This window comes from Astatotilapia calliptera, chromosome 7 (genome assembly GCF_964374335.1).
Source record: "Astatotilapia calliptera chromosome 7, fAstCal68.1, whole genome shotgun sequence".
NCBI classification, from domain to species: Eukaryota; Metazoa; Chordata; class Actinopteri; order Cichliformes; family Cichlidae; genus Astatotilapia; species Astatotilapia calliptera.
This window is the reverse complement of record NC_137428.1, coordinates 58,026,684-58,087,631: the sequence shown is the minus strand read 5'-3', so window position 1 is coordinate 58,087,631 and position 60,948 is coordinate 58,026,684. Positions and strand designations below refer to the sequence as shown.

The 60,948-nt window shown below is 40.2% G+C and overlaps 1 protein-coding gene across 3 annotated transcripts; it reads right to left on the bottom strand.

Moving 5' to 3' along the window:
• Positions 1–280: 280 nt before the first annotated feature.
• On the bottom strand, positions 281–53,626 carry sema4ba (sema domain, immunoglobulin domain (Ig), transmembrane domain (TM) and short cytoplasmic domain, (semaphorin) 4Ba). Of its 3 annotated transcripts, none has more exons than XM_026175979.2 (15): positions 53,465–53,626; positions 23,535–23,943; positions 12,914–13,074; positions 12,649–12,711; positions 12,124–12,222; positions 11,467–11,578; positions 11,131–11,247; positions 10,722–10,879; positions 7,172–7,353; positions 6,562–6,712; positions 5,258–5,468; positions 5,064–5,179; positions 4,499–4,656; positions 3,906–3,997; positions 281–3,742 (listed from the first exon to the last, which is right to left on the bottom strand). In XM_026175979.2, exons 2-15 carry the CDS (start codon positions 23,650–23,652, stop codon positions 2,970–2,972), a joined length of 2,511 nt encoding a protein of 836 aa, XP_026031764.2. In that variant the 5' UTR covers positions 23,653–23,943; positions 53,465–53,626; the 3' UTR covers positions 281–2,969. The 3 variants fall into 3 exon arrangements, with proteins under 3 accessions (XP_026031764.2, XP_080160072.1, XP_026031761.2); XM_080303946.1 differs by lacking the exon at positions 53,465–53,626 and adding an exon at positions 41,371–42,047; XM_026175976.2 differs by lacking the exon at positions 53,465–53,626 and adding an exon at positions 41,406–42,047.
• Positions 53,627–60,948: the final 7,322 nt, after the last annotated feature.

Below are 60,948 nucleotides of genomic sequence, written 5' to 3'. Positions count from 1 at the left end.
AATCAAATGAGCCCTTAATGAGCAAGCACTTGGGAACAGTGGGAAAGGAAAGCTCCCTTTTAACCAGCTGGAGGTTAAATAAACAAATTTCTACCAGAAAATGATACAAATTGGTATTTGCATCAAATGTTAGATGGTAAAAAATAAAATTTCTTGCATATGGACCCATTAAAACCCAGATTTGAGGTCTCCCACTACAACGCTCTTGCAAAAACCTGCACCATTGTCTGAAAGGAAATGGTTAACCTACTGAAATCATGAGCCTTTCAAATAACAAAAATCTCCATTTTATCTTTATTTGAAAAATTAAAATAAAGTGCTTTTTATATACAATACAAAAAGAAAGAAAACAGTAGTGATGTATGATACAAAAAAATACAATTCACAATATTTTTTACATTGGCAGCTGAATTTACAAAACAACTTTACATAAAAACTTGTTTACTTACAATACATGTTGACAAGAGTCTGAGCAACTTGTACTGTCACAAATAGAAGAAGGCCCGACTATAGTGGTTCAATAAGTGAGAGCAGACGACGATACTTTCACTGTGGCATTAATAGTGTAGGCTTGTATTCAAATACAGAAAAACATATTCAGTACCTGCACATATTCGACTAAATCACTGCCACGCCGTATTTATTCTGCGCTTTGCAAATTTAATATTGTTCTGATGACAGCCGCTTCACCAAAAGCTGCCACTTGTTGTTTTTAATAACAGTCAAAGCATGAGTCTTTCATATTGCATGAGTGAATATAGCTGACTAGTCTTTGAAATTCAGTTTTGCAGTGCCATTTATAGGAAATGTAATATAATACTAATGCTTATATTTTTTTTAATATTTAAAAAAAAAAAGAAAAATCAGCCAGTGGTTATTTATGCACTACAGTTTAAGAATAAAATAGAATCCCTGACTGCGCTTGAAGCCACCCTAACAAAAATGTAAAATAAAACGACACCTCTCATGAGCACGTATTGTACAACATTGACACAATTAAATTACACGTATTCACGGTTTTGACGTTTTGTTTTTTTTTTTAAGTATGGCCAGTCCTGTCACACCTACAGTGTAGCGTTTGACTCCAGAGCACTACTACCTGGTTAGTTTATTATCCCCAAGAGGCACATCTCTTGATTATTGTTTCAGAAGGCATTCTCCATTCCCACCCCTCCCCCCAAGGCAGATTTGTAACCAAATCCATAACCTGCAGTGTACTAAGGCTCCTAACATGATGTGCAAATCCTGTGCTTTCTGAGTCACGATGTATATGCCTTCCCTTCAGGTACGCATTTTTTCTGTTGTTGTTGTTGTTGTGAAGTATTGATTTTGCTGGCTGGATCACAATACTAGAGCCATACTCAAGTAAGAATAAAAAAATATTGGATGACATGAGAAACGCTTTCAAGTTACGCAATCATCTGATTTAGTTATATTAAAGCGAGAAAAATCAGTAAAATGAACAATTCCCCTGTTTATTACTGAATGACAATGAGAGTTATTGCCTTAATGGTTGCCTTTACAACCACCTAAGAGGCTGTTTTCTTCATCAACACTCTTCAGTTTATATTTATATCAAAGGTGGCAGTCTACAGGTGTGTTATTGAAATCACATTATTTTTAGGTGTTTGTTTTAGATTCAGTATGATTCAGTGACAGAACAGCTGTGAAAAAATGTCTCCATAAAATAACCTATTGGCCACATAATAATAATATTAATAATGACGATAATAAATATTGATAACCTTTCATCATGCTGCAATAAATGACCTGCCGCAAATTTAACATTACCGTTCCGGACGCTCGTCTTTTATCGTCTGTTTTTGTCACGCCAGCCTTTCAGAGCTGCATCATCTTTCTCCAGAAAACGCACCAAAATGGCTAAAATCTCTTGCATACTTGCGACTGCGGTGTAATGAGTGTGCGTCTCTTTGCGTGGGTGTGTGTTTGTAGTGCCACTGTATCTAAAGTAATTAACAGTGCCAACACCTTTGTGCTTACTCAGTCTCAAGGTGAGGTGTTTCTCGGTGTTTACCCCACTTCACATTATTTGCTTTGCATAGACTGCCTATCTCATGAAGAATAGCGTGATAATACCTGGAATGAGTCCCCCTCCCTTCCCTTTTATCATATTTGGTGAAAGAAAACCAAGACAAATCTAACAACTTAAAGTCAGTCGTCATCAGACAAATATTTATACCTAGTAAAGATGGCAATACTTAAAAAGCACATTTCTCTCTTTTCTTGGAGTGCAGTGATTGAGGTGGTAAGAGTTTCTGCATTTCTGCTTTCATCTTTTCAGATTTCTTTGTTCTTGCTGTGTTTGAATTAACTCTAAAATAATGAGTGTACTTGTGTGAATGTACACAGGCTATCCTGTAAGAAACATTACAGGACTTTTTTAATATATATGTATGTATATCTTGCCTGTCTTTGACTTGTTCGTGTGGATTCTGCTTTACCTTGCTACAGTACAGTACATAGTGCACAACCTCAGTGAAGGCTAAACTCTCGCAGAATGAAAATAAATCAGCAAACACTGCGTCAGGCGTCGTGTTCGAGCATCACTCTGCCTTTCAGAGTATTACCGGCATGTCATATGGACGGACTGTGAAAGGCAACTCTCTGAAATCTGTTCGCTAAATCGTGGTCACGATGCCATGTCAATGCTCGTTACATTCCCGTGAGCCGTACGTGAAAGTCTGAAGGCGAGCCGGAGCTTCTTCAGTGTGCTTCAAATGCACTTGAATAAGAGGGTGAGAGGAAAACGAAATAAAACGCACATGGACCACATCGACAGAATTAAAAAAGAAAGAAAAAGGAGCGAGAGAGAGAGTGCAAAATCTGTGTAATGTAAAGTCTCTCCACGAGAGTGCTGATTTTTCCCTCTTATGTTTTTGTCTTTCTCAACAAGTGCACTCTTTCCTTTGAGTTCAAAAGCAGTCACTCCATATAACATGAAGCCTGCCTCACACTATAGAGTCTTTAATCTCGGAGCCCAGCCGGACTCGAGGCCGGGGGCACGTGGGTGAAATCTCCACGTGGCTCTCTCTTAAGTTCAGAGGCCTCTTCTCCGATTCAGAGAAGCTCTTGCTGTTATCAGGTGACGAGCACTCGTGCGGTGGAGTGCTGCAGATGTAGTTGTCATTAAGGGTCTGGTACCCCTTGTGATCCGAAGCTGAGGTTGTGACTGTGTTGCCGTTGAGCGGCAAGTTTTCAGCGGGTTTCCCCACTATTCTGGGCTTCTTCTGCTGCATGTTCGGGCACTCTCCCTCCTTCAGCATGGACTTCATGTGGTCACGGTTCCTGTAAACCACAAAAAGGGAGAAGACTACCAGGGAAAACACCAGGAGGGCGCATACAACGATTAGCTCGTTCCAGTAGGTCTTTGTGTTGATCTGCGGCGAGCGGGCCTCCCCTGGCAGGATGATGATTTCCTCCTGTGAGATCTGCGGCGTACGTGAACGGCCTGTCAAGGTGGTGCTCTCCTCCTTGGCTTCGCCTCTCACACAGTAGTTTGCCAGCAGCTGTCTGAAGCCCTCCTCCACTGACCAGCACTCGTATGTTTCCTGCTTGTCCGCTTGAGCTACCACCACCAGTCCCCCCTCTGGGCTGGGGTAATGGAAATGACCTGCGCTCTCACCGAACTCCCACTTCCTTTCAGCCAAATTAGAGCGCAGGTTGCAGGGCAGTACTTTGAATGTGTTGGCTGGGATAATGATCACCTGGCATGACGACATCCCTGCGGAAAGTCAAAGCGTAGATGAGTCAGGTATGGCGTGAAAAAAGGCTGTACCACACGGCTGATACAGAATAATGTTTTTTTTAATCAACTCTCATTTTGAGAGGCATAGCACGGAAATGGAGAGTGCTCTGTAAATCTTAGAGAAGAGGAGGCCACATACGTGTAGGTGGAGGTCTGGCAAACCGTGGACTTGCCGCAGTCTTATTGCAAATAGCTGATGTGTCTGCTTCATCTACATCCTGCCGCCAGGCACTGAAACACATACAATTAACCATAAATAATAATCATAATCTTCTTTTTTTTTTTTAAATGCACTCTCTCATCTAATATTTGCATATCACAGGCATAGACTGAATATAAAAGAAGGACAGAGCCCCTGGGCCTGAAAAGTGAATCCAGTGTGAAAGATCTTTAAACCCGTGTTCTTACTCATGTGGAGCAGGGGGCAAATCTGGGCACAAACAAAAGATTGTAAAGCGGATTAAACAGTTTCCTAGTGGGTTTATAGTCTTAATTGCTAGTTTCCAGTCTTATTTAATACAACATGATGCTTGTTTGGTAAATTGTTTTCCTGTTTAGAGTAAAATACATGATTATTCGGGGTAGAGCATCCCTCATGCCTGGTTCATCAAGATGGTGACAATGAAATTGCCAAATTTGAGGTTTCAAACAGGACTTCAACCTTTTATGTACAGTTTATGATCACAGAAAGCCTTGGCTGCTAAAATAAATATTGTGCAGCGGGATACGTACTTGTTTGGTGTAGCACGTCTGACATCTACACATTGCTTCCCATTCCAGGCACAGTAAGGATCCCTCGAGAGGATGCACTCCCCACAGCTCTGATAATTAGTGCAGTTAGCTACTGAGACCTCCACCAGTTCAGAGAAAGAAGAAACATAGAGCTGACCCTGTGGATGACAGATGACAAAGAAGGGGACAGTCAGGAGGTGCCCCAAATACTGATACTGGGTTACTATTTTCATCCAGAGTCCTCTCTTTGTGACCCTGATCTAAATGTGGTAGACTTCTTTCATCCATTTTAAAAGGAATTCCTTTGCCCTGATGTATGGAAGCACATGCCAGGATTCAGGAAGTGTCACAAATCCAGCTGTTAAAACCCCAGCTGCAGATCCCCTGAGAGAAAGTTGCACGCAATTAGCTCACTGAACACGGGGTACGCTGCAGGCTGCGACTCTTAATGGCTCATGGAGTCTCTAAACTGCCAATAAATGAATTTACTGAGCCCATTAGTTTAAACCATGAGAAAGTGCTGTGAATTAAATCGGACCGTTTTCTTTCCGAACACCACGTGTACCTTTTCAGTGTCCAGCTCAATGTGCTGCACCGGCTGAGAGTCACGGAAGAGCACCATCTCTTCAATAATGTGCATCTTCTTGTTGACGTTAATGGCTTTATGAAGTCTCCCATCATCTGGAGAAGAGAGTTTAAGTGAAGTCAGATAAAACAAGGGTGCAGGTGAAGAGTGTTTGTGAGCGGTGAGCTGTTTACCTGTGCCAATGAAGAGCACGTTATACACCTTTTTAGCTGCTTGAACACGATGGACGGCGATCTGCGTGTAGCGGACATTGCGCTTGAGTAGCAGAGGCTGGCTGCGGATCACGCTGTCCATCAGGAAGTGGTCTTTGACAAAATTCAGCACCTTGTCTGGCATGAGCAACGAGGAGGAGATGCCCTGTTTTCTGGCAGCGTTTGTGATGCACTGGAAAACACAACAAACATACTGCTTTACATGCTTTCCCCATACGTTCACTGGATAATGAAACCTGCAGCGGCTGTACAGCACTTCTTTGTGTGTTTATTTTATTACCAGGTCATTTCAGTGATTTCAGTTTGATAAGTCAGGAAATTAAACCTACAGTCGTTTGATAAGAATCATGTTTAGGACCTGGAGACGAGTGATGCCTGTCTAAAAGATATCTGATCAAGCCTCTATCAGCAGTCACAAATGGGAACAACCTAGGCTACGTTCACACTGCAGGCGAAAGCACATCAAATCCGATTTTTTTGACCCTATGCGACCCATATCCGATCTTGGTATGACAGTGTGAACGGCACAAATCCGATATTTTCAAATCCGATCTGGGTCACTTTCGTATGTGGTACTGAATCCGATACATATCCGATGTTTCAGAAAGCGACTGCTGTTTGAACGGTCAAGTTCCATTAAATCCATCTTATGTCACTGACACAAGACAGACGCCAATTATCAGCGCCGGAGAAGCGCCCGATAAGACATCGCGAACGCTTCCTGGCCATCCGGTGAAACTGCTGGGAAGACAACGTTGGAGAAACGTTAACATTTTATTTGTACTGTATAATCTGCAGATTATGACAGAAATCTGCAACTATCCTTTGAAGCACCGCTCCTCTCTAAAACAGCAATAAGGATAATTATTAGGTTATCTACATTATTATGTAAATAACAAAATAACTTGAAGCAAAAATTGGGAAACGTGAAGTCCAAAGTCTTTATATTAAGGGCCATCTGTCAAACAATATTGTTTGCTCTGGGTCTAAACAGAGCGCGTTGTGTGTGACATCTTCTTTTGCGCATGTGGGCCGCTTTGAGCGTTCACACTAGAGCACGTTTGCTGTCGCATTTTATTTGTAGTGTGAACGAGCAGACAGAAAAAATCGGATTTGATCAAAAAATCTGAATTGAGCATTAAGACCTGCAGTGTGAACGTAGCCCTAGAGACCTCATGCAGCTGAAGAGACACAGTGCAGAGTAGTGACATGTGCAGGATGTATCTACTGGGTTTTCCAGCAGAGGGCAGCAGGAAAGCACTCACCGCTCCAGGCCGAGGCTCTGGCACCGGATGGTTGTAAGTATACCACTGCTGGGTTTCGCGGTTAACCTCACGGTATCGCCCGTTGAACGCCTTTTCTACCTGGTCCATAGTGAAGGAGCACACTGCAGAGCTTCCTGATGCACCTTTGTACCTTTTATAGGACATAAACAATTGACAGATGATTACAATCTTTCAAACTTGTAAAGCCTTGAAAAAAGCTGTACGTAAACATAGAGATAATACAGTGAAAATCCACCAAAACAGATGGAAAACTGGTAGTTAAGTCCTGTTACACTCTTCTTTGCTTGACAGTAAATTTTATACATACATTTTATCTTTAAATAACAATTCTCATCTATCACAGATCATTGAGAAACATGATTGAATACATATTTAATTAGTAATCTAAATGTTACGAGTAAGATCAAGATGCTTGTCTTGATCTTCCTGGTGTTCATAATGGTTTAAATCTCCACAGCCTTCACAAACACAATCAGGTATGCCACTGTTTTTCATTTTATAATCCCTCATGTGTGTGAAATAATTACCTTAAAGGTGTCTGTACATTTATTTCATTGTTATCTTAATCAAAAGATTTAAAAGCTCTCACCACTGAGAGGTGAAGACTCCATAAAACACTGTGTTCTTCCAGTCCTCCGGACTGGGTGTGAGCACAAACATGTCTTGGATTATGTTGAAGGGAAAGCCGTCATCGGGCAGAGAACACAAGAGCTGAGCCTTCAGGAACGTCGTCCATTTCTTCTGCAGCACCCTTTCACCTCCAACGTCACCCTGCAACACAATAACTGTTGGTTAGGAGGGGGATTTTTTCCAGCACGAGGCGCTGCAGTATGAGATCTGACACCTGAGGTCAGTATAGACAATATCCTCACACAGTTTGACACACAAGTGTGATTTGATGGGATCTGACAGATCTGCGGTGCATATTCTGAAATGATGATATGCACCACATGGTACACTGCAAAAACATCCTATAACATGCCTTTGATCAGGGGTGTCAAACATTAGGCCTGGGGGCCCATTGCATCAGTTTGGAAAATTGAGGGGAAACAGGGATTGGACTTTTAACTGTATTTAAGTTTTACAGCGTTTCCTGGTGATAAAGACCTCCCCTATGGCCATTTATACTACATTAAAGTAATTAAGTAACCGATAAACAATTAAATGAAAGGGACATTCTTTGTGAATTTGAGCCCAAATAGTTGTGCTAATACACTTTACTTCTATCATGTAGAAAAACTAAGATGTGTTGTTGAAATTACACTGCTTTTTTATTAGATTAAGATACCACAGAGATTAAATGTGTATTTAGTGTAGTTAAACTTCTTTACACTGACAGGAAAGGAAGTTTCACTGGTTGAGTGATCGAAGTGGGCTGCATGTGGCCCACCGTGTAAAATGAGTGTTAACATCCCTGCCTTAGACACTGTATGTTATAATGTGTAGGGAAATACATTCTCCTGTCTTTGTTTTCCTTCTTTGTGACAAAAACAAAAACAGAGAGCGCCCTGTCCAAAGGTGAATTTGTTCAAATTGACGTAACTGAAAAACATTAACCTCCTCGTAAAACCACAATGAGCTAAATCAATTGTGCCTGCAACATAGTTACAACCCCGAGGCGGAAGACTTCTAGGTCATGAAAACAATATACATCATCACAACTGGCATAGATAAAAAAAACACTTGGGGCTTAGAGGAGGGCAAATGCTTTTAAATGAAAAAGAAGAAGCACTGCTCTCTGACAATCCTCCTTGACTGATACTGCTGCTGTGATTCACCGCCTTTGGCACGAGCCTTCAAATTGCTATGAGGGATGTGGGACTTCTTTGACATGCAGACTAATTAGGATGCACCGATTTGTATGATAGAATATCAGTGCAAACTGGAGAGTAAATGCATCTCGGCGCTTCAGTGTGAATGACATTTACAGTATGTGATATGTATATATATATAACTGTTTGATGAGGTGTTACAGGTCTCAGGAAGGTGATTGCACATCAAGAGCTAAATTAAAGAGCTTAATTTAGTTTTGTAAAGAGACAATCTGTTTATCATAGATCTAACAAGCTCGAAGTTCGCCGTTGTAATCAGTTTTGCAGCTCTCCAGAGGACCAAGAGAAATGCTAAATGACCTAAACCACATAAAACGTCTTTAACATGAAGCTTCAATTGAGTCCACCTTAGCATAACATTAATCAGAGGAAGTGGCAGCACGGGATGGAAAGGGAAATGACACATGACCAAGACTGAGCTTCTGAAGCAATTACTTGTTGTAACCCAGGCAGATAATGAGCAACATATATATTCCCTGGTCCTTTGGGCTGAACCGAGTTTTATAATTCAGTGCCACTCTGGGCTTAAACTGACTTCTGAATAATTGAAGAAAATGCATCCCATTCATTAATCCCTTGTAAAAGCACCCCTTGTTCAAAAGGCTGTTCAAAAAGCCATGAACATGGCGGGCGGTAATGGCTTCTTTCTGGGAAACGGAACAATCCTGCAAATGAGAACATGCTTTGTTGTGTTTGTTTCAACCAAAACATTGTTTATCATTCCATAGTTAGCCTCGATGAAGTGGAACTAAAGTAATAGTAAACACCTGGATATACAGCAAGCATGGAGACGGCCGCCGACACAGTTGGTGAAGCACATTTTGGAAGACTAAAACTGGACGTGAATAGTTTACTTGAACTGGCGTCGCTGTAAAGTTTTACCGAGACTGACCGTTTGCCTCATTTTAAAGCTTTGTTATGCTTTATATTTCCTTCAGCACTGCTTAAGAAGCTAAAAACCTTAAACATTATTGCCAATTTCCTTCTGGGTAATCTGTTCCGTGTTACATATTTTAAACGTACGTGAGAAAATTATCATCAAAATGCCACATGAGCAGAGTTATAATAGTTTTGATTTTTCTCTAATTAGCTTTTATTTTTATTTTGTTTTGACATTTAGTTTGGGTTCAGTTAGTTTCCAGAGTGGGTTTGCTTGTTTTAGTTCAGTTTTTATTATTTAAGAATATTTAGTTTAGTTTTTAATGGTTTAAATTTCAATTCAATTTAGTTCAATTCAGTTTTATTTATTTAGCACCAAATCACAATAACAGTTGCCTCAAGGTGCTTTATATTGTAAGGTAGACCCTACAATAATACATACAGAGAAAAAGACAACAATCATATTACCCCCTATGATCAAGCACTTTGGTGACAGAGGGAAGGAAAAACTCCCTTTTAACAGGAAGAAACCTCCGGCAAAACCAGGCTCAGGGAGGGGGTCCATGTGCCGCGACTGGTCAGCTTTAGTCTTTTTAATTATTACTCTATGAAACATTTTGAAAGGATTTCACTCACAGTCTTGTTGACATTCATCAATGCCTCATTAGGAAAGCTTTGATAAAATGTTAGTATAAAACTAACAAATACTAAAACTTCCTTCTTCTTATTCTTTTACTTAATTAAAATAGGTTTTTTTTAATCTATTTTTACTAGTTGCTCCTGAGTCAATATTAATATTGGAATATTTGTCCTTTAAATGGATGTATGGAGAAAAAAAGGTGAATGAATGAATGGATGGACCCCCCCTCCTTCCATCTCAAACTCTCATCACTATTTTTCACCCTCTTCACACAGTGGTGAGTGTGATTGTTTTAGGAGAGCCAAACAGCAGTCTGATCTGGAGGACTGACTTCTCAAGGCATAAATACTAATATAATGCTTAAAAATGAACAAACACTGTGTGAGGTCCGCAGAAGGTGTCAAAGCATTTCTGCACACAGATCCCACGCTTCAGTAATCCTAAGTGATTTGTAGTTGGATACTGAATCCTGTCTGAACGCAAATATTTGGTGAAACATGATAAGAGCAGAGAGAGCAGATTTGGATGGAAAGGAATCAAACTGAGGCGAACGTGCAAGAAAAATGTTTTTCTGTAACAACAGCTCGTGCGTCACTGCCCAGAAGGACTCTGAGCTATAAGCAGCTTTCAGTAGACTACATACTGTACATTCCTGTATAGGTACTGAGCACAAACAAACAAGCAAACTCCTGCTTTAATAGAATTCTATAGAGACAGCAGGGAGTACACATTACCCAAGGGTAAGAAAGCTGCTTTAGATGGACTATCTGCCTTGGAGCGTCGCTCACCTTACACACACGAGCAATGCGTGACACAATGGTGTTGTCAAAGAAATCAAACTCCTTCCCCGCTTCACTGAAGAAGAAGTAAATCTTATCATCATCGCCCACCGGGTTGCCCTTGGGAAGGCTCTCCTGTATGTAGGCAGAGCCAACAAAGGCTGGATCTGAAAGGAAACCAACAATACTGTCACAATGGGATCTAGGGACAGACATCCCTATTCCCATGGCAAACGCAGTCCAATTTCAACAGGGACCGACAGACTGCAGGTACACACTTTTTCATATTCATCATTTCAAGTGATGCCACACTGTAAACTTCCCATTCAGTAGATTTGGTGCAAGCAGTTTGACAATGTCATTTATCTCAAATGAGACACAACAAAAAAAACATTGCCTTCCAGCTATTATACTGTACCTTGAAGCCAGTTAAGTGAGTTTTCTGTTTTTAGAGCTGTTCCTTGGCTTAGACTCTTGTAAATGATGGGTTCATTTCCTTGGAAATTACTGACTGTGCCAGTATACAGCTCTCCATCTGCAACAGGGTGAAGAAGACCATCGTAATAAGAGTACTTATCACAAGGGAATGGGCTTCTGCGTCACATGCGGTAATGAAATCCAGAGGTTATGCCACAGTTTGTCTTTATAGGATTTACCAAAGTACTTTACTGATTCCCACAGTGGCTTCTATAAATCCAAACCATTTAAGCGAGCCTGATTTTTATCAGCGGCTGACAGCCATCGTGAGACCTACCAGCCATGATGGCAGTGGACTTGTATTCAGGGTTGAATGGGCAGCGGCTCCGTCCATCCTCTGTAACAATCTCACCAGTATCACTCTTGACAAGGGAGAAGTCTGTAGTGTTCTGGAGGAAACACACACACACACACATCACATGTCACACGCTGAGTTTGAAGTAGAGCTGTAACCTGCTCTGATAGTGACCGCAGACTCAAGTCTCACAGCGGAAAGGAGGTCAGTCTGTGTTTGCTAGAAACTGCAGCAAAGATCACGTGTTTGTTTGTTATGGATTGCTCTAAAAGGCCTTAAAAGATTTGTAGAAAAGGATTGAAAACGACATTGATTCTTACATTATTCGATTACGTGCATTAAATATTTTTGATCCATTTCCCATAAGGCACAGGAGATAATAAAATAATGCACTTATATGGTATCTGGCCGGGCAGAGCCTGAGCCAGACTGCTAAGTGAGTTGAGAGGCAGGAAGCAGAATGCATCTCTTCCTCTAGAATCAAATAAATAAATCAGATATAAAATCTTGCACCGGGGGTAATCAGCTTTTCCAAAAACAAACAAATGGAACAGATTTTTTTTTTTTTTAATATCCAAAACCAGGCGTGCTCAAATGTGGGCACTGCAACAGATGCATGCTCCTCCATTAAACACTTACTATGTAAGCACAGATGGGGCTGAAGGCATAGGTTCCACAAACGTACAGATGAGTGCTGTTCATGCGTAGTAAGATTTTGATGTAGTTGAAGCAATCCGTCTGTATTAGAAACACAGGGAAAAGTTCTATTAGACTGATTGTTTTAACCAACTTCTTTCTTTTAAACTGTCCAGAAAGTCATTTTTCTTTTCATGCTCTAACATAGAACAGTTTAGAGAAATTTGTGAAGAAGTAAGAATACATTTCCATCCGACAGCTTTTCAAATGGTAAAGTAAAAGCACTAATTCCTCCTGCTAATGTAGTGACCCTTACTGAAGGCTCTGTGACTGGGGGCTGCCATAAAAAAAAGTGGAAAACTGTGACTGGAAGGAGGGAAAAAACATCCATTGTTGTAGCATGGAAAGTCTCAACTTGAGAGGAAATGTCCAGGGTTCTGCCCTGGATCTGTTTGCCATCTAGCACTGGTCGTGTTTGAGCCACGTGTGAGTTTAGGCACTTGTGTATGAAACCATCAGTTCACTCGCCTGCAGGTCTTTGCCTTTGAAACTGCACTCTTCTCTCTTCCTCTCTGGGGTTTTCCATGCAAGCTGCAGAAGAAAAATAGCATCAATTGCATACAGTAGATATCATATAGTGAGGTGTGTTATAGTCACTTTGGACTACTGGGAGCTTAGCATACTTATTGCCATCTACGTATACTACACCTCTGGGATCATATCATAAATGAATTCATATAAATACAGTTTATGTGGTATTGCAGTTCACAGCTGCTTGCACACTGACTCTTACCTTTCTTTGTAGCTTGGCTGCGCTGATATCAGAGAGGCTGAGAGCCAAGAGACTCTCCCGAGCGCCAACATACAACATGCCGTTTTCGCTACTGAGCAGCAGAGAGGTAAAGTTGAAGACTCCGCTCACTGAGAAACTTCTGGTAGTTCTCTCCTTTGCATCTATACAGAAACAAAAACACAGACAGAGGAATAAAAATAAACATGTAATAATTCAAAAATGAACTTGTCCAGGTTAAAATGAGGGGACGGATCACTATATTATAAACTGCTGAAGACAGGGAATGAATTAAGGTGCAATCACAACACAGAATGAGACTTTTTGTGTGTCTTAATATTAATGACAAAGATTTTCTTAAATGATAGAATATTTATCTCTGCATGAGCATTGCTATTTTGCACTTTTGACTTCATCAGTTAGCACACAGTGAAAACTGATGTGAAAATGAGAAGAATGAGGGTGAAAGCAAGAGAAAGCCACCCAGCTCTCACTTGTGACTACATGTTCAGCATCTAGAACCAGAAAAAGATGGACTTTGAAGCTGAGAATATCAAGTAGATGAGATGAACAGCAACATATAATGTGGGCCTCACAGTGTTTGTTAAACCTGAAGGTTTTTGCAAAAATAAATAAATGACTGAACGAATGTGCCTGTTTCTCTGTCTGCTTGGACAGTACGTGAAACTACAGCTTCCAAATCTTACTGGCACCTCATCAGAAAAATTCCCCATATTTCTCCAACAGTTCAATAATTTTAAATCAACTATGGAAAATAAATTGCTTTGTTTCCACCACACCAACAACTCCTGACTAAAGCCAAGAGTTAAACCATTAACTCCCTCTAATCGCTGCTTTAAAAAAGCCCATGTGTATCTCAGACTTGCAGCAGTTTGGAGGCCTTCACTGCCAGCACAACGTGAACAACTCGCCTCAGCGGCATGCCAGCATAAACAGAAGCCAGGAGCTAATGGAAACTTAGTCACTGAAGTTCTGAAACAGGATCTCAGGCCTTGAAATGTGAACTGTAAAAAAAAAGAAAAGAAATAACAGAGTCCTCTTTGAACCCACCTACTATAAGAGCTGCATGAATACTAAAGATTTAGAAAATGAAGTTAAAGAAATAACACAATATACCCAAGTTGTGACATTTCTGTAAGCTAGACAGAAAGTAAATAAGAAAATAGTTTTTTAAGTGCCACATCAAAATGCAATGCTTACAGAAAAAAACAGAAAAAAGAAAATGCAAATAGCACATACAAAAAAAAAATGAAAATGAAAGCTGAAACAGTGAGGGGAACACAATCTAAATTTGTAAATGCAACTTTTACAAATATACAAAAAAAGGTAGTAATGCAAACAGTTTGCAATTTCACCCTTTGATTGCTTTTCTTTCCCTTTATTTAGTTTTAACATATTTTCATCAAGAAGGAAAAAAAACACACTTATTTTAATTCGTATCACAATATTTTGAAAGTTACTCTCATGTATTCGGGGGACTTCCGATCTATGAGCCAGCAACAACATTTAGAGCGCCTCGTCACATCAGCTGATATGATGAGGCGCCTTTATCTACACTGTACACAGGTGACAAGGTAAAGGACAAATCAGTACAAAGTTATTCTGAATGATCACCTCTAAGACAATTGCTGGGGCACAAAGGGTCAATACACCTGTGGGAGATTTAGGGCCATCATCGAATCACCAAATGAAGGAGTATATACTTAAATTTAAATGTGGTAGGGTTTCAAGGCTTTGAGAGTCGCTGCTAGTAGCAGCCCACTGTGGCAGTGATGCATTTTCACTGTTTTTCACTGTTCAAATTTACAACATCACATGCACAGTAGAGTGAAACTGTATTAAACCCACTACTGCTGGTGGTAATAATTAAAATTATAGCACTTCACCGCATTAAACTAATCCGGTCCAGATAAAGCCATTAAGTTCTACTGAAAATAGGCTCACCATGTGGTACATACCCTGCAGTATATGTGACCTAATATAACCTCACCTTAGTGTGCTGGTACAGGAGGTCGAGAGACTTCCTCTCCCTTGGGAAAACAACATGTTAATAGCGGTCCATCACCACGGCAACAGTGAGCCATATTGTAGTTAAATCTGTCCGTAAAACCACAAGAGGCTCTCCTCCATGTACTGTACATGGACCCACGGGGGCCATTCTCTCTCCTTCCCACTATCATTAAAGGATAAATGGACTGCTGCTCCATGCCGGTACTGTTCCCCCCATTTTTTTTCCTCCCCACAGAGCCGTGGGCAAATTCAGCTGTGATTTACAGAGCGGGAAAGACAAAGGCCAAAGCCTCAACCAAAACAAAAGCTTTGAGGGATTTTCACAGAGGAGAATATCTACACAATTACTCTCTGGAGTCAAATCACCGCTGTCATACTTAGCAACCACAGATGACAAAAAGAAACAATAAGGCTCCCAATTGAATATCATTAAAGAGATCCAGGAGGGTTTTGCAGCTATACAAAGCTTTTGCTTCATACCTTTTGGAAAACAAAGATCATTTATTGGCGACCAACTGTTTGACAATGCTTTATTTCTCTGAGGAGTCGGTAATGGCTAAATGGTACATTTTATCATTTTTTTGACCACGTGGTGCATTCAGGCTTACAGAAGCGGCTGGACAGTCTTAAAATTAATGTTTAATTTGCAGCAAGCTGGTTGTTTTTTTTTTTTTTTTAAAACATCTTCAATTTCACTGCAATACTGGGGAAAAATAGCTAACATTTTGCTCACATTGGAGTCCAAAACGGAGTAAAAGGGGAGTGAATCTTAATCATAAAGTCCCAGGACGGTTGGAAACACAACTCCAAATGAATGCTAATGTTAATGTGGTGCCCACTTTTCTGCTGCAGGAGTTCAGCACAAGGTGCAGCAAACCAGACTCATGAGGTGATGTGATAATTTTGTGACAGCTTCAAAAACAACAATGCATCCGCGAGACAAGAGAACAATGGAAGGAACAGGCACAGATGATGCTTCACAGTTTTTTTTGTATCCGTCTACACGAGGAATTGCATGTCGAGGATAGTGATGTTTGAGAGAGCGCCAGAGTGCAGTTTGCTTTTCCAAAAATGCTGTTCGTTCGTTTTACTACTCAGTGTCAAACCCTGCCCAGTTTTTGCAGGCTGCTCTGAAGTACCTTATATAGAGTAGGTAGTGTTTTCTTGGAAAGGGAAGCGGTCCAAGCAAGGTTCATGCCTACTTGGATCATATCAATAAAAGTGGAGTGCACACACATTCATACAAGCTCTTTTCTCCCCCCTATAGTTAAGTGATTTCCATCTAGCATTCACAAACATTCGCTCACTTGAGGTTGATATCTTAGTATTACTAAGACTGGAGCAGCCAGGGATCGAACCGCCAACCTTCCAATTAGTAGTTGATCCCGTCTACCGCCTGAGCTATAGTTAATTTGTCCAGTAAAACAGATTATTAATGACTTGCAGTTAAGTTTTATTGCTGAAATGATCAGTTGATAACAGGCTCTTAGCCATAAATTATCATTTGATTCACTCAATGTAACAATAAGTCTCGTTTTAATTGATTCACGGCGGAATTAATCAATTATTTGTTCAACATTCAGTGGTGGTTCCAGCTTGTTAAATGGATTCTTTTAAACTGCTGTACATTTTTTCCACAATGTTCTGCAAGTAAAAAGAATTATAATATCATAAAAAGTTTTTTTTTATGATATTATAGCGCCTAGAGCACAAAACCTGAATAGACTAACCCACAGGTCGGACAGTGTACAGACTCTTACCCCCAGCAGCTGTGGCAAAGGAGAGAGGGCCAGCGTTTTGATCCCTGGCTCCTTCAACCAGCACGTCTTAGGGCTAGATATTGTGTGTGAGAGTGTAATAGGTTATTGAATGTGTGTGTAAATGGGTGAATGTGGATTGCACTGTAAAAAACAAAACAAAAAAACAAAAAACGCTAGACGAGAAATGGCTCATATAAATACCAAATCAGCATCAAAAGCTGCATGCATCCTGCATGAACTTGTCTTTCCCTCCGCTCCACATATGCCACAGTTTCTTAAAGAATCCGCTCTATTGTTATTTGACTGTCTGAGGTTGATTTGCGACGGGTCATTTCATGACAATGCAGCCCCAGAAATGTTGTGGTGTACACCAGGAAACAGACAGACGAGTTCAAAGGAAGAAGGTTTTGTATCCGTGACAGAGAAACAAGTCAGAAGTGGCCACTGTGCCACTACTAGAACAGCAACAACAGTATCATCCTGCAGCATTTCATCCTTGTCCATCTTACCTTTTTCATGGAAGTCCCTAAAAGTAGGTGTTGACTACTTTGAAGTGCATGACTCCAACAGATGGGCTTATTTTTAGGGCGCATTTGTATCAAAGTGGTTTAGGCCTTTCCCCCCCCCTTTTTTTGGTTGGTTATAGAAACCTTACAGCATGCAAGTTACTTGCATCTCGCATTCATTCATTATAAATACTTGGATGATCTACATGAAGACACACTTGTACTTTTTTTACGGTCTTACACCTTTATGTTATTTTTTTCTTTCAACACTGATCTTTCCACTTACGGGAATCTAGATGAGCAAATATGTTTTTTGTCTGCTGAGGTTCTAACATGTCATCCAGTAAGTTATCTTAGAAAAAACAATGAAACATGAGCCAACATTTGGGGAACAATGGCCAACTCTGTGATCTTTCAGCACTCTCACCGGAGAAAAAACTCCCCAGGAAAACTGAGGCCTGTGGATTAGCCCCAGAATCTGAGGCATTGTTTCTGGAGAGACAAATTATTGCCTAGTTTTTCTAATTGTAGTTTCATAAACAAAATTATACACACACCTAAATGTCATGGTATTTGATATTTGGCGGAAAGCTCAAAGGGTAAATCCAAAATTATATGGATGGATACATACCATCAGGGATAGGCGATTCATTTTGTGTTTGTTTGTTTGCTTAGTTTCCTGGGTAAACTGATATTTAAGGCAGGAAGCTAATTTTCAAAAAATAAAAATAAAAAAAAAATCAAAGGAAAGACGAAGAAGCAAAAGAAAAAACTAACCAACCGCTGTATTTTTTGTAGGCTGATTATGGACTGATCAGAATGAGTACACAATGTCGTGCTGTCGAGCTGCAACTGAACGCACCACGAAAAATGGAGCCAGCGGGCAGATGTCTTATAGAGGGCTTTAAACTTCACCAAGTCAGTGCCTGACCTCTTAATCTCTGGTTTGAAATAGCAGCTTTGAGCATGGTTAAATCCCTTCATCTGTGACCTTTTCTACAAGTACATGAAGAGCACCCTCTCTGCCATCTGTAAGCAATATTAGATTATTGCTATTATTATGTAATTAAGAGTAATTTGTGCAAATGACAAAGGGCTAAATGGACTGAAATACTTGCACAGACTAACTTGCTAATCTATTTAGAGACAAAATTAATAGCAACTTCTGCTTCAGGAAGTCATTCTGCATTTTTGCATCTTTTCTTTTTTTTTGATTGGTCCCAAAAAACGATCATTAAAAATGCAGAACATCCTTTTAAGAGAGCAACTGTAGAGAAATGTGTCCTCTAATGCCAGAGATCTAAGTCCCTTTGTTTTGTAGGGCAATGATAACAGGCTGATTCAACCAGCGCCCTCTTATAAGGGAACTGTTTTATCAGCTCTTACAGCTGTATGTTCAGGAGATCAGACGATTGCATACTTCATTTAAACCACCTGTTCCTGTTTTCTTTCCACAGAACTCTAGAAAAAAAAAGAAAAAACATCCCCACTTCTGCATCAACTGGATATGTTGAACAGCAAAAAAAGGTGTCTTAAAAAAACCCCACAAGATAATGTCCCTATCAAAACACCTGACTTTACTGATAATCTGCTTGGAATTGTACAATGTCAGGGTTCACTAGAAGATGACCCAGAAAATACACCCCTGTTTGTCTCTTTATCGCCTTCAAGAGCAAGCAATAGACTCATGACAGATCCTCTCTAAAGGACATCATATGCCCCATTTCCAGTCTTCTGACCACAAACATGACCTACATTCCCATCTCTGAGGGAGAAGAAGAAGAATACTTGCCAGTAATAGTCCTAAGAGAGCACATTTAAACAGGGTTGAATAGGCAGAAGAGGATGCACGAATGACAACAGTTGAGGAAAACATCACTACACCTATGCACACAGAAGCAGAGCCAAATCAGTGTTATGTAGAAAAAACCCGATTTACTTTAAATCTGGCAACCATGATCAGCCTCTAACTAAAAAGTGAGGGGGATGAGACCCCTCTATGGTAAAATGGGAGTTAGCTTTTTACTTTTTTACAGAACTGAGTGCCTATCCATCCCTACATATCGGTCCAGTGAGTAAAAGTAAAGTAAAAACACTGATTCAGTTTATTTAATGTAATTCATTTCTTAAAGAGTGAGGATTGCCAGATGAGCTAGGATGCCTCAACATTTGGATAATCTTGTAAAAAAAAAATAAGAGGCAGGAAATTACATTTAGAAGAAGCAGGAAAGGAACTTCTCCGGAACGAATGTCTTTCCTTTGTCTTTATCTGTCTACTGTACTTGTTCAAGGACTTTGCTCAGGGTAGAACAGATGAACTCTTGTAAAGCCATTTGCTTTTAGAAGAATTAGAAGAGTCCTGCTGGGTCAGAGCTCCTACTACTGTCGCATAGTCTGGTGACATAAAAACAGCCCACACTGGAGCTCTAACTACATTATCCCAAGTAATTGTAACTAGCTACTAAGAGCTGCTGCTGAATTGGTAATTGTGTGGGAGAGCAGACCCGGGAAGCTGAAGGACTGAGACTAAAGCATCTGGAATGCATTAAGACAACAGGCCAAGAGGGTCAATCCACCGGGAGGTTCATTAGGCAAGCTGCGAGCACGCTGTTTGTATTGGTAAATTGTGGGGCTGCATCTCGTTAGCAGGATATTGTCTCCACAGCACCATCCACATGCAGAGAAAGGTGGTAAATTTGAAGACAACATTAGGAAGCAAAGTCTGGAAAGGCATATTGTAAATTCTGAGGAAAGTGTAGAGATAAAATATGTGCAACAGGGATGAGCCATAACAGGCTTTGGTGGTGTAATTTATAGAGGGAAAATACAGCACGCTGGGGCTTCAATCTGTTACCATTTAAATACTTTAAATCAGTCATTTGTAAAGAAAAAAAAACCTCACACAGCTCAGCTCTGTAGGATCCTTTTTTTCTCTTGATAAGACAGTCTGCAGGTCAGGGAGCTACAAAAGCTGACCCTGGATTAACCACTATAATGTAAACCAGCTGCTGGTTTTACCGGGAACTCACCCTGACCCCTACTATGAACAGTGCTGAAGCACCAAGAAAAAAAGAGACTGTACATGAGGTCTTGACTTGTTTTTAGCAATACAGCAGATTCAGACCTGAACAGCCAGACTCCACGCTGTGCTATTGCAGAAGGAGCAGAGAAACTGAAAAGTCACTATGTCCCCACAACACCCTGAAACTGAATGACGTGAAGCAGCTGCACAAAAGTTAAGAGTTGCACTCTTTACTTGTTGTTAGGGTCATTTTGTTTTAAGAGCTGAACTGAAGCTATTCTCGTCATTAACTGTGGATAAGGAAATTAGTGCAAATACACCAATTCACCAATTAGTGCAAATTCACAACAACACTTTTACACTGAAGGTAAGGCCCTACTAAAAGCTAGAGACCAAGACTAAGCTGTCGCATTAGTTAGATTTTGAAATGCCATTTAAAAATTTGACAAATGCATTTTTACTACATTTTCCTTCCTAATTTTACCATTTACTTACATAGTCTTAATATAAAGTACAACTTTACACGTCTCTATTAGGCAATGTAATCACATTTGCTTGAGCGCTGATACCATCACGAAACCAATGTTCAGCTATGTGGCATCAACATAGTATCGAGAAGTCGTTATCTCACTTGACACCACTGTCCTTTTGAATTACTCGAGAGTGGCTGATTCAACTGGCCCAGACACGACAGCTTTTAAATAATTAAAAATGCTTTATTCCCTAGTGTGGCTGTGGGCATACCCCTTAAACAAAATTAAAGCACGACTGTCACACGGTGGGAAGAGGGCTGAACGGTTCAACAAGAAAAGACGGGCAACTAAAAGGCTTATAGGTGTGTCTTTTAAATAGTGCTCAGCACACTAAGCCATTCAACATGGTGCGCATTAAAGCCTGGAACAAAAAAGCAGAGAGAAAAGCAGATGCGGGCTCTATTCCCCGAACCCATGATCCGTCCTGATAGGCGCATAATGAGAACCAGACAAGTGTTCACACCATAACACATACAAATCCCCATTCATTATTCATGGCAGATTACCCTCTTCATTAAGGCATAGGCAGGGACCAGGGGACAGAAAGAGAGAGCGAGACAGAAAGAGAGACAAATAGAAAGTGATAGGGAGACCGAGAGAGTAAGAGATAAAGCCCGTCTACAAATATGGTACTAGATGAATATCAGCCAGGCAGGACTCTGGCCCGCCTACAGTGCTACATTTAAGCACGCAAGCCATCAAGCTAACTGGCATCCAGAAAAGACAGGGAGGACCAGAAACCATGATGAGTTCAGGCAGCTTCTGCTGTATAAAGTTCAGGTCCCTGAGGCCTGCAGCACTGCATTCTGCTTTGATACTGTAAATACAATGTGACAAAGCCCTTCTGCGGGAGGCTGGAAAATGTCAGTGTAGCAGAACAGACACTACCACAGCAGGACAACTTTTGTCACCAGGCCCTCTTAACCTTTATCTGCTGAAGAAAAGAAAAGAAAAAGAAAAATACTTGTTCTTTGCTTTAAGCCACAAAATAAAACTGGTCTTTTCAACACTAACAATACCAGTGACTCCACAAATTCTATGTCAGAGTTGCTTTTCAAATCAGCTAGTACATTTTACAAAAGTATGGCCTCTTAACCGCGTCAACAAAGAGTAAAATTACTGCTTGTTAAGTTTTACAGGGACATAATTATTATTTCTGTTGTTAAATTATTATCTACATGACCCTTCATGAAGTTATAAATAAGGTTAAAGTTACAGCAACATAAATGCTGCTATAAAAGAAGCTAATGACCGACTAGAAGCCTGGTAAGCCCCAATAATAAAAATCGAAGCAGGACAGAAAACCCTCCCTGCTTATCTCCTGGACAGTCACGTCACGCATGCTTTAAAAGTTGTTGTTTAACACCAGCAGCACGCCCTCCAAGCAAATCTTTCCTTAAGAACAGGCCCAAGTGTGAAGTGTCTTTTCAGTGAGTGATGGATGGTGTGTGTTGTTGTGAAATGCTCCACAAGGGATAAGCTATGGGCTTCGCTGAGGCTGGGAGGTGAGAGAGATTATCTGTTTGTATAGAGGTCCAACATGAAGGGGAAGGCACAAGCTCAGACAGGCATCTATGTAAAAGCTCGGTCGGCTTAAAATTCGCTCCAAACTGGAAATTCTACCCGTGTCTGTAATAGATTACTAAGCAGCATCTATCAACATAATCCTCCCTGAAGTAACTCTAATGACGCCTGAACATGAGTCACTAACTGCAGATCAATCACTGAAAGCCTCTACCGATCCCACAATCCATCATTTTGTTTCATTCTCTGTGGAGATAATAGAGCACAATTAATGTGCAAAGTCAACATGTCATCTTAAATGTACCAGTATATCATTTGAATAATTGGATACAAGCAGTTCTTGGTGCCGGTGGCTCAACCTATCAATGGAGAGAAAACAGAACATCGGAAAAACAATACATGAGGGCGAATATAACTATATCTCCACCATAGTTTAAGAGTGAAATGTGAAAGGTTCCTAAGCTCAAAGTTATTTTGCAAGCAAACAGAAAAAAAACTGATTATATAAGAGCAATAACTCTCAGCGCTCATGAGATTGTGTCCACTTGTCCTTAGTAAGTCAAAACACAATGGGCCAGTTCATTTGTAATTACTGTCTGACCTGCAGGTACTCGTCAGAGCCACCCTGATAGAGCAGCCATTCACAGCATGGATTTACATGATGGAGACAAACACCATTTCACCCCTCGAAATCCTTTTAGCTCTTACAATGGACACATAAGAAGTGCATTGATTTTTTTTCTTTTTTCAGTGGACATGGTTAATAAATAGGGAACCCACCGGGAACTGGACGACCAGATCTGTAAGCAGAAAGTGAGAGTGGCAAATGTAGAACTAAACAGCTCAGCAGAAAACAGATGTTTCTGTTGAGCGTTCATGATTTAAGTTCCCAGGTGGACTTATGTAAACTTTTACCTCTAGACAGCTGTGAGCAGCACCTAGAGAAGAGAATGCAACAATGCCAGTCTTGATGACTGTTTTTTGACAGTTGGCCACGTGCTGCGGTTCGCACAAAAGGATCCGACGACGCTCCAGCTGGAGCCTCAGGCATCTCCAAACCTCACATTTCCTCGGCTCACCGAGAGAGGAGGAGAGCCTGGTGTGTCTGCAGGCTTGCTGTGTGTGATGTGCATATATGGGATAGCAGTGCAGCTTGGGACCAAGCACGCCTACTTAAAAAAAAAAAAAAAAAAAAAAGTAATTTGTAAAGTGGCTGTTTTTGTGTTGTGAAGAAGTTGTGAAACTTACTGTAAGAAAAGGTGAGGCGTGGAGTTACGTCATTTTCCGTGACAGCCGTATGAAAACAACCAAGCAGAAGGACAATGAAGGCAGAGAGACGCAGCCAAGCCATACTCATTGTCCGCATGCCTCCTAAGGTCTGCCAGCCAACTTGCAGTATTTCCCTTCAGGTTTTTGGTGAATTCATGTAGAGCGTCTTTTATAACACTTGTTTATTTTCTTCTCCTCTCTCTCTCTCTTTAGTCTTGCAGCTCCAGGCTCCTTGAACAGAATGCGCCTGCACCGGTGTGAATTCAGGGCAGTCTTCTGGGCTACAGACGATGACGCTGGTTTGAAATGATGATTTGTGACCTCAGAGCAACAGCCTCCATTGATCAGCCTCCATGCATATGCGGCAGCACAGGGTCACAGCTGAAACCTATCAGGATAAAGAAAGCGCATTCAAATTAGTGTGCATTAGCACGCTAAATGAAATAATAAGCCAAGTGACAGAAAAAGTGATCTTAAATCACTCAAATTATCTGTTAAATGTTATACGTTACTTTGCAACAGGTTCACTGAGCTATTGTAATATATTAGCCTGTCCACCAATTGTAATGCCATCTGCTGATGTCCACATGAACGGTTCAGCAGGGTGTATGAAAAGTTCAAAGCCTGCCCAAATGTGATTGGTTAAACAGAAACCAGAAGGTTTCATGTACCAAATTCTTGTCCCTTGCCTACAGATTGTACATATGAATTCAATTTTATATTTTATTTTATCACTCTAATATCTTCATGCTTGATAGTCTCTCTCTCCAGCCTTATTGTCTTATCGTTATGCTTTTTACATCTGTCCTATTGTCAGCTCATCAGTCATTCATAAATTACTTTGAATTCATTTATGAATGACTGATTCACCTGAACTAAATGCTGAACATCTTTTCTCGGCATTAAGAGGTTTTTTTTGGCACACAGCTGTCTTTATCTCCACACAACACAAAGCATGATTATGCAACAATGACATCGCATTCATAACAAAGTGTATAAGTGCCAAGGGTCAAAACGAAAGACTGCATGATTATCTTTCAGTTTCTGTTCATAGGAAGCAAATGATCATTTTGATAGTTCAGGGTGTTCATGTGTGAGGCTGTTAGTAAGGCGCTAACACCAACACTCTCAGAAAGCTTAATCGCTATATCTGAGCTGCATATACCTGTTCTGCTGTGCGTTGGACTGAAAGAAAACAGAGATTTCTTGGTAATCTCTGCTTTCTTGAAAAAAGGTGTGACACCCAAGACACAGCTCATATTACAAGAGCTACAGGAGCTTCTGTCCCATCGTTTTCACCAGATGAACTTTAATTGCGCTGCAGAGTAGTAGGAAGTTGCATGTACAGATCAGAACTTGTCTCAATATAAAAGAGTTGGATTTCCATAGCATTCACTGGGATAAAAGCAACTAAAGCCTAAAGACAACTTGTGGAATAACTGCATAGGCACAGTGCTCACTTCTCCTTAAATGAATATGATATACGCGTCAGCAGTGTTGGGAGTAATGGAATACATGTACCGCCGTTACGTACTTGAAATACAAAATATCAGTAACTGTATTCCGTTACAGTTACAGTTTAAAAAGGTGGTATTCAGAATACAGTTACTTTGTTGAAATGAATGGATTACACAACGGTATTTTCCTGTTTCATAAGGCTATGTCCTCGCTATTTTTGGTTTCCACGCCGGTGGAAACCCAAAAAATACGCATTGAGAGGCTCTAATGCCTGTGTCTCAATCTCGCGGCCCATCTCACTCCTACTTGCGGCCTGCATAATGACGTGAAGAAATATTTAAAAAAATTATTCACAAAAATTATTTAATATGAAGGCAATAGGAGTCTTACAGGCATAGCCTGCGCATCAGGGAATCTGAACTTTTAGATATTTTTTCATTTCCACTAACACCTTTATGAACAAGCTCTCCAGCTATTTTTTTAAGAAACCGTCAGTCCAAACCACAACACGACCAGTAATGGAGTTGAGGGGGCAAATCACAGACTCTGATGAACTGAATGTAGTGAGACAGACTTAAAGGGAAACTCAATATGGTTACTCTAGTTACAACTGCAAATGCTCCATTACAGTGGCCACGGGGAGCTCCTCATTAAATGCTACCAACAGGAGATTCAGTTTCATGTGAGGTATTAGAATCAATTTCACGAAGTACGGAGCGAAGCTATTCCGGCTTTTATCAAGGGGATCTTGACTCTTAGTCAATAAGCAGTCAGATGCTTATTACAAAACCAGACATGTCCAAATCTGATGTAGGCAGATGACATCTGCAAGAACAACAAGGCCAAAAGACAAGACACAAAGATGGTTATTTCTACAGCAGCAATGTCACACACAAGACTGAAAAAACAAGAAAAAAACCCATGCAGACATGTCCTGTCAATTCAGCCTGAAGGGCTTGCGGTGCGTCAAAACACATATTTTGGTAACACTTTATAATAAGGCCCATGACTAAATGCAGTTAAACTGAATTGTAAATACCCTGTACTTTTTATGGACAGGCAATATTATGGAGTGACTGTACCTTCCTTTTCGCATCTTTATTTTTTTACATCATTATTTAAATTACGCAGTACTTAAAATTAACTTCAATATGATTATTTTTTTGTTTCCTATAAAAATTCTGACTTGTTGTCCCTTTATTCTAGTGTATCTATCTTTAAGTATTTGTATATAATCGCATTGTAATTTCAAGTACATTGAATTCCCTTTAATTGCTGGGGAATTATGCCCTCAGTTGGAGACCATATTAAAAAGTGCTACCCACATTTCTAGTTTTAACTTATTTGACTCTGTTTTAATCTTTTGCCCACAGGACACCTCTTAGAATTAACTATTTCAGGTGTGCTTCCACAAAAAAGACTGGGTTAGTGAGGGAGCTCTCTGCCTATACAATCTATACCACATCTTTATTGATGTAGATATTGAGATGTCAAAAATCTTCATTAAGGGTACAGAGAAGGTTGTACCTATAGGGGAAAGAGTTAAATTAGGATTTGATTAAAACATTTTTATAGTTTAAAAAAATCAGGTCAAAATTATCTCCCCTTTCACTGGGTCAGATACGCAAAAGCTATGAAAGGAAAAATAATCAAGTGTCTGGACAGCAAAGAATTTGGACCTACAGCAGTATGACTGTGATTTTTAATGATCCTGATGACAAAAACAGACAAGGTTCTGAAAAGCTTCTGCTTTTAAAAGTCCGGGCTCGGCCACAGTCTGACATTTTTAGACAATCCCTCCCTGTCAGCAACCTACATGATGTCAGTGGACTATGACATGTAACTGACAAAAAGAGTAGCCATAAGCATCATTAGCATCTTTTGTGTGGAAACAACCAAAAATGAGACACTACTTGACCACCGAGTGGCAGAATTAACAATAATCCCGGTTTTGTGTGACAGTCAGAAAAAGCGGTCTGCATGAATCCGACTGAGGTATGAAGAGAGAGTTCGACTCAGCGTGAGCAGGAGAACAAGGGCCCCTCTGACAGCACAGAAATCTATATGCAACTCTGCACTTCACTGCTCTCTCCTGCATGATGCATAAACTGAATCATCCCTTTCACTCTCTACACAGACGTGATAGTGTGCTCTGGCTATGGATGATACTCTCCCATCTCTCTGTCAATGATCTCTTCCTAAATCCTTTTAGAGTATATTTCTCTATTCCCTTCAGCAACACATCACCCTGATAGAATAATTTCATCATTTCTTTACCAGAGATTGTAAAACATCAACAATTAAAGATACTATAATTTTATTAGTGGGTGGGGTGATTCTGTCTGGTTTTTCAAACAAATTAAAAGAAAGCTATTTGTATTTATATCTTTATATTAGCCTTTCTCTTAAAAAACACAGATGGGATTTATGTTTGCATGCCTCATGTCAATGGAGTAAAAAGTGTTGCTGCTTTACATTTTCATTACATTTCATAGAGACTAACATGGTGTACTTTTAATATCTGCAACCAAAACAAACAACTAAACGGAGATATAAAATAAATGTTCTGTCAGGACCACTACAGTAAAACGAAAACTGTCATTTTCATCTGGAGTAAGTTATTTTTGGCAGCATCACTCCGTACTGGGACTTCTCTCCCTTTCCATGTGCAGATGTGAAAAGCTTGAGGCAGCGAGACCGGCGCGTACCCCCCATACAGAACAAAGAAGGCATCGCTGTCAACAGATATGACACTGATTAGGTCAGACAACATGGAAAATGTTTGGGTGTTCAGATGGGTTGCAAAGCAGCTTGCAGGAATGCAGCAACTGTATGTCCAATATTAACCTTTCCAACTGAATGTGTGTTAGGGTATCAGCTGAGCCATCAGATGATGTGGGCAGACACAGAGTGGGCTGGGATCAACGGATCTACGAATTATGTCTGAACTTTATTTGATCAAGGATATGCTCAGTTTTTAGTCTATTTTATACATTTTCAGCTTTGATCAGTGTTAAACAATATCTTTATATTAGGATATATTGTAATAGTTTGTAAATAATTCATGAATATAATATAATTATTAATTTAGTAAACTTAATTAGCTATTAATAATTAATAAATGTATAAATGCTCCAGGTATGAGTTCTGGCAATCTGGCCACCAAGGCTTCCAGCCCAGTGCACATACCGCTGGACCCCTACACCCCCCTCCTCTGGGTAGTGGACTGACAGGAGGGCGGGTCCATTTTGCCCATTCAAGATAAGCCGAGTCAGGTCTATATGCAGCATTCTGAACATAGTCAGTTCATTAATTCCTCAACTCTAACAGTAACAGAGACCTTTCTGACAGTACACAATATTAAAATAATTAGAGGAAGGGAGATAAATCAAGCATTAGGACATACTGCCAGGAACAGGGTGCCAATAAAACTTCCAGAAATAAGCAACAGTCAGATTAGAGCTACAGAATAAACTCAAGCTGTGGTGCTTCATTTTACAATGTAAAACTCGGTCATAAAAAAATTGATAATACCTTTCTTACACTGTCCAAAAACTTTACAGTAATGTATCTTATAAAAGAGGAACCCAGTTTTATATTTAACCTAACAGGGAAATTCCTAGCAGTGTTTGGCGGTCATTTACTGTTATACAGCTCCTCGTGTAAAGTAAAAATATCACTATGTATCACTGAATGAAAAAGCTGGCCCAATGACAATGCTACTTTTAAGACTGTATTATAAATAGCTGCATCGCGTATGCTGCTGAAACAGGTGGTACCACCATTAGCTTTTGCTATTTGAGTAGAGTAGGAGGGGTGAAGACTTCCTGGATTCCACACGTAGTCTGCTGACTGGAAAAGTGTTGCCTGAAAAATATGACCTTTTGCCTTCCTGTCATCTGACGAAGCCACCTGTACACATACACACACACGCACGACATACTGGCCACCTACATCACGCCCGTCAGATAACGTAGGTCACATGCTACCACAAGTTACAGCCAACTTGTGAGTGTTTCCCCTCAGGCCCTGAAACACCTCCACGTCACTGAAGGGCTCTCTGATGTGTGACGGAGCAGATGTGGGATGGGAGGATATCATCTCTCAGGAGTGGCTTTAATGGAGGAGCACTCCTGCACATATGGACAGTGGCTGAGTTGCTGGGTGAGTTGTGTGGCTGTGCAGCGTTGACATACTTCCGCCCTAGTCCTACCGCCCTCTCATGTTAATGTTCAACAACTTGGCCAGCTGTAACGATACCTGGCTATGAGTAAGATATGACAGTGCTTCTTTCCCAAGGCCAGTGCATCATGACTAATCACAGTCAGAAGAGTTTGAGAACATGCTCACTCAGCTCTCATTAAAACAACTAAATGTTGTTTAGTTATTATGCTATCTATTATGTTAATTATTACATAATTGTAAAATTGTAAAGTAACAGCCACAAGTTCAACTGCTCATTATGGCAAATATCTAATCAGCCAATAACATGGCATCAACTCGGTACATTTAGGCATGTAGACATGGTCGAGACTGTCATTGTCCCACACAACTGTCTTCATAGTTTACAGAGAATTGTCTGAAAAACAGAAAATAACCAATAACGGCAGTTCTCTGGATGAAAATGCCTTGTTGATATCAGAGGTCAGATAAGAATTAAAAGACTTCTTCAAGCTGATAAGCAGGCAACAGTAACTGAAATAACCACTTGTTACAACCAAGGTATGCAGAAGAGCATCTGTGAATGCACTGTGTATTGAATCTTTAAGCAGATGAGCTACAGCAGCAGAAGACTACACCAGGTACCATAGGATATGACCTAAAATATAATAAATCATGTATAAAATGGTATAGCTGAGAAATATGTTCATTTGCACTAAAAAATTATAACAGCCTATAGCATATACTAGCCTATACTCCAATCAATGTTTTACAGTGACTCCCTCTTTAATTGATCAATTTCAACTGGGTAATGCTACAAATGTTTCCATTACAAAGTCTTAGCGACTTCTTAAATTTCAGTGGTGCAATTTAAATAACAAGCTTAAAGCCAACTAGAGCTCTAGCTGTCAAGAAATTGCAATGAAGTTAATAAACAAATACAGTCTTGGATTCACAATAGCTGGTGCAACACAGTGCAGCTACTGAGTTAACATATTTTGTCATTCAAAAGTCTGGCATGCTGATTAGATGAATATGGTGTTTGAAGAAAATACCCTCTTTCCTGCCCGACCTATTTTTAAGTTCAATCCCTAGACCCAGCTAAGAATAATTAATGGCTCAATCGTCCCTAAGTGAACTATACAGCAGTAATTATGACCATATGCTATTCCAAAGACTTTTAATTGCCTAATTAAAATCTTATTAAACTATTGGACAGAGATAGGGGACATTTTGAACTTAAGGTTCAGGGGAGTTAAATTCATCAAGCTTGCTTCTCCTCTGGGGCTTGTGACACAGGGTCAGAATTGTGGAATTTATCACAAGTGCTGAATTCCTAAAGCATCCCAAATTTAAAGCTATCAGGAACTAAGAATGTATTGATAGATTAATGTAATATATGGCTGTGAAAGTGGATGAGCATATTTCATCACCTCTGTCTTTGAAACCTATACAAGTGCTGAAACCAACCCTGTCTCAGAAGTGAAAATATATGAAATGATTTTCCATTTCATTCCATTTCCCCTCTGCACAAATTTCCATAACAGATGTGAAGCCAGCAGAAGCAGCTTGCTGATGAAATGTAAAGTAGCGGAGCTAGGTCTGTCGCCAGACCTGCTATTACTATCAACGTCGAAGTGGGTGAAAGAAGAGCAGCAGGGGCTCTGCGACGGGCCGAAAAGTGCTTTAATACCGTAAATGCCGAGGACAAAGAGAAGCAAATGAAAGGACAAAGACACCACCTTCTCCTGCTGGTCACCTCATCGAACTCCAATCTTTATATTAACACTAGTAAGGAGGAATGAATCACTTCAGAGTCGCTAATCTCATCAGCAAAGTTCAACGTTCAGACTTGTGAGGGCGAGTTGCTTCTCTTATTTGCTTCTCCTTTATTTCTTGGCACGTTGGCCAATTCACATGTCCAAACAAAGGTAAACAGGGCTTAAAAAGCGCTTGCATCTTAAAAATATTCACGTATAGTCACTGCCATGATGTTTATAGAAGCTTGTACTTTCTCTCTGCACTTTTTGCCACTCTTCTGAAAGCCCCAGTGTAAGCTGATCCACTTTAAGGAAGGAGACTGCACTGTTGATCTTGCAGAAATGGCCTATTTCTTTTCTACAGTCTCTTGTACTGTTGTCACACCGATTGCAGTGAGAGGGAACACCCTACATCTCCCATTTCATTATGACGCACCTTTCAGGGACCAAAACTAACAAACAACCTGTTATTAAAAGCATTTTTCTCTTATTGGGGTTTTGGTAAATAATTTGACCCTTTTACGCTTGATCGCTTGTATGATAAACTATCCAGATATTCAAAATCAGTGTTCAAAAGCTGAAACTATTTTGACGGCGATGTTCAACAGTTAGATCTGCAAAACAAAAAGATGTTCCTCTTTACTCGGAAATATAATACTGCGTGTCCTGACATTTGGTGGAGTGGCACTAAAGAAAATCACTGCTGTTTACACCACAAATGTTTATAGTACTATTCATACTACAATAAATGTTTATTCTTTTATAACTACTGAGAGGAGGATGGAGTGACCTGCAAACAGTGCCTCGGCTTCAATCTTGAACTATTTATGAATTTGCAGTTTCAGTGAAATAAAAGAGTTTTCCACTTATAAACAAAATGTAAGAGGTTTGGTAATGATTATATTTATTTATGTTGCTAATCTGCAGCTTAAGAAGTTTACTCTACAGATGGAAGCAGGCTAAAGTTCTCACTGTCAGGAAACATCCTAACCATCTCACCCTCTCAAACTGTTGGCTGAGAGTAACAGCCTGTATCCGTGAGAGTGACCATATGCGCTCCAGCAAATGTGACAAATTCTTCGATGACTATTTTATAGCAGAAATAAAAGCACAGAGTAATATACTGTTCAGAGTACTGGATAAGATATTGAGGGCCTTTAGTTTATGAGGCTTCCTGCCTGCTGCCAGACACAGGTGAGAAACCGTTTCAGCCCAGGCTGCTGAAAGTAGGTCAGGCCTGTTGAAACACTCAGTGCCATTCGAAATGTCTCCACTTGTTTGCAATAAAATCCTGTCTGCGTTTGCTGGAGTGAAATATCGACCACAATGCAGTGAGATAACAGCCATTCACCTCAGGTTCTGTACCGTGCTTCTCCTTGTTTACATCCACTAACTTGGTTTTTTTCAAAGATAAGCATGTGAAACACAAGTAAAGTTCAATGGAGTGGTACTTGTATGCACCTTTCCACTTTCCACTCTTTTCTTTTTTTTTTTTACTACAAGTCTCATTCAACCAAACACAAACATTTATAATACAACACTATCTATCGCTATCTACGCGCTTACTAACTTTCACACTTCAGTGGATGCATCAGGGGCAACTCAGGGTACAGCTCTTGCCTAAGGATGCAACGGCATCCGAACCACTAACCTTACAATTTGTAGATGACCCATCCTATCACCCAAGTCACAGCTGCCCAACAAAGTATTCTGAGGCTGTTTGAATACAAGTTTTCATGTTTTAGAAGACACACTGAAAAATTCAAGTACTAAAAGCATAAAGTTATGCTGTCTGAACTGTCATATGGTGATGATGTCATAACATCCACACCTTTTATGACACTTGATGTCTCAGCCATTAACTGTAAACTTCCAAAACCAACAAACCATCATACACACCCATTTCACCATGTGACTGACCTGCTGAGTTATACAGAGATGAGCAAGGGTCAAGGAACTGCATTCCCTTTGTAGCTCTCATTTTAGCTTTTGTTATTTAACTACTGTGGTAATGTTTATTCTAGTGCAACACTTTTAATGTCTCCCACGAGAAACTGCATGAAAATGTAGCATGTTATCCCCGTTTTTAAATGATTTCACATTTTACCATTCTATGATGGACGGCTTTTCACTCTTCCCAATAGTAAACTTTGTTTGGAACAACTTTAAATACATCTGATTCAGACTAAAAAGAGCAGCATGTTAGCAATAAAGTCAGAATAAGCTTAAATCTGCAGTACCAATTATTCCAGAGAAGCTGCAGCTCTTCCCTTCTGCTAGATGAGCCCTTGCATATATGCATGCGCTTCATATGCTGAAACAATAGGTCAGTGCTGAATTCTGGCATCATGCAGGATTTGAACTACATGCTGCCAAGTCTGGCAAGCTGAAAGTTCTCTGCTTAACCTTTTGAGCCCTACATATTATGTACATGTTGGCCAAACTCTTCCATTAAATTTTCTAAAGCCTAACAGGACTTCCTCCCTCTTACTTTTCATTTGTAACACTGAGTTATCCTACATGGTAGCCTATGGCACAGCTCACATGCACCTTCCCAGAAATACAATTACATTACAAAAACATTTGGTAGTAATATACCATTTGTTTCACTTATAAAACAAAATGCAATAGACTGTAAATGTATCAAGTTTGCTCATTATAGTGTGCCGCAGCTTATAGTCAGCCTTTTTCTCCAATCAGTATATACACTCAAAATCAGATGTCTTTCTTTCTGTAACAATAAGCGACTATTTCATTGGGAACTTGATATTAAGGGTTTCATTAATGCAGAGACACGAAAATTATAAATGTCCACAAAGTGAGGACTCAACACAGTACTATAAATTATACTTTTTTTTCCTACTTGGACAGCTTTAAACTGAAAGGTTATTATCAGATTTTTTTGTCAGCTGTCACCGAAAAAATGTTACCATCCCGTGTTTTACAAGAATAAAAGATTAACTTTTAATTATTATTTTTTGACTCCTGAGATTATTTAGCATATGTAAAGGAGTTGCCAAATAAAACTGAACAACCATAAAAAAAAAACACTATATGCTTGGAAAAAGCAAAGTGAACCTTTTGAACCATAGAAGTCAAGTTTGTGGACAGTTCAAAAACGAAGTGATGTGCTGCATTTGCATTTGCTGCCCGTGTAAACTCATGGATCGTTCGATCAACAACAATCCATTGAAATATTTAACCTCGCTAAAATTGATTAGGCTGGTGTGGCATCCATGAAAGGGCGTAAACAAAACACGGCGGCTGTTGCCGCTTGATGTCCGCAGCAAGAAGCTGCACGCATTCCAGTAGCTTAGAGGCTTACACACAAGCTCAGGCTATAGGCCACTGGGCAGAGAGCTGCACCCATCCATCACTGTGTACAAATGATAAAAGGCTCAGAACGTCCACTTCTCCAAATGGCCACAGACCAGCTTTTACCGAATGTCAAGAGCATCAAGGCTAAAAAGCATATTGTAAACCTCACAGATCGAACATGCTGGTGACCTTCAGTCCTTTTTTTAAATAGACAAAGCAATTCTGAACAAAATGCAATCAACCAAACTTTCAGTCTAATGAATATTGATTATGAATCTAAAAGAATACTGGAATGAAAACTATCACTTAAACCATAAGAATAATAAAATTTAGTTAAAAAGAAACATTGTCAGCATATAATAAATGAGAAATGTAATACTTCCAAAGCTTTTTTGAAAATCCCTAGCTAGAAACAAAGATTGCCCAGGGAAAGGCGTGTTCGTCCGAGCAGGTGTAATCAAGTTCATGTTCACGCTGTAATTATCTATTGTACATTCTGTATAAAATGACACCTATGAGAACTGTTTATAGCCTAATCCAATCGTGTGGAAAGTGATTTAGATTTACAATACCAAGAGCTGAAGTAGCAACTAGTGATTGTTCACCAGTAGCGATATGACTGTAAATCTGATTATTGCTAAACTTTTATTTAAGTATCCACAGCTCTTAACATGACAGGAATTGTAGACTTTTCCTTCTTTTATTCGGGCCTTCCACTTGAAGCAAAAGGCATGTTTTGAAAGGCTTATCGCTCTTCAACAACACATTCAGTGAGATTCAGGGAAGTCCACTAACAATGACCAAAAACCAAGTTCTCTAAACCGAGCTCATGAGAGTACACAAATAATGACGAATGACTCCTTTTCCTGTGCTTGTAGTCATACTCGTTCAGTTGTGTCTTATCTCTAGTGTTAACCCTTAAGATTCAGTGATTTAAAAGTTAACTTTTGACCTCTTTATCTGGCGAACAAACCACATTAAAAAGTTTTTGTGGGGGGTAGTCTGTATTCTTTATATGGGGTCCGAGAGTGGGGCAGCTGCCACCCACATCAAGTGACCTCACTTAGTACCGATCAATAGCAAGCTGCGCATTCCTAACGTGAAGTATTCAGCCATCACTTAAACGCTGGTATCCTAGTCATCCGAGCTATCTTGAGAATCCGTCACTACAATGATATTTGGGTTAAATTCCAATCATTGAGATCCAATATCCCAGACGACCAGATCTGACCTATAAGGGCAGCGAATCTGGTAAACCATACGGGGGAGATGAGCTCTTGTCAATCAAGAGTATCTGCCTATAGGCTGCTGCTGATCCAGATACTCAAGGTCACACTTGTCAAGCCAGCACTGCTCAGTTTAGATTCAACTTCACATGTTTGCTCTTTACTGTTTTTATCCTCGTGCCCTTTTTTTATTTGCCCTTTAAATCGCAAACACAAATCGTGCACACAGCAAATATATGGCCCAACACTGATCCTGTGGCTTGATGATTTAATGGATGACTGACTGACTCTTCTACTTAACTAGAAAAGTATAATCAGGGGATTAGCAAACTATCAGATGACAGAGCTCAGTGTGCTTGCCTGCAGGTACAGGGGTATGTTAAAAATTGCTTCAATTCTACTGAGTAATTTTTAACAACAACAACAAAAAAGAATAATCTAACAAACATCCCAGTTCATGACATCTTAAAGCCAAATTGCTCTGAGCAGTCAGTTAAGGCAGAACTGCAGTGCATATAATAAGGACCCTTAAAGTTCACGTAGCTCCATTTTTGCACCAGCGTGTGCTCGAGATACAATCGAAGCCCTGACATGTCTGCACGGCGCCCAGCTGGATTCGTGTAGGTGGGAGCTGATGTCATGGAGAGATGGAGGTGAAATGGTGTGTTACTAGAAAGTTGAGCCTTTTCACTGTGATGTCAGAGAAGCGCACATTTCCGCACCTATTTCACAACATGAAGGTGCTAAGGGATGGTTTATTATTTTGCAGACAAGAAAGGACTAAATTAGGAAATTCAGCAGATAACATCAAGCCATGTTTTTTTTCAGTTGAATTTACAGATAATGTGGAAAAAAATCCTATTATCTATAATGATGAAGCACATTCCCGTAAACCAAAAAAAGGTCAAATTTTCATTTAGGCTTATAAAAATAATAGGCAGATAACAGGAACATTCAAGTTTCTCTTAACAAACATCCAGTAAACCCAAGAGGCTGCTCTGTAGCTGGTCTCTGACGTTACCATGAGCCAAGCAAGTGATTCATCTCATTATTTATAAACTATAAGATGTAAAGTCAGTGATTTGATGCATGAGCTGGGACAGGATAAACAGCCTTGTTTTGCTTGGATCACTAACAAACCAGAAAGAGAAGTGGACAAAAAGCAAGGCCAGAAGACATTTTAATACTTGAAACAGTTTAATATGCAGATACCTGATAAACTGAGCTCTGTGCAGGATTGTTTAGATTTAGTCAGGGTACTGATTTTTTAGAGTTTAAGCAATCCCATCACTGAAAAAAGTATTTCTTTATGTATTTTTATGCCCCAATAAGACCCAGTGACCACAGAAGTAGTCATCAGCAGTGTTAGTTGCTGTGAGCTTGAACTTCACCTGCATGCCGAACAGCTTCAACCCCTCCAGATGTCTGGAGGCCTCTCTAGACCTAGAGCCAGCACATCTATAACTGTCTCCTGCACTGCCCGGACTCTAGTGGATAACTGCCAGAAAGAAAGCAGAGATGCAGGAGGATCTGAGCCCTGCAGCCACTCATGCTGCACAAAAAGTGCTGAAAGAGGCCATAGGATGGCCTGTGTACTCTGTCTTAATATATCTCATCTTCAATCCGATCTGATGAATTATTCAACCAGAGCTATCTACTGTGCCTCTCACCTAAAACATCTGCCCTGCCAGCCTGTCTGCCAGGTCCGGCTTACACTCTGCTCTGCCACAGGAAGCTTTTAGTCTACTGCTGTCCTGTGGGCTCTGTTGCATTTAACCCCTTTGCTCCATTTCTGTTTCCATCTCTCGGACCGCAGGCGTAGAGAGGAAAAGAGATCATGTTACTGTGTCAGAAAACAGGATCAATCTATAAAAGGCCTTCTGTTTTTTTTGTTTTTTAAAAAACAAAGAAATACAGAAGTAGCTTTGCTACAACTATGCAACCATCCAACTGTCGCACATGACTCATCGTCATTTCAATATATGAAAGCAGAAAGTATTCTGAAAGGTCACACTCAAGAGCCAAATTCAACATAATTGGCAATAAAGACTGAAGACTGATGATCTATTTAATTAGCAACCCACAACTGTTCATGTGCTTCATAAAGTTAAAGTCAACATTTTTCAGGGCAAAGGACTTTCAGACACCTCAAAACAACCAAGCAGGGCCTACATATTCACATAAGAGTTAGCTAACTAAAATCACACCTGCACTCTCATAAAAATTGATCAACAGATTTACAACAAAGTGTGTAATATTTGAGCTCTGTGCAACATGACACATGAGAGGCGAGAGTGCCTTTTGCAGTGGGCTACATTGTACTATTTGTGTCCAAGGTTAGAGAAGAGCAACTATGTCAGTTAGGTGTTTCAGCCAATGTCCATCGAATATGTCTCTGTAAAGTAAGTAATCACAATGTTAAAAGACAGCATGTTTACAAGGAGGGGCAATCAGACGTGTGATTGGAGAGCTGCCGCAGGAATGTCTTTAAGGGTCAGTGGCACCATTAGCAGAGTAAAGGGCATAACCTGGAATGCTTAGAGATATCAAATCACGGCTACGGGGGAGGGACAAGTTGCCAAACAAGGCTCGGCCGGAGGCTGATTCAATCATCAGAGCTACTCCCGCACTTACATCAGGATGGACACAAACAAATTCAACCACTAACAGTGACATGATGTACATTTCCTGTATGTGATCCAATAGTCGATGCGTTCTTTTTATAGCTTTACGTTTTAAAAAACAGCTTTATAATGAAAAATGCACGAGGAACAGGTGCGAGGTGATGAGTGACGGAAATATACCCTGAAATGGGAATTTTGCAACTCTCACACCAGCAAGTAGGAAATGCTGACACGTGTGTAAGCATACTCCACATAGTTTTGTAAAGCTGTTTCAAATGATTGTGTACAGTTAAAATAGAGCGCTGCACGTACAAGACAAGGTCCCGCAGTACTTCCTGTGGATGTGACGTTTTTTCGATGCGTGTTACATGAGGGTTAAAAAGGCACGTGTGGGTCTAGGAGATGCTGACGTGAGAGCACTGATCTGGCCATGTTCCATGTCCACAGTCATTTCCCACACCATGGCACAGCACTAGACTGGGAATAAACAGAGAAGCCCGCTGTGCTCCCAGAATGCATGTTTGCAGAGTTCCCATCAGTGAGTACACAGTAATAGGACTCCCTGAAGGCCTGTGTTTAACCTTTAGGTTACAAGTGGCTGGCCCTTCTCTTCTGTACCCCGGCCATAAACCCTTTTTTGTCTTGTTTTCAACAACACTTAGAAAAACGTAAAGGAAGTCAGATAAAATCACAACATCTAAAGGACATGTGACGTGATTAAAAAGTCCAGAACAGCTAGTACATGGACTGTGCAGCGAGACTAGTCTTGGTCAGACTCTGAGTTTGAACTGTTAAGGCATTACAGACGATTGCCGACACTCAGGAAAAGAAACCGAATAATCTGAGATTTCCTGACCACTAAGTAAACTCCACCTGCTGATGAGAATCGTGTAACTTGACCTAAAGTTACCAAAATCTTCACTTTCTATTTTATTTATTTTACTTGAGGGCTCATTTTCAGGAACATCTCTGTAAGAAACACCATGAATGCAAAAGAATACCTGAGGTTACTGCAGTAAGTATAGATCAGGGATGCCATTGGGCAACATTTTGGATGAACACATCTCTTAAAAATATTTTTCGCAACTGCTGAGAACATACATATAGTACAAATGCTGTACATAGCAGACACGCATATGCATACTTTATGTTGGGGCAAGAGTCAACCTGACAATATAAACAGATGAAGGAGGATGAGAGCAGCCTAAAGCTGAGAAAATACCCCTGGGATGTGCTGACAAACTAGAAATGTGAACGTGGGGCCAGCACGGAGGATTAGCTGTGGTAAAACAGTGTGATGCAGTATGATTAATTTCTTCTTTGTCTGTTCTCCACAATGCAGATTTAGTAATCAGCAACAGGTTGCTTGTTGCTTTGAGCTGCTACCATTGACAGCCCACAGTTCCACCTTGCTTACACTACTTTGAGCAGACTCGATGCAGCACAGCAGCGCCTCGAACACACTTTCAGTCTGCAGAGGAATGTTTCAGCAGCGTTCAGGTCAAGGCAGGCTCTCACTGCAAGCAACAACCACCATGTCATAAATTTAACTTTTTTGTGAAGTCTGGATTTTAGCTATTGATATAACAGGCACCATCCTTTACCAACGAGCCAAAGCCTCTCTGACAGCATCATACAGGCAGCTCATTGTCGAGGCCGCCGGCATCCAGAATGCAACTGCCAGCTGTTTTCTTTGTGGATCAAACCAAAAGAAACAGCAGGCCAAGGTCAGCACAGACAAGCTTTTCTCCTACAGCAGACAGACCAATCTCCATATAGCGGGCCAGAAAAAAAGTCGATCGCTGCCACAAATGTGATAGCACTGTTGATTATATTCCACCCTCTTGTGGAATAATCCGCCATTCTTGAAAATTCATGAAAGCTCGCATTTATTCCCGTTCTGCTGCTGGGTGTTTGTTGATCGCTTGAGAATCTGTGTCTGCGTGCAAGATTGTTTGTGAGGGTTATCTCTCATGTCCCCTGTTGGTAGATAGATGCTAGACAAACACAGATAAGCTTTTAAGGAGGATATCAAGTTTTCCTGAGGATGTATCCTGTAAGATCACAGTGATTCAGATTGTTTTATGGTAAAGTTTCCCTCCACTCCAAAAAGTCCACTCCAAAAAATAGCCTGGATGTTTTGAATGACCTTTACTGTGCTGAATGATAAACATACACCTAAAAGAGAACATGATTGTACGCTCAGCCAGCTGCAGTAAAATATGCAACTTAAAAAAAAGCTTATGGGGAAGCTTGAAACCTCCAAAGTTCACAACCGGAAGTTATTCTAGTCAGACGGCACTATTTCCATATTTATTGAGCCTTTTTATATTAGGGAAATGAAATAAACGTGATGTAAGAATACAAAAGACAATATAATACACAAGTTATTTTTAAATGCAACATAATAAAACTAAAGCTCCCTCCAATAGGGGAAAATCAACCATATCCTTCTACTGATTGACTGCTAACCACATTTCTGACAGTTTGCCATTAGTAGATTGTTTTGCCAGCAGCATGTCAGTGAGAACATTATTTGATGTTTCTATATGCTATCACACAAAATTCCAAAAAAGGATTCCAATTTCAATTGGAAAAGTACATGCTGATGATTCTGTTCTTTCATCTGATTTCCCATACCCTTCTTGATTTACAAAAAGTAGCTTGGAGAGGATGCAGGGGTAATTGCACCCACATTTCCTACCCTCTGCCTGCAAATAGGAGCCCAAACCCCCAGACACAGGCTCACTCCTGAAGAGCTGTGCCTCAGCATAAAGACGCTAGAGACAGCCGATACATGCCAAAAAGTGTTAAAATGTAACACACCCAGGCAAATACCTATTATTCTAAGGGAAATGAGTCCAAGATCAACATCACTTAATGCATGGGTATCTCCTACATGTTTAGGAGATAGAACAATGACCCACAAATACGAACACACTGCACACACATGCATGAGGCTGCACTCAAAGTGGGTTTTTAATGACCCCATTGCCCTTCTATCACCTTACGATAAAGACCTAGTGGAGAGGATGGTGGTCTGTCTCATGTCAACTCACACCCACTTTTCCTTTTAAAGAGAGAAGCTAACCTCACATGGGCTCACTCATAAAAACATCATAATTCTCCAACAGGCAAATGATGGGTTATCCTAGCATTGTTTTAACAGGTAACCAGAACTGCAGCGCACTCGCATCAATGATTCATGCAGCCACGGCACCACGCAGTTAATGAACACAAGGGTAGTCATTGTAACAGCATTACTTACGCTCTGTCCCAGTCAGCTGTTAAACAGAAACTCACGTCAGATCTAAAACAGCTTTCCTTTAGGTGGCCCACAGGCAGATCAGTCCCTCTTTCAGGGGGGGACGTCTGAAGAAAAAAAATCCACAGGTACAGAGAAGTTTAAATCTCTCTCAGATGACAGCTCTGAGTCCACACGTCCACACTCTCCCTCTGTCTGACACAGTCTACTACAGCCTGCCCCCTGGCCACTCAACAGACTGCAGCTCCGCCCACACACAGTCACAAGAGGGAGGGAGGTACACTTCTACAAGTCTGATGTTGACTCATTTTTTCTTTTTTTTTAAATCCAGCAACCTTCTGCACTACTTTAATGACTCAGAGTAAAATAGAAACACTCACATTATCCTGCATGGGGAACGTTAGCAATGAAGATCAAAAAGAACACATAAGCAATAGTAAAAGACAGATAACAGATCTAATATTAACCACAAAGACAGTAAACTATTAACATCAGATTTATATTTTTTTACTTAGTATGCATATCCTAACATTCCTCTTTAGTGTGAACTTAAGAAGACGTTCTTGGCATTTTTGCCCAACATCATTTGTTTTTAAAAATTAAAATAAATACACTAATGTCCTGTCATTTTCTGGTCATTACATTTTTGGCTGTGCTTTCAAAGAGAATTCCTACAATGTTGTGAAAACATAAAGAGAGAATACAACAGCAAAAACTATTTTTTTGGACAAGACTCCACTGATACGAGTAACATATAGAAGCTTCCTTACTAGTTATAGTGACACAAAAGCAGATTGGATTTCAACACTTATAATCTCTTAAATATGTAAATCTTAAATATGTTAATAAGTAAATATTAAAGCTAGAATGTGCAGCCTTTAATGAATCTGTATTCCTAGTCTTTTATTTGTAAATTTAAATTCCTGAATAAAAATCTAGCCATCACAAACTTTTGATAACAAATAGAACAACAAAGATCCTCACTAGTGTTAATTGAGATGTGGTAAACTTGTTTTTGCAGCTCGCCCATCTTATTATTAGTAGTAATACTTCTTTCTAATAGTCATTCGAATCTTGAGACAGTGTCTGTTCAAAACAAATACCTCCCAACCACAGCTACAGCTTCTTTTATTTCAGACTTAAACCTCCGTGAAGTAAAATCTGACGATCAAAAGGAACACTTCTTTCTCTTTGGATGGCATATCTGTGAAACATGTCACTAACACGCAGCTTCGAGCATGAGGGTTCACTTGTTTACGTCTTGGCAGCGAACATTCTTTTCATTTTCCAAGTTAATCATCAGAAATCTGACAGAAATGTCTAGAATTTTATCATGTAGCCACAGCATTGCAACAAAAGCATTCTTCAATGCCTCCTACATATTTAAAACTTTAAAGCAGCATTAGTCCTTTTGCATGCTCCAACAGTAACCGTTTCGTGCTTATTTTAAAGTCCTAGGACTTAATGTAAATCAGTGAGAGCCGAGATCCACTGAACTTAAGGCTACATGAGAGGCACGTGAAGAAGAGAGTCCTGCATGTGAAGCTGAGCCACATACCAGTTCTAAAATAATACACACAACAGTAGCAAGGGCAATGTTTTCAGGCCATGACACTGAAAGTACGACAGAGGTGATGCAAAGTCTTAGAAGAGGCCTTTTCATTACTTGTAAAGGGGACATCAGACTCCAAAGAATCACCTCTTTTTGTACTTTATGAACAGAGCTCTAATAGTTTTCTTAATATATTAATAATAATCATGATTTTTACAATGTATACTAATATGCTGATACCTCAGGTTTGTTTGAAACATGCTAATAAATACACATCAAAGTATTTAAAAAGTCTAGTCGAAGCGAAGTGTTACCAAAAAAACTTTACATGCCTGCTCCAAAAATATTTGCAGGGTAAATAGAGAGAAGTGTAAGATAACAGCATGTTGAGACGGGGACGCCTGTTTCGAAAATAGCATATGCTAATTATACACTTTAGGCAACTGCTAAGGAGGGCGATGCGATGCCAAGTTTGAGATGTTGGGACTCTGAATTTCAGCTCAGTGTTCTTTTACGAAGTCGACTCCACACTGAGGCCGTAGCGAGGATACTCACTCACCTATTTATAACTTACGTCTACTGGATACCTCCCTCAGATTAGTGGCACACCTCTTGTTGAGCTAAACCACCTGCTACTGCCATGCAGCGGACAGTTTCAAACAATCCGTAGGACTTCTCTGACAGATGTCTAAACACATAGAGCAGACCAGTCAAACAGATACAAACTGGCCCAGTTAATGTGCGTGCCCTGAAAATGTCACTTTTCATTGCGTCTGCTTTATGACTTCAACAAAAACGGCACTCCTGCAGTTAGCAATTAGCAAACACAGAAACGCTCCTCTGTGCGAAATGGTTAACTACCACAGAGGAGGCTATGAGGACATTACTCAGGGATGGTCGGCCATAAGCTGCTTTTGGAATTAGGTTACGGTAAGCATAAATATTAAGGGAAAGAAGACACTGGAGTACAAAGTTTGAAAAACTGAGTGAATAATTCCTTGTTTTTATCTATTAATATTCTGAAAGGGCAGTTGCATTATTATTATTATAGGGTTTTAGGTTAATATTTATGTGTTAAGAATAAAACTGATATCGCTTACTGTTTACATACAAAGACTGATCATGGGATTGAAATCACATTAGCGTCACTGTCACATCACAGGGAGTGTCAACCAAGAAAGAAGCCCCATGCTCCAAAACTGACACCCACAAGCTCGACTGAAATTTGCAAAGCTTTTATGGCAAGACAAGACAAAGTTTAAGCCATTTGGCTACAATGACAGGAGGTATGTTTGGAGGAGCAAGGGTGAGGCTAAGTTTGATTATCAAGCACGGTAGTAGTAGCGTCATGCTTTGAGGCTGTTTTGCTGCCAGTGACAATGGTACATTACACAAAGTGGATGAAATGAGGAAAAAGGACTACCTCCAAATTCTTCTGCTTCACATCAGATCAGGAGGTAGACAGCTCAAACTTAGACACAGTTAGGCGTTCCGTCTGGACAATGACTCCAAACACAGATCATAACTGGTTTTGCAATGGATAAAAGCAGGCTAACATTAAGCTTCTGAAGAGGCCGCCCCAAAGCAACAGCCTCAACGTTATTCAAAATTTTGGGTCTGTGCCAGGAAACTTCAAAAGTTTCAAAGAGATCTACCAATTCTGGGAAGAACCATTTGTTAAAGGCCATTCAAACAAATGTTAGTGTTGGTATATGTATCATTTTGAGCCTGTTTGGATCAGAGAAATCCAAAATAAATGAAAGATTAATCATCCAGTTCTTTTTTTTTTAAGTCATTAAAGATACATGCTGTACAATCATTCCACACTGGAAAAAGAACAGTTCAAAGAAATAATTAAAAGCACAAAATTACCATGACATTCATGCCCATGATGAGAGTATGTAAACCACAACTGTATATGGTAATGAAAATATTGTTCAGAGCGTATTACTCAGCAACTACGGTGGACCACATTTTGCATAAATTAACCAGAAGCAATCTACTGATTGTTGAAAATCTCAAAATAGCTGGAAATGTTTGATGAAGCAAATAAACCCTGACATCTTGGAGAAGACCCATGCAGTTAGTTTTAAGTTCGATAACATTAAGCATGTGATACATAATGAGCTTTTCTGATTCCAGAAGACCACTTGAAAATGCAAGTTTGATCATTCTCCAGCCTCTGCATGTTTCACACACAGCAAGCAGAAGTGCTGACAACTCATTCTATATAAATGAATAACTGCAGAGGAATTACAGCGCTGCGATAAGCCCTCGTGTTTCACATATTAGTTTAATGGGAACACACCAGATAGCAGCACTTAAGAGTCACTGAGGCTGACAGAAGCGCTGAAGACAGCTGAGAAACACCGGCCCCCAACTCTGTTTCAATGTTTGTCAACGCAGTGCTATCCAATGTGTTGAAACTCCGTAACTGTGCAAAGCATGTGATAGAAAAATGTGACAGACAAAAACCAAACTGGCTAACTTCTTCCTTACTGTACGCCGTTATTTTAGCGGCTACATTTTGTCAGAATAATACCTTTTTATGCCGAGGCTACTTATGACCTTGTGACAATCAAATGCTTGGCTTCTGCTCAAGCCAAGCATTTAACAAACTTATTTTTTTCAATAAGAAGAAAGCACCTAAGATCTCCTGAGACCTTCACTTTCAGCAATAAAAGTGTTGTTAACATGAGCTGTAAAATATTTCACCTTTAGCGAAAACACTGCTGTGCATCTTACAGGTTGTCAGCAGTTGCATAGTAACAGCAGGGCCACGGCTGGCACTTGCTTCAAGCATCTGTTCAGTGCTACAAACTAAAAGGAAAATTCCAGTCAACAAAGTTGTGAAGCTACTAAAGTCACAACTACTCAGCTAAGGCCTTTGTTTGTCCTCATACCACTTATATTAGCACAGCTTTGACACCAGGTCAGGCAATGATCTGGCAAAGTTCGACAGCTCTTTGTTGTTAAAAATCCTCTTACTGCAGTCTGACGGTAACAGCAATAGTTTGTTCCAAATCTTCATTAAACCCATATGATGTTTACACAAAGAACAATTCTCAAACAGAAGCTTTTATGGAGCGCCAAGCTCTTCTGTTTGATTTACATTTTGCACTTTACACAACGCTAAGCTCCCTTCTCTCTGTCAGGAACTCACGACACTCAAGACTGTTTCTTGTCAGCACAAAGCCTGACATATTTACTACAGCTGAAAGTCTGGGATCTGCACAAGAGTTTCAAATGACTTTTTTCTAGTTTGCACAAGGTATGGATGCATAATGACAGACCTACTAGCGGACTGCTATTTGCTATTAGGGTATCATAGTTGTTGAAAGAGTGGATAAATTCGGGTGAGACTAAATAAGTTGGGGCAGGTGGTGAAAAAAGAAGGAAAGAAACAAAACAGTAAGTAAAACAAAACAAGACAAAAATAAAAACAAAACTGAAACAGCAAACATTACTAACTAAAGGACAATTTAACACTGAAACACAAAGAGTAACACTAAACACGATGACAGAGACAAAAGACATAGGAACAAAACCACGCCTGAAATGACCAAGCAAACCACAATGACAAAGACAGTCATAAGACTCAGACTTGAACTTGGGCCCCAGTCACACAGGCCTAGAGGTTGGTCATTGACTTCCTGGCCACCACTCCTTGCTATGGAAAAATGTGTATTTCCAACTGCTTGGTGAGTGGTTGCAGGCAGTCACTGTGATAGCCACTAAAGCCCCAGTCCCACAAACCTAGAGACCACTCAGTGACAGCCCTCCACAATCTCTGGCCACCACTCACCAACCAGTTGGGAGTAGTAACTCTACTTTAAATCTCAGCTTGTTCTAATTTCTTTACATATACCAAACCTGGTGTGGTCAGACCACACCAGGCAAGACCCTAGGTGCAGGCTGTGTAAAGATGCCCCTGAGACAATCCAACACATAACAGCAGGGAGCAAGATGCTAGCATGCAGGGCATACATGGAACGCCATAACCAAGTGGCGGGCATAGTATACAGAAACACCTGTGCCGAATATGGCCTGGAAGTCCCGAGGTCAAAATGTGACTTCCCCCCAAGGGTGGTGGAGAATGAGCGAGCTAAGATACTGTAGGATTTCCAGATACAGACAGAAAAAAAATGGTGGGGCTAACCAAGCAGACATAGTGGTGGTAGGCAAACAGAAGAAGACGGGCGTAGTGATAGATAACTGTTCCGAATGACAGCAACCTCAGGAAGAAGGAACACGAGAAACTTGAGAAAAACCAAGGGCTCAGAGAAGAGCTCAAGAAGATGTGGAGGGTGAAGGTGGTCCCAGTGGTATTTGGAGCACTAGGTGCGGTGACTCCCAAGCTAGGCGAGTGGCTCCAGCAGATACTAAGTATTGATATAGCTAAGATACTGCGCAGGACCCTCAAGCTCCCAGGCCTCTGATAGAGGACCCAAGCTTGAAGGATATATAGATATATATATAAACTCAATTAATGTTTGCATTTGTAATATTTTTAATTTAAGCAAATATGAGCTAAACTATACAGAAAAGTACCAGCAAAGATGACACAGTTTGATGCGCAGCTGAGGTGACTGATTCATTTTCACATCCAATGTGATGGGAGCAGCATGTCAGATGGTGGGAGATACCCAGCATACGATCAATCACACTCTCTTCAGACACACCTGTGAATGTGGGATGTTGCGATTTTTCCTCCGGTGCTTTGTGTGTTTGGGGAGAAAAAAAAATTGAAGCTGTGATGGCTCAGTATGACACGACTAAAGGCATGACTCCACCACCTCTCACATGAAACTCACCAGCAGAGAGGGTTTGTGGGATGAGTGCCCTCTGGCAGGAGGTGATGCCAGTGAACAAACCCTGGTGCGTGTGTGTGTGTTTGATAGAGAAAGAGCTTTCGAGCGGCCCGTGTGACTCACCCTGGTCATTAAAGTTGCATACATGGTTATTTCCCCTGTGTCACCATCTTATGCATTACTCACTTATCTGAAACTGCTACCAAAGGTTCCCAGCATTAACGGTCACACGGTTAACCGATCACCGCAATCTACGTGTACCTTCCCACATTATGACCTTTGTCACAACATGTGGCAGTTTCCTCCGCTAATCCTTTTCCAATCTTCATCTTTTTAAAAAGAAACAGTTTGTTAAAGCGGGGCAAACGGGCGCACCTCCAGAGCAACTGGGTCAGTTTCAAATCCAACAGAGCAAGAGGAACAGCTCGAATGCTCCTCAGGTGGCCCAACATATCCATGGCAGCGGCTCAACTTTCCTGTATTTTCCACCTCAGGTCTCCCTCCCCCACACATACACCCCCCTCCCACTACCACATACAGTAACAACCATGTCCTACAATTGAGGGAGGATAATCTGCTCTTGACACAGCCAGAAATTTGATTTAGCAGCCACGAGTTATCACAACTCGTGTCATAGAGTAAACTGGTGGGAAATATGACCTTTTGCACAGTCAGTGATTTTTCTGGATTATTTATACTGAGCTAGATGTTCTTTTAATATAAGTAGTTATACTAAGTGATTGTAGGCGATGCTGTAAATCAATGATCAGGACAGCCAGAAATATCAGACTCTTAAAGCAGCTCTTTTAATGTGATTTGGTATCTTTTATTGTATGTATTAATCTTATTTAATTCACTTGTACATTTGTATAGTTGTATCGGTGATATTTTAGATCTGTTTTTATTGTTAGCTACTATTCTAAATGCTGCTTGTACATCCACACCTTGAACATCTGATATGTAATGGCAAAAAAGGATTCTGATTCTGACTGATAAAATACAAAATACATGGTCATTTTTACAGATCTTTCTTGAGTTTAGATATCAGTATATTGCAGTATTAAGACTGCAACACAGTCAGATGGGTTGACAGAAGTTTAAACGCATATATTTTGATACAATTTTAACATTTTTTCAAGCAAAAACAAAAAAATTTAAAAAGGTTTGAGCTTCTCGCATGAGATTTTTGCTTTTTTCTTTTATTCTTACTTATAGGAAATGATTTAAATGATAGTAAATCTAACATCTTCGCATTCTGAACTGTAAATTAAAAATGATTTACTTTTTAATTACATTTATACAGTTTTAAGTTTTTTAACACAGTCCTGATCAAAAGTTTAAGACCACTTGAAAAATGTCAAAAACTCATATGTTGCAAGGTTGGATCTTAACAAGGTTCCAAGTAGAGCTTCAACATGCAGCAAGAAGAAATGGGAGCGAGACAAAACATTTTAGAATAGAGAATAGAATAGAATATACCTTTATTATCCCACAAATTAGAAATTTATGGCAAGGGGAATATAAAATATAGAAGGAAGACACAAAGTAGTCCTATATACACAAGCAACTGAAATTCGTATATGTACAAAGATATATTTTTATTATTACAGATATATTAAAACAGGCTGTTTTGCAGCTGACAAAAAGTTTAGGACCACATGCCTTTAAAAGGCCAAATCTGTCCAAAAATGTGGATTCACTCTCATTTTCTGCCAGATAGTCACATTGTCATGACATTCTGATAGCAAAGGCAAAAAAACGTTCCCTTTTTGAAGTGGTTGTTGAACTGCATAAGCAGGGTCTCTCACAGCACGCCATCACTGCTGAGGTGGGAGGCAGTAAGACAGTCATTTGGAATAGAACAAAAAAGTCAAGTGGAAGACCCCAAAAAATTTCACCAGCACTGAGCTGGAAAATCCTATTGGCTGTTGGTCAAGACACTGGACGATCCTCGACCCAAAGTTACTATTGCCGACTGCAGCCCCATAACCATCGTGGGGCATCTGAGACTGAAGGGCTTTAAAAAACAAAAGTGTCTTCAAAGGCCTCATCTCCTTGAATGCCACAGAACTGACCATTTGGACTTTGCAAGAGAGCACCAAACATGGGACATTGAAAGGTGGAAAAAGATTTTATTCTCTGATGAGAAAAAAATTAACCCTGATGGTTTCCAACGTTACTGGCATGATAAGCAGATCCCACCTGAGATGTTTTCTACACGTCACAGTGGAGGGAGCGCCATAATGGTCTGGGGTGCTTTTTCCTTCAGTGGAACTATGGAGCTTCAGCAGGAGCAGGGGCGTCAAACGGCTGCTGGCTTTGTCAAGATGTTGCAGAGAGCATCCCTCATGACTGAGGGCCCTCGTCTTTGTGGTAATGACTGGGTTTTTCAGTAGGACAACGCTACAGTACACAATGTCCACAGGACAAGGGACTTCTTCCACTCTTTTGGACCATCCTGCGTGTTCCCTGGTCTAAATCCAATCGGTAACCTTTGGGAATGGATGGCAAGGGAAGTTTACAAAAATGGACAACAGTTTCAGACAGTAGATGCCCTTCCTGCTGCTGTCCTCACCACTTGGAGAAATGTTCCCACTCACCTCAAGGAAACACTTGCATCAAGCATGCCACAACAAATTTTTGAAGTGATCAACAATAACATCGTAGATACTCATTACTGAGTTCATGTTTGAAACTTTGATTTCTGTTTTTTTTTTTTTTGGGGGGGGGGGGTTTACAGGTTTTTTTTGGAGGTGTGGTCCTAGAACTTTTGATCAGCTGTAAAACAGCTTCTTTCAGTTTAAGAGTTGTTTTCAATAAATTGTATGCTCAAAAATGTTTTGTCTCACTCCTATTTCTTCTTATTGCATGTTGAAGCTCTACTTGGAACCCTGTTAAGATCCAACCATGCAACATATGAGTTTTTTGCCATTTTTCAAGAGGTCTTACAGTTTTGATGGGGACAGTATAATGAATTAATTAACAAAAAAAAGATATACACATATTTCTGAAAGACTGCAAACAAACTGCATTCATGTTTCCCCATATTAAATAAATGAGGTGTTCTGGATACCACCTTCAAATCTTCCAGGGGATACACCAAGGTCTTCTCAAGCCAGCCAAAAGATACAATCTCTTCAGTGTGTCCTGGGTCTGTCCTGAGGCCTTCTCCTAGTGGAACACACCCAAAACACCTGATCCAAGAAGCATCCAGGAGGAATCTTGGTCAGATGCCCAAATGAACTCAACTGTCTCTTTACAAGTTCTAGTTCCAATGAAACAGGGGTATTAAAAATGTGTCCATGTGGCCAAAAATGGCCCGACAGAGGAACCAGTCCACTGCACTGGATGGCTTGGAAAAAAATGAGGGAAAACTTTTTAAACAAGCCACTTGATTGCCATTGCAGCAGCATGGTTGCTTGGTGGTTAGCATTAATGCATCACAACAAGAAAATCCTGGGTTTGAACCCTGAGTGAAGTTTTATATGTTCTTGTTGTATTTTCTTCGGAAGCTCTTGTTTCTCCCACCATCTCAGATAGCGCTATCTATCTCAAGCCAGAACACTTGTGAAAAAGATTATTAATCTCATTAGGGTTTTTTCTGATTAAATAAAGGTTTAATTAAAATCAAACGGCATCCTGTCATGACAGATGCTGTCCAAACTTTCAATTTCCTTTGCAGCCATCCTCCTGACAAAAACACTAACCATGGTCTGCCATTTCCTGCAAATGTAACACTGCTGACCCCAGTTCTTGTTCTTTTCTTTGTAATAAAAGATGATATTCTCATTACACAGAAATTAGCAGCGCATTGTTTAACATAGTCCATTGCCTTGATGATAAAATTGTACAATTGGTCAGTAAGTCCGTAAAAGTCAAAACCTATACCCAATTTAAATTTGCACAATCTCACATTCAAGATCCTCTTCTGGCACAGCTCTGGATCGTTTTTCAGAGCAGCTGCTGCTTTTGTTTTTTATTTTTATCAGAAGGCTTCTGGCCACCACCACTGTTCAGATCTTTCCCTCAAAAGCACCTGGACATTAGAGAGAGTCTGGACTGACTGCCTGAGTGAAAACATAACACTGTACAAGTTCATGGAGTGATTTACTGAATCTAAAAAAAACACAATGCTGTTCATCCTCCTCGGATTGAAAATTGAAAATCCTCAACTCCTCTGCTAAAAATGCTTGGTTGTAGCCAGAGAGCCATCTTTCATTACCACCTAAAAGTGATCCTAAACATGAAATTTGAGCTTGAAACAAGAGCTGATGAGCACACAGTTTAAGTGTTCATTTATAAAGAGCTTTTGTGCTGGAATCTGTCTGGATCCAAGAAGATGACCTTGAATTGGAACTCTTCCACATTTAAATCGGGAAAGACTTTTTGATGTTTATGGATCTGTCCCCAGAACTTCTTCATACCGCATCCTACCCTTAAACGTAATTAAGTATGTTTTAAAATTCTGCTTTTCTGTCGATGTCACCTTGTCTTTAAGGTGGTGATACTGTTGGAGGTGAAAATGGAAAGTGGGACTGTTGCTTTCAGTTTTAACCTAGTCACAGCATGCATACAGTATGCCTGCTCTCATGAATAATATACTCTGTCCAACCACCTTCAATTACAAATGACTTCTACCCAGTGCGATAACCATAAAATAACCTTGAAAAGCATGGTTACTCTTTATCTAATCCAAGCAGAAATTGCAATCCAGAATAAATCATGATCCCAAAGAGCTAATGAGATTGTGCTTCAGAGACGTGTTAGTTCATTAAGCCAATTACTACAAAAGAGAAATGTTATACTACTAATGCACTGTGTACTCAGGGAAATGACCCAGTGAGATGAATAGATAGAGAAAAAGGAAGAGGAAGAGAGTGATGACTCAAACACAGGGAAAACCCTCAAGATGAATTAGTTATAAGGCCATCTACATGTGGGGCAGACGAAATATGAAATATTAAGTTAGCATTTGATATAGCGAAAGAGTTAAGGTTAAACAACTCCTGAAAATAATCAACTACTATCCATCTAGAACCGTCCAACTGTGATGCTGCGCTGGAAGTACACATGCCGTTCAAAAAAGTGTTTGATGAAGCACTGTAACCACAACGCTCTGTAAACTGCTGCTCATTTCTGAAGCAGTTGAAAATCTGCATGCAGATAACGCCCACTGCTTTGCTCGTATCAGCTACATGGCTGTCATTGTACACGCCCAGTTATTCTTTTTTTCTTTTTTTGAGCGGACAAGTCAAAATGGGTCAAATATTCCAAGGAAGTACAAAATTATTATCACATGCAAATCTTCTTTTTTATAAGAGAAAGTGTAACAAAGCTGTGATCTTTAAAAAATATTTAAATCCATAAAAAAAAGAAAAAGAACCTGAGGGAAAATTCTGCACAGGAGATGAGAAATCATTTCAAAATAAAGGTAATTATAGCTTTCCACGACACATGCTGAATTACCTCTGAGCCAGCACGGGGATCCGTCTCATCTTTACCATGGAAACCAACACCATACAGTACATGCACGCACACTGAGGGAGCAATTGCCATGACATCCAGCACTGTGGCGAGAAGAAGCTTTCAGCAACTAGACCAATTTACTCAGCAGCTAACTGGACAGTCAGTCAACCCTCTGTACTGTATATCACTCCCTATTTCACTCACTCTCCTCCTCTCTTTCCCCTCTTTTCCCCGTGAATTTCTTCTGTCATGATGCCAGACGAATTACCTTTCATCAGCAGAGGACAAGGTCTTGCAGTGCTTAGTAGGAGTGGCTCTCATTCAAGTGGTGACAGAGAAAAGAAAGCTCTGCAGGGATCCCTGCACAAGGATGCAGTTGAACCGGCACCGCACGCATGCATCCACCGCCACTATCACTACCAGCGAGTGCAACGGCAGCAGTAGCAAATCGGAAGGGGAGGGGTAAATATAAATATATAAAAAAAGCAGGAGAGGGGGTTGCTCTATCAGCAGCAGGAGCATTACATCATAGGCTGCCTCTGTGGAAGGGTGGGAGAGGAGTGGACAGAGGAAGGGAGGTGCTCCTCGTAGCAGCAAAAGCTCCCTGTTACTGTTGAGCTCTTTTCTTTGCGTGCCCAAGTCCAAATTTAATATTTATGATCTGGTAACTATGAAATGCCCTTGGTGGTTAGCATAAGACCTATTTAATCATTAACTCAGCTGCTCTTAATTGTGTACCTTCACCAGGATTTGTTGTCAGAATGGATATAATATGATGTACACTCTAATGTGGATCATCCCTTTGGGGCACAGACTGCGTGCATGAGTGTGTGTCCAGCTCATGGAAGCCTACACAATGTCTATTCTATGTGGTAATTGAATTGCGTGACTAGCAGTTGCTCGCCACTGCTCCCAAAGCATGCTGATATTCATCCCTGGAAAAAGGTCAACTGAAATTCCTCGGAGCAGTGAGTGGATAGGTAAAAGTGTTTGGATTGCTCGCGATGATTAAAACTTATGTGTCGCAACAAATTTGTCAGAAACAACTGCATGATTATGCCGATGCTCTGAGCACATCTGGGAGGCAGGCGCGACCATAACGAGAGCGCTACGGGTCACCTACCGCAGCGGACAGCTGTTAACCACCTACACACTGGTACACCGCAGACCAATGGCACGGACAACAATGCACTTGACAATAATGGTTAGTCAGAACCAAGTGATCCCACTTTTCCTGAACAAACACAAACAAAGCTCCCACAACTATGTACATGTTGTCAGAAGGACATACACTGGTCAACTGACAATATACATCCAATCCTTCAACAGTTAATAACAATGCTTTCCACGCCAGGTAGAAGAAAAGTCATTAAGAGGAAAGTGGAAAGGAGGAGGAATCATGGTAGCTCTTAAATTCAGCATTTCAAATGTAATTGTTTTGACTGACAATTTTCATTTATATTATTTATTATTCTGCATGTTTTTTCTGAATTGGTGGATTAATTGTGTGTTCTAAAAAAATAATTATGCCTTGGAGTGCAACAATTCCCCATCTTACTAAAAGTCCAACATATTTAGTATCCCATGATGTGTGTACAGATGAATTTTTTGGTAATGAAAACATCTTTGAAGAGCCTTTGGGAGCCTTAGCTGAGTGTTTTAGTGTTCATGTTTGGCATGTAGCGGGTAGTCAGATCTCATTAATTTCTGTAGGTCGAAAGTATATTTCCAGCACAAGCTCTAATAAACCCACCATATGCTCCCTGCTGAGCACCAGACAGAATAAAAACAAACTTACCAGTTGGAGGTGAAACAAGCTGGAGACCCAAATATTTTTGGTAATTAACAGATGGATTCCAACCCATTCCCTAATGTTATTACTGTGGAGGAAAAAATATATAGTTTACTATTAGCACTAATAATGATAATAATTCCATTTCAACTGTTTAATGTTTGAGGTGGCACAGCAGTCGATAAAGCAAACAGACTGTAACACATTATGCAAATGGACTGCAGCTCTCCCTAAAGTGACATCTGTTATGACTCAGTTTGAAATAAATATCATATTAACTGTTTACGAAACTATAAGCAATTTGTTCAAGTGAATAAAAATCATAAAAAAGATATAATAATCATACATCATTTGTAAATCAGGTCTATCTGAGTATTAACTGTAAGGACAGTTTGAGCCCTACTGACAAGCAAATCTGGTGCATACCCATTAAACATTGGACGTCGGAAAGACACGCTGCTCGTGTCTATATTGGCTCTGTCGGCCCACGACCAATCCCGGACATCTATACGATGTTGAATAAACTAGGTTCACAATTTGAACGTCCAACCATGACCCAACCTGGATGTCAATATGATACTGAGCTTTCAAAATTTGAACTTTTTGGACGTCATGTGGACAATTTTTTATTTACAAATATCAACATGATAGATATGAATACAGATTATTTATAAACAAACAATTTATTATGCGTTAGCCTACTGATTTATTCAGCACATGTGAGGGTTTTTTATTATTTTACTTTCTTTTTTTTTTTTTAAAGTTGGTTTATTTTTTTCAATTAATCAACTTGTGGAAAAATATTAAAAGCATTGAAATCCACGTAAAATGTAAAACAATAATGGTTAAAGTGTTTAGGAAAAAAATGGAATTCCTTTTAAAAAGTGTACAATGTGCTTAATAATGAGCATTTGCATTTTATATGGTTCATTTTTACAAGTAACCTGTTTTATTGTGAAGAGCTCATGATTGTAGGAGGAAATGAATGTGATCGCTAGGTTGACTGCAAGACGTTTGTGCAGGTGTGTATATATGAACTGAACAATCTGCTTGACAGACTTTGCCAATGCACGCATTTTGCAAACTGCCTGTGAGAAGCTGGAGACATTTCTGCTCCAAAATCCACCATGCAGCTGCTTACTTTTGTTTTAGCGTCAAGAGCCCGCACCATGTTGGAGATGTCTGCTGATCACTCTGCATTCCTTTACACGTAACTGTTATGATATAGTACCATTTCAGAAGGTGGCATATTGTTCCAGATCATTTTCCAATAACATTTGATTGTCTCAATCACAGATGATAAATGGAGACATATACAAAGGTGTGAATAAAGCTACAGAAAAAATAACTGGTAGCCTATAGGAAACATGTCCTCCACCCTCTGGAATCATGGGACTACAAAGCCTATAGAAGCTGTATAAAAAATGGCGTCTAAAATGAGTTTGACGTTAAAAAGACGTCCACAATGATCCCATTTGAACTATAAATGCAAGGGAGGATGGATCCATGCTTTCATGCTGTTTGCTCCATTCTGACCCTGCCATCCAAATGTTGCAGCAGAAATTGAGACTCATCAGATCATGCAACATTTTTCCCCCATCTTGTGTTGTCCAAATTTGATGAACCCTGTGATCTGTAGCCACAGTTTCCTGTTTCTAGCTAAAAGGAGAGGCAGTCGATATGTTCTTTTGCTGCTGTAGTAAATCTTCTTCAAAGTTTCATGTCTTGCGCACCTAGAGATGCTCTTCTGCTAACCTTTATTATAACGACTGATTATTTGAATTACTGTTCCCTTCCTAACAACTCCAAATAGCTAGTGCTTTGACCTGTGGCATCAACAAAGCATTTTCTCCCAGAGAACTGCCACTCACTGGATATTTTCTCTTTTTTGGGCCATTCTCTGTAAACACTAAAGATGGCTGTGTGGTAAAATCCCAGTAGATCAGCAGTAAGTACTCAGACCAGCCTATCTGGCACCAACAACAATGCTACATTGAAAGTCACTCGAATCACCATATTTCATCATTCTGAGGCCCAGTTTAAACTTCAGCAGGTTGTATTAACCATGTCTATGTGCTTAAATGTAATGAACTGCCTCCATGGCTGATCAGTTATCTGCATTATTGAGTTAGCAAAGTAAAGCTGCGAATATATGCCAACCAACTGGTTATTTTAATAGTTATTTTTCCTGTCGCTTATATTGTTTCACAGCACCTGGTGTAATGCTCAGGTTGCATTACACCACGTGCATGCCTTTGATTTTAAGTCTGACTCTGTTTTTTTCTGTCCTTTGCATGGGGTCAAATCACAACCCCCAGAGAGTCAGAGGCAGAATGTTTAGTCTGCCACGAGTCTTTTACTTTGAAAACTGAACCGATTCTCCTTTCCTCTGTCTGACTTACCGCCCTCATCATCCGCTCTGTGCAATTTAATGCGCCTTATATCAAAAATACACCCGGTTCTATTTTGAGCTCACAGACACTCATGGAGTGCTTCTCCAAATGCATTTGGTGAAATTGCAAGCATTGTCTTATGTGCGTATGATTAGCTTTGGTGGCCATATTGGCGCTAGAAACACCACACAGCTGCGCTCAGTGTTTTCCCAAGGACTCAGACATTTGGGATTGTTTTAGATAGATTAACTCGTGCTAATCTACTCTCAACTCTTTTAGAGTTGTCGCCAAGTCGAATAATCATATCGTGATCTGTTTCGTCTGTTGCACTCAACTGTATACAGTACATCTGACTGCTTCACCATGACGCACAAATAAGCAGAACAGAGCTGAGCACAAAAAACAGCAGAAGAGACTCCCACGCTGAGCTGAAATGAAGCAAGTGCACAAAAATCAAATAAAGAACATTGAATAAAAACATTTTTCTAATTCTTTAGTTATTGAGCCATGTCACTCTCATGTTGTGGTGTTTGAAGTCCCTCATAATTTGTTAAAGAACTGAGCAACGAAGAACAGTTTAAATTAGCAGGCATGAGCAGCCAGACATGTGACCAATATATAGAATAAAGAAGCTTTGATACACTGGACTATATATTTTTTTCCTGAAGACAGAAGGATTCTGGTCACCGTTGAGTTCAACCTAGTGCGCAAGATTTATTTTTACTGAGGAATCTAATGTTGGTTGAGCTCCGCAAACTGTAAAAGAAAACAAAGCAAACTTTAATACAGAAGGATGGCTTTTACAGCATGTTTTGGCAGCTAAGTATAAAATGAAGGCTACCAGTTTACACTGAAGCAGAGATGATACAGCTTGTCCTGAAAGGCAGCAATGACAGAGCAGAGACTCTTTTAATTTAAAAGTAAAGCCTGGCTTGTAATGTTAACAGACAACGAGCATCTGCTATCTGTAATGTGCAATCCTTTCTCCACACAAAACAAAACAATCAGACCAACATATTGTGTACGAGCCTCATCTTAATGAAAAATAAAGGATAAAACAACAGTTGTTGGTGCACTGTATCACAGTCAAGCAAACTCAGAGCACAGATGCACCATTGCAACTTGCAGATGTGACCTTCACTAGAACAGTAACATTATCTCAGTTACAATGCACCCAAACAGAGGAAGACTATAAAGGAGCAGTGTATGTGAGGCCTCGATAAGTGTGACAGTACACGAGGAAAAATCAATCCAACTGCTCTTTTGTCTGCCTCATTTTAAAATGGAGTGTACAGCATTCCTCGCATACCGAGTATTGTAGGTTGGCTGGAACACAGACTGTACTCGGACGAGGCCGTGTGATTTCCAGTGTGTGTGACACTATTCATGGATGGTGTCTGACAAAGGAGGGTGTCCCAGAATGTAAACAGCACTCCAGATGGGCCTGACCTTTGGTAACACGAATTGGCTGAACCCCTTGTGACCGGAGGGGACAACAGCATTGAAATATTATTGCCACTGCAGCCAATCATCCAGCTTTTCCAATGAAAAGCCTCTTTGGCAAAGCGAAGTCTGTTTCACAGTTACAAACAGATTCAAGCTCTTTTTTTGCAAAAGGGAAAATGAAAAAAAAAACACAATGACAGCACAGAAAGACAAGGGAGTGACCTTGACATGAGCACATCCTGTTCTTTAGGAATACAAAGACCTTTTTCAGAGGTTCCAAGCATAAATTTTCAAAGATGAGCTCTCTAACAAAATCAAATGTGAAGTTTTTGGACAAACCCATTATAAGCATGGCATTAAAAGCCCAGATGTGAGAAGACTTTAATGTTCCTATTATGGCATCCTCATTGCGTCTGAAAAAAGTCCCTTTTTGAAGAGTAAAAGAACATGCACACTGCCACTTTGGACCATGTATAAATATTACAGTTATTACGAAGCCTGTACAGCGATCCATTTTCATAATCCAATTTAAGAGAATATCCCCCGGAGGGTAATGTGTCAATGAATTATTCAAATTTCACACATGCAGGAAGAGATGGTCAACTGTGATACATGGTGTTGATTGATCTCACTTAGCAGCAGGAGCCTTATCCCCACCCCCTGCTCCTCAGGCTCCAGAGACCACTTCAGAATTAAAAAGGTCAAAGGTGACTGGCTGGTCTGCTACTGCTGAAGCAGCAGGAGTAATCAACCATCATGACCCGCACTCTCATATTTCCACTTTGTCACATGCGGAAGAGTACAGCAAGCTGACATGAGCATTAAAGTAATGGTAGTATTTGCACGCGCAAAGCCATCCGAGGTGAAAAAGTGCACGATGACATACCTCACTTTCTTTATGAGATTAGTAACTGGGACGGTTTTAATACTAGGCGAGACAAGTCTAAGACACCCAAACTAAAAACTTAATGCTCTTATATAACACAGGTATATATTTTGTTCTACTGACAAACCTGTCTGGTATGTTTTACAGGACAAAAACACCAGAGCAAAAGAAAGGCAGCGACAATACCTTCATCTCTTTAAACAAGTGATTTCCGTCGCTATTTAACTCTGGCTTATTTCAAATAAAAACATAAACACATGCCCTACTGTATGTCAAGCTATATAGAGCATCAGCAGATAGTTTGAACATTGGTTTATACAAGTTTCACTCAGTGGCCTCTGTGAATAAACCACCTACTTTAACATAAACCTCATGTAGATCTTGTCATTTCTGACCACCTCCGTGTTCACGTTGCTTCGTGTCCCTGCTTACAACCATCACGCAATGTCCTTGAAAGTTTTACGAAGGGATGCCAAACACAGTGTTTAGGGCAATCAGAAGCAGATGCTGCCATCGGTAAAAAGATGAAGGGCGGCAGTTGCATCTTATTACTGCGTCTTAGAATAGTGACGTTAATCCCCAGCACTAGCTTTTACAGCTGAAAGATAACTGAGTCCCGCCCTTGGCACCTTCCTTCGGGGTCTCGGGGTTTCTTGCACAGCTGCTCAGATAAAGCTCTGGTACAATGTGGGACATGCACAGTACCAGCACTGGTATTTGGGTATGTGTTTGAGTAAAGCTAAGTAAAGGCACTGTGCCATTAACATGAATGTTTTGCTCTTCTAAACCTCCAAGAGAGCTGGATTTATAGTGATGGATGTGCTCACAAGTGTTCTTATTTCCTAATATGGCATGCTTTGGTCTGCGGACCAACTTGGAAGAGATATATTTCTGAAGGGTGAAGGGAGGAACAAAGCTTTTTTTATTATTATTTTCCATAATAATCATTTCCATCCAATCAACAGATGGAAAGCGTCCCTCTCATTTTCACAGTGATATGCTGAACATTTTCTCCACATACATGAATTTCCAGCCTTAAATGGATGAAGTGCTATAAAAATAGCAATGACGCTTTTCTGGAAACACTGGCTATTAATGAAATGATACATGGATCTACTCCATTGTCTTGGCTGCTGATCTAAGAGGCTACAGGTGAGTACTCTGAGTTCTTATGTTACAGGGTACAGCAGTGCCTAACCAGTCACCGTGTTTACTGACTCGCACTGCAGTATCAT

Coding starts and splice junctions, on each gene's coding strand:
- sema4ba (XM_026175979.2), bottom strand. CDS start 23,652: ATGCGGACAATGAGTATGGCTTGGCTGCGTCTCTCTGCCTTCATTGTC. Junction 12,223..12,648: donor TCAAAGGCAAAGACCTGCAG/GCGAGTGAACTG, acceptor TTTCTAATACAG/ACGGATTGCTTCAACTACAT. Junction 5,469..6,561: donor CAGAGCCTCGGCCTGGAGCG/GTGAGTGCTTTC, acceptor TGTGTTTTCCAG/TGCATCACAAACGCTGCCAG.